Source organism: Wolffia australiana, chromosome 16 (assembly GCF_029677425.1).
Source record: "Wolffia australiana isolate 7733 chromosome 16, ASM2967742v1".
Lineage (NCBI taxonomy): Eukaryota > Viridiplantae > Streptophyta > Magnoliopsida > Alismatales > Araceae > Wolffia > Wolffia australiana.
The window spans coordinates 6,178,050-6,248,639 of NC_135850.1; the positions used below are offsets into that span (position 1 = coordinate 6,178,050).

Genomic DNA, 70,590 nt, shown 5'->3' on the forward strand with positions numbered 1-70,590 from the left:
ATTCCCAGAAGATGAATAAAGTGGTAATCATATAAAAATAAGGAATATAAAAATAAATTAGCTCATAAAACTCCAACTTCATGATTCAGATCTCTTAAAACATAATAAATTCATGTATTTATTAGCACATTTGTTATGTCATCATTATCTCTCCTTAGTGTATCTACACAAATGGTCATGTCATCAAGCAACATCATCATATGAGCATGAGTGATTACTGATGTTCTATTACAAATTTGACATCATTTAAGATATTATATGAATAAGGAAGTTTTAGAATATATATTTATAGATGCATAATCACCATAGTATGATCTCACCATAAATCTCTCATCAGTACACATATCCTTGGACTTAACAAAGACACCACATTTATAATGATGAATGTAATATATAATATAGTGAATGAGATACATGTATTGTGATTAAATTTTAGGCCACTTGTTGCAGAAAACACCATTACCTCCACTACAATGCACATATTTTATTTTCTCCTTCATCATCTATCACCATTCCAGTGTGTCATCTGCACACCTCTAGCATGTAATTTGCATAATTTTGTGCCTTTTGTGCTTGCTCTCACCCAACACAACCCTGCTATATTTGCCCCTCACCCGACACACCAACTACGTTGGATTTATGTCATTCTTAAACTCAGACCACATCCTTCCTCTGATCATTTAGTCTATTTTACTAACCTTCAATATATAATGAAAATCATTTCCATTTATCCTTGAGGATCAACCCCTTATTTTCCTAAAACTTATATAAAGTTGATAATCACAAATAACATGCTAATTGTCATAGTGATTTCATGCAATTTATTTGTATATTCTCCTTGAAATCATCATAAATCCGTGTTACTAGAGTTTTGAATAATTTATTTCAGTTTAATCATGAATTTCCAATTTTTATTTTATCTTATGATATTTTAACATCATTTTGTGTCATTAATTTTTTGAATAAAATAATTTCACAACTCAAAAAATATTTATTTAGATTTATTTTAATATGTTAAGGGGTTTATTATATTTTTAATATGCTATTCTGATTTTTCTAGATTTTCTAGTATTTTATAAATTTATTTAAATATTTTTAATATAATTTCTAATTCAGAAAATATAATTTCTAAGTTATTAAAATATTTTAATTAATTAATTGACTTTTCCACTCCTAGAAGTTCTTGCTAGGGTGGCAATCTGCCAAACAATTTGGAGGAGAGAGAAAATTGGATGACTCAAATTGTTCCAAATTGAAACGATGATATCTAAAGATGTAGATGGAGTTTCCAACTGAAATTATAAGGGTAGTTCCACATTTCCCTCCTCTATCCATCGACCATCTTGAATCTTTAAACAGATCCCCATCATTGTAAAAAAGACACTCCAGTATTATTTCCTAATTACAATTAGCAGATGATTTTCTCATTAAAAATCTTGTTTGGGTCCATTCTTGTACTCCAAGAGCGAAGGATTGAATGAGTGACTTTCTAATCAAGATGCGTGAATAAAAACACCATTCAGCCATTGGGCATGTGTTGACAAGGTTAGTGTGATTTTTGTCTTTTCCCAACTCACATCTTCATCCTTTTTCCTCGGTCATCATCGCAATAGCCTAGGTTTCCACTCTCACGCACACCACCTTCAGCTCCGCTGCTTGTCGACGCATATCTGCCTCCATCTCCATCACACCAGTGATGGTAAAGTCATCATTACTAGCCCCTCCTCTACTGCTTGTTGGTGTGTATCCACCATCATCTCCATCTCAAACAGTACAATGCCTCTTTCATCCACTCCATTCCATTCCCACCTATCTCCATCTATCGTCACCTGGCACTCCCAAAGTACCTGTTAAGGTAATTTAAAATTAGAAGAAATTAGTATTTGTCCACTATAAAGTCATATTAAAAATATCAATATTATTCTATAAAATCTGACTAAATTATGTTAAATAGGATTAATATTTTCTGACCTTCCTATGATTATTTTTAAATTTCTTTTCTCTAGTTTTCTTTTTTTAAACTAGTTTTTCTTCCTTAAATCAATATAAAATTCTTAAAAATGGGACTCAAATATAATAATTCACCTATTTGATACTAGCTCTCTATGAATTCGACCCTTACTCTATGGTTGTAAGGAAATTATAAATATTTTTGTATAAATTAGAAGCCTTACACGACATATTTAATCCTAATTTTTGGTTCATCAAAAGTAAGTAAAGAAAAAATCATATAAATACTTATGGTTATATTTAAGTTAAAATAATGAATGATGGAAGGAGACTCCTTCCAGATTGATAGGAGAAGTGGGCCAGTAGATGAAGGAGATTCCAACAAGATTGATGGAAGCTTCACTAAATAAGGATCATAAGAGGATTCTTTGACAACAATGATTGAGTTCTATCGTTATCCTATTTTGTTCTTCTAATTGAGTGGGCTGAGAATTAGGGCGTAGATGGATTATAGGTCATTATAACTAGAATTACACTAAGGATAATGTAATACCTATTAAAGAAATAAATTATGATCCCAACTTTTTATGAAAATACTGAGACATTCATTATCTTATATCTCATCCACCAGATATATATAATTCATTATTATCAGTTTTCTTAGTATTTAATAAGTTTTTTGAAGAATCAGTTCATCTCACTTCTAGGTTTCTCCATTTTGACATAATACAACACAAAACAAAAAATGGGATTTGAGTATGTGTACTATACTGAGGATCAATGAATAAATCTTTGAGTTCTTGGGGAGCTCGCATTTATTTTTAAAAACACAGTTAGATAAATATTTCGCTGAGAGTGTGGTTTCTGTTAAACTGTGAATTATATATCATCCTCCCTATTCCGTTTCATTAGAATATGTTTAGAAGTAAAAAATGTCTTACAGTAGGTATATAGTTCTAAGCGTATAATTTTCTCTACCAGAGTAAAAATGTAAAATAACAAGAGCACCATTCAAACGTTGAATACCAAAAGCCAAATACAAAAGTATCTGAGAGATATTCAGGCACCTGTCAATCAGAGGTTTGTAGTATAACACCAACCAAAAAGAACCAAAATAACACGATCTTCTCAAAAAAAAAATCATGATCATGAACTTAATTACATCCTCGAGTTATAGATATCCACACTTATACAAACCTGACATTTTTCCAGATTTGAACTGTTACAAGAAAAAACTGGAATTTTCCTTTGAGAATTGAGATTACTACAAACATATAAATCTCTTACTCAGAGCATAACAAGCTGCTATAGAAACACAAGCTCAGCCAAAACCATACAAAGAACAAAACTATTTAGAGAATACATAAAATTCACACCAATCTCCACATTTTTCTTCCACTGTAATGTTTAAAACCCGAAGTTTCTAAAATACATCAGACTTTACTCTCACAGGTTGAGAACTCGTGTAGAAAGTTCACTGGGAAACTTACAATTCCAGATATTTTCCTCACTATCTACCCAGATTGAGGAACGGGCATCGGATTCAGATGAGAGCAGACGATAGGGGTGAGGGGCTGGGAAGAACCAGCGCGATCGTCTTCTCCGGAGCTCATGGCTATGGCGATGCCTACTTCCTCTTTCATGGCGATTACGCAACGATTGGACCGACCTCTACCTCTTTCGAGGACAGGATTGCATTTCCAACGAACCCATCCCGAAAAGGAAGCGTCTTGGGGCGGCCAAGTTCTACGCCTTCCCGCGGCGGACAGGTGGAGATTGGGCGTCTCCTTCTTCCCTTCTATCATGAGGAAGAAGGAGAAGCCTGAGGAGATCAAGAAGGAGCTACTTGAGGCTATCGCTCCCCTCGATCGTGGAGCAGAGGCCAGCGATGAGGATAAAGACCGGATCGATCAGGCGCGGTTCGCCATCCCTCATTTCTTTTGTTTTTTTCATGTTTGATTTGAGATGCGGAGTCGATTTTGCTGCCGAATTTGCGGAATCTGATCGGGTTTTGCTATCCCTTGAAACGATTCACAGGCGATTCTAAGAAAATATAGTTTCTGTATAATTGATGCTACAATTTTTTACTGATGAAGTTTCGGCTTTGATCACAAGATTGCTCATTATTCCATCACTTCTGTTGCTTTTTTTCTTTGACTTAAGAACTGTGGAGTCGATCTTGTTGCCGAATTTGCGGAATCTGATTGGTTCTTGCTATACCCATGAAACGATAAACAGGCGATTTTAAGAAAATATAGTTTCTGTAAGATTGATGCTACAATTTTTTGCTAATGAAGTTTCTGCTTTGATCACAAGATTGTACATTCCCGCACTTCTGTTGCTTTTTTTATTTGATTTGAGAACTATGGAGTCGATTTTGCTGCCTAATTTGCGGAATCTGATCGGTTCTTGCTATACCCTTGAAAGGATTCACTGGCGATTCTTAGAAAATATAGTTTCTATAAGATAGATGCTACAATTTTTTACTGATGAAGTTTCTGAATTGAGAACTGTGGAGTCGATCTTGTTGCCAATTTGCGGAATCTGACTGGTTCTTGCTATACCTTTGAAACGATGAAGAGGCGATTCGAAGGAAATATAGTTCCTACTGGATTTTTGCTATAATTTTTCCCCAATTACGTTTCTGATTTGATCATAAGATTGCGGGATTCCTCACTTCTGTTGCTTTTTTTATTTGATTTGAGAACTGTGGAGTCGATTTTGCTGCCTAATTTGCAGAATCTGATCGGTTCTTATGCCCTTGAAACAATTAATTGGCGTTCTAAGAAAATGTAGTTTCTAGTTCGGGTTTTTTCTTCTTTGTTATGATCTCAGTCGTACTACTTTTTTTTTATGTTTCGGTCCGCTTTATTTTATCATCTTCGGTGGAAATTATTTGATTAGAAAGTAGATCCGATGCTTCCTGTTAGATTGTTGCTATAATTTTTTCTAATGACCTGTCGGATTTGATCACCAGATTGCACGAAGATTAGAAGCTGTAAATTCAGTCAAAGAACCGTTCAAGACTAAATTGCTGGACGGAAAGTGGGAACTGATATACACTACATCACAATCTATTTTAGCAACTAAGGCAGGTTACTTGATTATCATTTTATTTTCCAATTTTCATGTAACCCGGATTGAGATTATTCAAGATTTTTTACATCCATTACTCTCGTTATCAGGATATATCTCTTGAGAATTCTCTGCCTTGATGTATTAAGTAGACCCTTATTTTTCATTATCAGAGGCCAAAAATTTTACGTCCAAATGGAAAGATTTACCAGTCCATCAATGTTGATACGCTGAGAGCTCAGAACATGGAAACATGGCCGTATTTTAACCAGGTAACTAGTCAAATCATCGTATTTATCGTATGTTAGGTTTATGAGAATCTGGAAATCTCAAATTTTTTGCAATAACGGAGTACTCAATCCCACATAGACCCATTGATTTGGGAAGAATTATAGCATGTATGTTGTTTTTATTTAGCACTAAAATTATTTGGATAATTATCGGGTGAAGTCTCAAAATTGTTTGGAAAATTTTGACTGGGAATTCCTTTTTCTTTCTTCCCAAGAAATTTATAAACAAGTTCATATTACACTTACATTGAACATAAAAAAATGTATTTTCAACTGAGCTTTTGACCTTGGTGTAACATTAGATGCACCTTGCACGTTAATAATTGGCAAAAAATGGCGCAAATCGTTCTTTGAAAGTTGGCCAGTACATCAATGAGTATAAAGACTTGTCTTTGTCTCAGAAAAAAATACTACTAAGATGGGTTATAAGTTTACCATCATTAGTGTTCTGAAATAGGCCCTCAAATTTATGGCTGGGGATTGTATTAAATGATGACTACAGCAATGATGGTGATGATGATGAAGATGTGATGATGATGACATAGTCATCACTATCATCATCCCATCTCAATGTCCCTAAACTTTTTGGAAGGAGGAAGATACTAAACTATGGACAGAAGAGATAGAAAGGGAAATGACAAAAATCCCCAGCCTCATGGTTGGGGATTGTATTAGATGATGACTACAACAATGATGGTGATGATGATGAAGATGGTGATGATGACGACATAGTCATCGCTATCATCATCCCATCTCAATGTCCCTAAACTTTTTGGAAGGAGGAAGATACTAAACTATGGACAGAAGAGATAGAAAGGGAAATGACAAAAATCTCCAGCCTCATGGTTGGGGATTGTATTGGATGATGACTATGACAATGATGATGATGAAGAAGATGGTGATGATGACGACATAGTCATCGCTATCATCATCCCATCTCAATGTCCCTAAACTTTTTGGAAGGAGGAAGATACTGAATTACGGACAGAAGAGAGTGAAAGGGAAATGACAAAAATCCCCAGCCTCATGGTTGGGATTGTATTAGATGATGACTATGATAATGATGATGATGGTGACGACGACGATAAATGACAACTTTGGATGACACTCGCAATGAATGACGGTGATGATGATGATGATGATGATGATGATGATGATGATGATGATGATGATGATGACTATGACAGTCACAATGAATGACAACTTTGGATGAAGAGGACAGGTCCATTCTGGGACTACAAACCCTACTCAAAGTCAGAATCTTGTATGCTCATTCAAGTAAACACAGTTGGAATGCTCTAGTTTCTCTGGGACAAAGATTCTTCCAAATAACATTTTAGAAATTTTTTTTGAAGAACTGTTAAAATTTTAGATATATATTCATTATCGAATATTAAACTAACTCTATAAGAAGACATATAATCGTCTTTTTCTTTGTCTTTTACCCAAATATGTGTTTGAACTAATCCCTCTGTAATTATGCTTAGGTAACCGCCGACTTGGTGCCCCTTAATGTGAGAAGAGTAGCCGTCAAGTTTGATACATTCAAAATCCTCGGTTTGGTAAGCATCAACTTATGAAGCAATCGATTTATGTGGAATCTAATGAAACAATATAAATCTATTCATTTCGTTCGCTATTGGTAAGATACCATTTTCAAATCAGATTAATGATTTATTTCTTTTATTATTGCTCCTTTCCAAAGGGAATTGACGGAGAGTTGGAAAATAATATATCAACATGAACTGTAAAACTATAAACTTTTGCCTGGATAATACCCCTACCTCCAGGAACAAATGGGTGTGTTTTATTTATCAATATCTATGATCTTGGAAGGTCAATTCTGAATTCTAATTAGAGTTTGGCTTCTTTAAGCTAATTTTAATCACTACTGTTCAACTCTATACCTCATACTTCTGAAAATTATTTGGGGGTGTTTTGTTGATCTAAGTTTGTATCAAAATTTTACTAGATACCCATAAAAGCACCAGGGCGAGCTAGAGGAGAGCTCGAAATCACCTACGTCGATGAAGAACTAAGGTTATCCATCTCTCTCTCCTCCCCTCCCTGGCAATCTCTCTCTCTAACCATCTCTCCCCACATCATGCACAGGGTCTCGAGAGGAGATAAAGGCAATCTGTTCGTCTTGAAAATGGCGGACAAGTCCTACAGAGTTCCAACATGACACTCACACACAAACACACACCCTTTCTCTCTCTTCCATCTCTCTCTCTAAAACACCAGAGAATCCCATCTCTCTCTCTTCCCCCCAAGGGTATCTGGCGTCAGAGTCAAATCAACTACAATCATCTTCCCAATGACAGAAGTTCATCAGACAAAACCCTAACCCTAACCCTAGGAGGATTCGTTGGGATTCTGTCTGAGCAGGAAAGGAATGAAAGGACGAGTCAGGGGTTTCTCTGACCTGCTGTGAAAGCGGCGGGGGCAGAGCGCGGCCAGCGCCGGCCGACGACGGTGGGCGGCGGCGGCGGCGCCGCCCCGCCGCGCGGCGGCGAGAACACCGCCGGCAGGCACTCGTCGGAATCGCACCTGAAGCTCGATCCGCTGAAGTTCGCCACCATCGCCTCCTTGCCCTAATTTCCGCCGGCGGAGCAGGTCAGTTCATGCATATGAATCTCGATTGAATCTCGACTGAATCTCGATCGATGAATTTCTTGAAATTTGTAGAATGGCGCATCGATCGATGTATGTGAGCGTTGATAGATAATTCGGTTGTTTTCGATGGATGGATCGGCGGATGAACAGCGAGATAGATAGGATAAGAATATGGATAAATAAATAGAGATAGAAATATCAAACATATATGAGATCGGTTTAGAGATAGAGAGACACATAGAAAGATAGATGGAGAGAGGTGGAGAGATATCGAGATACATCGAAAGAGGGATGGAGATAGGTATAGTCGTATAGAGATAGAGAGATACATAGAAAGATAGATGGAGATAGGTGGAGAGATATCGAGATACATAAAAAGAGGGATGGAGATAGGTATAGTCGTATAGAGATAGAGAGATACATAGAAAGATAGATGGAGATAGGTGGCGAGATATCGAGATACATAAAAAGAGGGATGGAGATCTGTATAAAGATAGAGAGATACATAGAAAGATAGATGGAGAGATAGCGAGATATATAGAAAAAAGGGATGGAGATAGGTATAGAGATAGAGAGATGCATAGAAAGATGGATGGAGATAGGTAGAGAGATAGAGAGATACATTCAAAGATAGATGGAGATAGGTAGAGAAATAGAGAGATACATAGATAGATGGAGATAGATAGGGTAGGAAGATGGATGAATAGAGGTATCATTAGAAAGATCGATAAGAGAGAAAAAATAGGAAGATGGGTTGAGAGATAAATAGAAAGAGAGATATTGGAGCATAAATACTGTCCAATCGTCCGCTTACTTAAAAAAAGAAAATAAAAATAAAAAATAGATCAGGAGAAGATTGAAAGATAGAAGATTTAGATAGAAGGATAAGAGAGATAGATTTAAGATCGATATAGAGAGAAATAGGACAGATAGAGATCTAGATAGAAGGATATAATTGAAAAATGGAGAAAATTAGAGAAAGATACATATATATGTATTATGATAATTGTTCGATAGATAGATAAAGATTTAGATAGAAGAAATAATAGAAAGAAAGATTTATGGAGATATAAACTAGAAAAATTGAAAGATAGAAAGGAATATAGGTAGAGATAAAGATAGAAAGACATGGGGAGATATAATAGAAAGAAGAGAGCCAGATAAAAATATAAAATAGAAAGATCGGCACATATACATAGAGATATAATGATATACAAGGAGATAGATGGAAATATGATATACTGTAATGATATCGATAGATAAAAAATAGGTAGAAAAACCAATTTATGCATAAAGAAATTCCGAAAATAAAGCGAGAGATAATATATAAAGAGAAAGATTGACAGAGAAAGATAAAGATATATGTATATAGAGAGAGATATAGCGGGACAGAAGAAGAGAGAGATATATAGAAATAGAGATAGAGAGAAACAGATAGAGAATGAGATAATGATGGAGATAAAGATAGAGATATAGAAAGATAGAGAATGATATAACGACGGAGACAGAAATGGATAGAGAATGTGATAACGATGGAGACAGAAATATACAGAAAATGTGATACCGATGGAGACAGAAATATACAGAGAATGTGATACCGATGGAGACAGAAATAGATAGAGAATGTGATAACGATGGAAATAGGGATAGATAGATAGTGAGAGAGATAATGATAGAGGCGGAGATAGAGATAGATAGAGAGATTAAGATAGAGGTGGAGAAAAAGATAGAGATTGAGGAGATAGATTGAGAATGAGATAACGATGGAGACATAGATAGAGATAGAGAGAAATAAAAATCGATAGATAGAATGAGATTAAGATGGAGGCAGAGATAGAGATACAGAGAAATAGAGACAAATAGATAGAATGAAATAACGACAGAAACAGACAGAGATAGATAGATAGATGGAGCGCAATAACGATGGAGAAAGGATAGAGAGAAATAGAGATAGATAGATATAGTGAGATACCGATGGAGATAGAGATAGAGAGAAATAGAGATAGATAGATAGAATGAGGTAACGATGGAGATAGAGATAGAAAGAAATAGAGAGATAGAATGAGATAACGACGGAGATAGAGATAGATAGATAAATAGATAGATGGATAGATAGATAGATAGAGAAATAGGGAGATTGAGGGATAAAGATAGAGGTGGAGATAGAGATAGATAGAGAGATTGAGAGATAAAGATAGAGGTGGATATAGAGATAGATAGAGAGATAAAGATAGAGGTGGAGATAGAGATACAGATAAAGATATATATATATATATAGACAGACAGATAGGGAGACAGACAGACAGACAGAGATAGAGAGAGAGACAGACAGAGATTGAGAGAGAGAGAGAGAGAGTGAGGGAGAAAGTGAGAGACAGAGAGAGAGACAGCCGGAGATTGAGAGAGAGAGAGATTCAGAGAGAGAGGGATAGAGAAAGAGAGAGAGAGAGATAGGCAGACTCAGAAAGAGAGAGATAGAGAGACCGACAGAGATTGAGAGAGAGAGAGATATAGAAAAAGAGAGAGATAGACAGACTCAGAGAGAGAGAGATAGAGAGACCGACAGAGATTGCGAGAGAGAGATAGAGAAAGAGAGAGAGAGATAGACAGACTCAGAGAGAGAGAGATAGAGAGAGACAGACAGAGATTGCGAGAGAGAGAAGAGACAGAGATTGCGAGAGAGAGAGAGACAGACAGACAGAGATAGAGAGAGACAGACAGACAGAGATTGAGAGAGGGAGAGAGAGAGAGAGACAGACAGAGATAGAGAGAGACAGAAAGAGATTGAGAGAGAGAGAGAGAGATTGAGAGAGAGAGAGAGACAGACAGAGATAGAGAGAGACAGAAAGAGATTGAGAGAGAGAGAGAGAGAGAGACAGACAGACAGAGAGAGATGGACCTTAGACAGAGACAAAGAAACAGAGAGAGACAGACATACACAGAGAGAGAGAAAGAAATAGAGAGAGGGAGAAAGAGAGAGACATACACAGAGAGAGATAGACAGAGATACAGAGAGAGAGAGAAAGACAGACACCGAGAGAGATAGACACTCAGATAGAGAGAGAGGCAGCCAGACACAGCGGGAGAGAGTTAAAGAGAGAGAGAGAGAGAGAGAGAGAGAGAGAGAGGGGGAGAGAGAGAGAGAGAGAGAGAGAGAGAGAGAGAGAGAGAGAGAGAGAGAGAGAGAGAGGCAGCCAGACACAGCGGGAGAGAGTTAAAGAGAGAGAGAGAGAGAGACCTGGATGCGAGCGTAGCAGATCTGCGTGACCTTGTTTGACCGGAAGAGTCCCCAGCGGCGGTTCTCCATGGCCCTTCGGAACCTCCCCGCCGCCTCCCCCGACGTGAAATTCACAAACCCATATCCCAGACAGCAGTTCGTACTTCTCCCCCCCCCCCACAATCAATCAAAAGCAAACACGCAATCAACCAAATCCCTGATCAAAACATGATCAACCCAAAATCCCCACCTGAAATCCATCGGCAGATAAACGAAATCGTACTGCGACGGCGGCTCCTCCTCCGTTGCTCTCCTCCCGTTCTCCTCCGCACAGTGCTCGTCCAGCAGCTTCACCAGCATCTCTCTGCTGTACTTGTTGGGCACGTTCTTGATCATCACCGTCGTTCTCGTCCCGTCCTCCCCATGCAACTCCATCCACCCCGACGACGACGACGACGACGGCGACGAGCTCGGCGACGATAACGCCCCCTGCTTCGTCCACGCCCACGTCCCCCAGGGAAGCGGCCTGTACAGGAAGCAGTGAAACCCCGTCCGTGAGAGGAAGAACCAGTCTCTCTGCGGACGGAACGGCGGCGCTTCCGCCATCTTCGCCGTTATCGCCGCCGTCGACGGCGGCTGCCCTTGCACCGCCATTATCTCTAGAGAGAGAGATGGATAGGTAGAGAGAGAGATATAGATTGAGTTAGAGAGAGAGATGGGTGGTGTGTGTGGGTATTTATAGAGGGGGAGGGAGCTGTCTGGCTTCCTAACGTACGAATTCTGAAAAAGAATGTCTGCCGGGAGAGTTTTTCTTTTTTTAATTGATTTTATCGGTTGCGTGTTGTTCTGTTGGTCGTTGGGAAGTGTGAATTTTTTTATTTTTTTTGCTGGTTTTTTTTGCTGAAATGAGAAGCTGCTGGTTTTTGGAAGACTCGCCTGTTTTTCTTTATATTTGACGGAAGAATTTTTGTGGTGACCGAACGTCACAGTCTCTCTCTCTCTCTCTCTCTCTCTCTCTCTCTTTCCCTATCTATTTCTCCTCTCCCTCTCTCTTTCTCGCCCTTCCTGTCTCGTCTCTATCTGTGTTCTTTTTTTCCTCTCTTTCTCTCTCTCGCCCCCTCTCTCTCCGCTCTTTCTTTGTTCCTCTCTCTCTCCCCCCCTCTCGTCTTTCCTTCTCTCTCTCTTTTTTCCTCTTTCTCTCTCCTCCCCCCTCTCTCTCCTCCCCTCTCTCTCTCGCCCTCTCTCTCTCCTCGCCTTCTCTCCTCTCTCGTTTTATTTTTTCCTCTCTCTCTCTCTCCCTCTCTCTTTTTTCCTCTCGCCCTCTCTTTCCTCTCCTCTCTCCCTCGCTCTTCCTCTCGCCTTGCCCTCTCTCACCTCTCCTTTTCTCTCTCTCGCTCTTCCTCTCTCCTTGCCCTCTCTCTCTCCTCTCCTTTTCTCTCTCTCTCACTCTTCCTCTCTCATCTCATTCTCTCTCTCTCGCTCTTCCTCTCTCATCTCATTCTCTCTCTCTCGCTCTTCCTCTCTCATCTCATTCTCTCTCTCTCACTCTTCGTCTCTCATCTCCCTCTCTCCTTGCCCTCTCTCTACCTCGCTTTAGCGCGCGCTCTCTTTCTGCCCTCTATCTGTCTCCTTCTCGCTCTCTCAATCTCTCTCTCTCTCTCCTTGCCCTCTCTCTGTCTCCTTTTCGCTCTCTCACTCTCAATCTCACTCTCTCTCCTTGCCCGCTCTCTGTCTCTTTTCGCTCTCTAGCTCTCTCTCTCTATCTGTGCCGATATCTCTCTATATCTCTATCTCTTTTGCGCTCTCTAGCTCTCTGTCTCCTTGCCTTCTCTCCTTGCTCTCTCTCTATCTGTGTCTATATCTCTCTGTCTCTTTTGCGCTCTCTGGCTCTCTCTCTCTCCTCTCCCTCTCTCTATCTGTGTCTATATCTCTCTATCTCTCGATCTCTATCTTTCTCTCTATTGGAAGTAATAAGACAGAGAAGAGAGCAATGCTGCGGTTCACTTCCATAACGTCTGGAGACCAACGAAGGCTCGTCGTCTCCTGAGCCATGGAGGGCGGCTCCGCCGTTTCATTAATGTCTTATCATTATTCCCTGTAAGAACCACTTCATTGTGGACTTCTAGACTAACATAACGGTTTAAAATACTTTTAAAATGGTCATGTGTGTATTATAACCAACTCAGAATTCAATTGGAGATTTCAGAGAGAGATACAGTTTAAGTGCACGGTTATCATCTCAGACTAAAAAAATGTTTTGATACCGTATCATATTGTAGAAAGCCAACTGACGAAATATGGGCCACGTGGAAAATAATAAGTCCATGTTAATCTCACAGTAATAAATATTTAGCATCATAAATGTGCAGCTCTTCATAACCTTTGTCGTGTTTCTGGCTAAATATGCTAAAAGATTACTGCAATGAAATTTTAACATCCTCAACTTGTACTTGGGATAAAAAATAGTCTGTCTCTTAAGAGAGCTAGAATGTCTATAACAAAATGATAAGACCCCGCCGATGAATTTGATAACAACGATCAAGATTTCTCAAGAAACGGATCCAACTCAGGAAAACACAATGGTAGCTCTCAAGAATCCCCTTGAATCAATCCACAAGAATATAAGTAGAAGAAGTGAAATAATGCTTGGAATTGACAGTAGAGAGGGGGAGAAACAGGAACAAGAAAAAGAAGATATGGATCGAGGCCAGATCGGCCCTTCTCCTCTGACCAGGAGGATCTCCTGCCAGTCCCTCGCCCTAGCGATGACTTGAATTCTTCAATGCCCTCTTCTCTTGGCATTCTTTCTTATTTATAGCTTTCCTTTTGACGTTTTTATTCAAATCTTCACATGTGCCTCTAGTAACCCGTACGTGAGACACCCTTTCTCTTGCTTTTGTTTGCTAAGTCTTCATGAGGTTCTTATCATAATCCCCTCCCCTAAGGAAAAATTGTCCTCAATTTGTAAAGAAGGAAATTGTCTTTGTAGCGCTTTTGCATCTTGCCACTTGACTAGGACCTGTAATCCATTCGTGGAGAATCGGCAAGATATGATTGCTTCTGGGTAGACTTGCCATTCCCAATTTTCAGAAATATTAGCATGGCATGGCAAAACATCAATATTAGGTCCAATAGCTTTGCGAAGGTTGGATATGTGAAAAACTGGATGAATCGAAGTATAAGACGACAAATCCAGCTTATAAGCAACATGAATAAGTTTCTATATGATTTTATAAGGGCCAACATATTTAGGAGTAAGTTTCTCGGTTTTTCTCTTTGCCAATGTTTCATCCTGTAGGGTCGAATCTTCAAATACACATAATCGTCTTTTTGAAACTCGACATCGATAAGGTTTTCGTTAGCTGTCTTGGTCATGTAGGCTTGTGCTTTTTCAAGATGATTTTTAAGTTGGGTAAGCATAGCGTCTCTAGTCTGCAACAATTGATCCAGAGAGTCAATAAGAGTAGCAGGAGATCCATAGTGCATTATGGTTGAAGGTTCTCTTCCATATACTGCCTGGAATGGTGTCATTTTGATTGACGTGTGGTAAGAAATGTTGTAGCTGAACTCAGCCCATGGTAGCCAAGTGACCCACTTTTTAGGACATTGAGAGGAAAAGCATCGAAGATAGCACTCAAGGCTGCGATTAGTGACTTATGTTTGACCCTTGGTTTCTGGATGGTATGATGAGCTAAACTTAAGGGCAGTTCCCTGAAGCTTATGTAGTGCTTGCCAAAAGTGAATAGTGAATGTTGATCTTCTATCAGAAACTATTGATTTGTGTATGATGTGCAATTGTACGATGTCCTTAACAAATATTTCAGAAATGACCTGAGCTGTAAAAGGGTGCTTAATTGCACAAAAATGTGCGTACTTACTCAATCGGTCAACTACCACCATTATTGAGTCATAAGTAGACGATTTTATGTAGTCCTTCGATAAAATCCATAGAGAGATCTTCCCAAATTTGATCAGGAATTGGTAATGGTTGGAGCAGACTTGAAGGGTGGAGCATTTTAGTTGTTGACAGATCTGACACTGGTTTACAAAATTCTTGATATCTTTCTTCATACCTTGCCAATAAATCTGTGAAGTGATACGTTTGTACGTTTTCCAAAACCCACCATGTCCCCCGACTTGGGAGTTATGAAATTCATGTAGTATAGTATTGATAAAAGGTGAGCCCATGAGAATCACTAATTGATTCTTGTAGAAGAGTAAATTATGTTGATATGAGTAATGATGATGGCCTTCTCCTTTCTTGATGTCCTCAATGAGAGCAGAGGTAGCCTCATTCTTTAATAATTCACGTTCGAGAGCTTGACGATCCAGCCAGTGTGTGGAAGATAAAGTATTTCAAGAAATGTCATCAGTAACCATGGATCTGGACAATGAATCTGCAACGATATTGTTTTTCCCACCCTTATATCTGATCTGTGGTATCGCGGTGCAATGTCTCTTCGTTCTTTCAAGTATTTGAGACTAAATTTATCAGTGTGAATGAAAATTTCTGAAAAATCAAATAATGCTTCCATTTCATGACTGCTAAAACCAAGACCATCAGTTCCCTTTCGTATGCTGACTTATGCATAGATGATGAAGGAATTGATTTGCTATAAAAAGCTCTTGTATTAGTTCTGTGTGAATGAGACTCTTGTATTAGTTCTGCACCAATTCCATAATTAGAAGCATCACTTTCAATAATGAATGGCTGAGAAATTTTGGAAGCCTTAAGACTAGCGTAGATATCATGGATTTTTTTACATTTTCAAAGGCGTTGGCTGCTTCAGAATTCCAGATAAAAGAATTTTTATTTAATAAAGAAGTCAATGGTCGAGTGTCATTGCATATCCAGCTACAAAACATCTATAATAATTGGTCAATCCCAGAAATCCCCTTAGTTGTTTCGGAGTAGTAGGAGTTGGTCAATTGGGTATCGTCTCAATTTTATCTTAATCAGTTGACACTCCTTCATGGGAGATCATATGTCCCAAATAATAAATTTGATCTACTTCAAACTTGCACTTATGAGGATTGATGTGAAATTGATGTACATGAAGTAGTTTGAATACAATCTCAGGATGGCAAAAATGTTCTTTTTGGAAACTGCTATATACTAATATATCATAAAAAAATACCATTATAAATTTTCGAAGGTAGGGACCAAAAATGGAGTTCATAATGGCTTGAAAGGTAGCATGTGCATTGGTCAACCCGAAAGACACTAATGGAAATTTAAAGTGCCCGTGATGTGTTTTGAAAGTTGTCTTATGAATGTCCCCATCATGCATCCTGATTTGGTAGTATCCTGACTTCAGATCTAGCTTTGTAAAGACAGTCGATCCATGCAATTCCTCAAAAATTTCATCAACTATGGGAATTGGGAATCTATTTGGGATGGTTGAAAGGTTTAGAGCTCCGAAGTCTATGCACATCCTCCAGTTTACATCCTTCTTTTTTACCAATAATGCTGGACTAGAAAAAGAACTAGTGGAGGAACGAATAATCTGGTTGGTGAACAGATCCTGAACAGCATTTTCCAACTCATTTTTTATGGGAGAATGAATATCTATATGGTCTGATATTAATGGGTTTGGCATCGGGGAGCAAATGTATTCGATGGTCTTGGGATCTTTTGGGTGGAAATTTGAGGGACGTTTGAAAAACATCAGAATATTTTCGTTATAAATTTTCAATGAAAGGTAATAGTGTAAGATTGAATGTCGTGGCTTTGGTGGAATCACATCCTTTGCAGATGTCGCAGAATTGGCTCTTTCTGTTGTCAAACTCTTGGGCACAAGTTTTGTGTTGGAGTGGTTTTGTAAGAAGTCAGGATCAGACTTAATTTCATGGAGCTTCCCCTTACAAAGTAATTTTAGAGTAAGCATGTTGTTATTGCTGAGAAACCATTCCAGCATTTTTAACCAACAAATTCCCAACACCATGTCCATATCACCCATTCATAGAGGTAAGAAATCCTGAGTTAACTCCATTCCTTATAAATAAACTGGGATATTTAAACATATCCTGGAAGACGATTGCAGTGTGCCATTTACAAACAGGATATCAAATTGTACCACTTTTGTGATGGGTAAGTTTAAAGCTGATATCACCTCAGGGTGTATAAAATTATGGGTAGCGCCCCCATCGATCAGAAGCTTCACCTTGAAACCCAATATGTTTTCCATAGCTTCAACCTACCAATTTTTGGGGTCGTTTTCATCAAATTTAGAGAGACTTGTGTGGTAAAAACTGACCCGTGCGTAATAGGCGTTTCATCAGTTTGCATCATGTCAATATCTTCTTCCTGCAGAATTTCTTCTTCATCTTTTTCCAATAACATTACCAGATTTAGATCCCTTCGCCACAGGTGTTCAAGGGAAAAATTTTCATTGAAGTAGTACCACAAACCTTTATCCTTTCTTTGTTGAAATTTGGTGTCTGTGAGCCTAAGATTGTGTCTCTTAAGTGGCCGCTCATAAGGAGATATCTGATTGGAAGAAGTGTGTTGTGGTCCAGAGCTACTTGACCCAATATAAAGTTTCTTGGTTGATTCAAGGTTGTCCCTTGTTGTCGTAATTGAAGATGGTGATTCTGTCGTCTCTGAGTAGTAAGCTGACCTGGTTGAGGAAGATGAACTAGAGAACCTTGTCCCGTTTGTGATAGGGTCTCCAGATCTATTTCAGCTTTAATTGAAAGGTCCATGATTTCCTTAAGACCATATGTGCGATAACATTGTTCTTTGATGCAAATTTCTGGCTTAAGACCTCATAAATAATCATTCTCCTTATCAGCAGCTGACAAATCAGGAATTTGTGTAGTCAACCATTCGAACTGAGAACGATATTTGGTAACTGATCCAGTTTGTTGTATTTTGAATAGAGATTTATACTTAGCATTTGTAGATAACCTATGTCGATTGTAAAAAAAAATCAATCCAGTCTTGAAAACTGAATTCATCTTCAGCATAGAAAAACCAATCTAAAGAAGTCTCATCCAAATGCAAAGAGATTAAATCCATTTTATCTTTATCCAGAATTGGATTTAGGCAAAAAATTGGTCCATACTCTTGATCCAACCTTCTAGATTTTTACCTTAGAATATGGGTAGATTGCCTTTCTTGAATTGGTGATATGAATCTCAATGGTATTGAGCTGGTACTGCATCATTTCGACGATGTGGGAGGTGAGGATCTTCTTCTAGCATCAGGGTCACTGGAGGTGTATTTTGCAAAGTCTCCAAACATAAATTGATTGCTACTACTTGCTCCATGTGATTCTCCAGCACGTTCTAAGTGGATCAAGAATCTGATCTGTCCTCTGACTTTTATCTCCCATCATTTGTATCCAAAATTTTGGTAGCTCCAATCTGTATCTGAGGATTTGGCTGCTCTGATACCAGTGATAAGACCCCGCCGATGAATTTGATAACAACGATCAAGATTTCTCAAGAAGTGGATCCAACTCAGGAAAAACAATCGAAGTGCCCAAGAATCCCCTTGCACAAGAATAGAAGTAGAAGAAGTGAAAGAATGTTTGGAATGAACAGTAGAGAATGGGAGAAACAAGAACAAGAAAAAGAAGATATGGATCGAGGCCAGATCGGCCCTTCTCCTCTAACCAGGAGGATCTCCTGCCAGCCCCTCACCCTAGCGATGACCTGAATTCTTCAATGCCCTCTTCTTTTGGATTTCTTTATTATTTATAGATTTCCTTTCTGCATTTTTATTCAGATCTTCACACGTGCCTCTAGAAACCCGTACGTGCAATGCCCCTTCTCTTGCTTTTTCTTTTGTAAGTTTTTGTGAGGTTCTTATCACAAAACAAAGTGAGATTTGTGTACTTAGGCATGGAATGCGATGTCATCTGGATGTGTTGATCTTCAAATGAATTTTATTTTCATGTGCGAATCATATTAATCGTAGCTATGCCTCAACAAACTTTTGGGGCCATTCTCATTATATAACAAAGAGAGTAAAGTAGGAGGTCAACAAGATCAGTGGATACACGACATTGTTCATTTAGTGGCATTTACCTTCAAGCGTTTAGAATAATTTGAAGGGGAAAGTTCAACAAAAACCAGTTCCCCATAGCTAAAAAAGATGAGCAATTATTAATTTATATTAATTTATATTAATTCTACAGTAAAAAAACTAATAATTATTAATTTTTATTTGAACTACAAGACTCATTCTTTGGGTTTACTTTCTATCACTATGCACTCTGAGTGTATTAATCTGTAGTAGAATCTAATACAACCCTAAGTACAATCTGGTAATTTAGAGTGAGTGATACATATTAAAAAAAGGTAAGTGTATTTATTACTAAGGATATTATACCTTTTGGTTCAAAGATGATTCGAGTTATTTAGATGAAGAACTCCTAGTTAAACCCTAATAAGCTAACTTATCATTTTACTTTTCAATTTGTACACAAAGTATTGTTTAGATCACCTAAAAATGATCGTATCTTTTTAATCTCTGAACCACATAGTTTTGAAAACACGTATCATACATGATACTTTTTTTAATGAAATAGAAAACACAATGCCACATAAACAATACTTAACTCTTGCTTTTCTTATTTTACCCAAGGTGTCGTATTGGATCAAACATACACATATTAAGTATACTTATTAATACCAAGATATTAAAGAGAGGGACGGAAAATACTAGGATAAACAAGGGGAAAGAGAGCGCTAAATGTTGAAAGTCATTTGTGTTGATTATAGATATACTTATTTCTATTCTTATTTTTTGGTTAATTTTTTCCTTTTTAGTAATATAAATGGGCCCCACCTTAGAAGTGGTCCATGCATATATTTAGTGGCCCACATGAGTTTAAGTGGGTCCCACCAAACTCAAGTGGCTGGTATTAAATCCAGCGTGGAAGAAAAAGAAGAATGTCCCTTTTGTTTATTAAAACCCTAGTTGCCAAGAGTTCTGTGTTGCTGAGAGAGAGATGAGCATCAACAAATGAGGAACAATGAGTCTCACTAGATGTAACATGGTATTAGAGGAATTTCTTTTGTACGACGGAAGTCTGAAATCTGCAACCCCTGAACTCTCTGAGGTTTCTCTTAAGTTTCCTCATTCCTTTTGCTCCAGCTTGGTTTTCTTGGAGGAACATATACAGCCATGGCGAAGATGATGGAAGAAGCTCATCTAGCACAACCATAGCCAAGGGATCTAGTGTTTCTAGGTATTTAACCTAAGTTTGATCCGTTCAATATTTATGAATGGAGTAAACTTATAAACTAGATATCGAGGGAAGATTTAAGAGGATCATCTCTGCACATAGCCAATCATAAAAGGGCATCCATTGTCCAAGACATGATGAGAAGAGGAGGGACTTATTAAGCAATTGACCCTTGATACTATGGTCCCCAGAGATGAGGAATATATATTTTTATATCTCAATACAGTTTTGAAATTGTTGGAGGAAATTCAGACAAACAATCCCAAACAAACCCAACACCAGAAAAGTAGGGTGAAGATTCAGGCATATTATATGTCGACTAAAGGCAATTAGGAGGGAGATAGATCATTTTTTGATGGATGTCTACTCTCTTTTCTCATGGGACTCAATCTGAAATGTGAGAATGTGAGGATTCATATCCTCAATCAGGACAAGATACTACACTTATGATGGATATTATGTGGCGGCCATGCCAAATCACACCACCATGTTTTATTTAAGTTCATTGAATAAAATATTGCATTCATTATTATTCTAGTGTGATGTTTATAATGAAGTCCATGAATACATGCAATGACAAACTGAATTATGATTAGATCATAATACAATGATCACTAGTCTTTAAACATGTATTCTAAATATTGTTATTCCATGAATAGTCGAGATGGACATGGAATTATCCGGGTAAAATAACACTAACTGATCCTACATATAGGATAAGTATAGCTGATCATGTGGCTATTAGCTTGGCGACACTAACGACAGATTATGAGTGCTCTCTGGAGAAAGAGTCACTCAATTGATCCAACGAATTCCTAAATGGTATTATAACTACACGTCAATCATGTTGATTCATGTCACGACTATATGAGTGATTTATTAACCTAAGACACCAAGGACATCTCATGGACATCTCATGGATTTATTCACTACCACTTACGAGCCTCTATTCATAGCTCGGATGTAGTAAGAAGCTCACGGAGGTGATTGAGTGGTCAAGACGGGATCATCCAACCTTGGTATAAAAAGAGATTCACTCAAGGAAGATGACCTACGATAGTGAGGATATTGGAGGTGTTCTCCAATGATTCCCTTTACACATCAGTACTAATAAAATGATGGATTAAGGTTTGACAATCAATCATACCCTAAGTTGTTGAAAAGTATCGCGCAGATGAAGTATTATACATATGCAGTAAGCGATGACGACAAAGGTTCCGTGAGAGTTGAACACTACTTTGGGCCTTCTACAACAGAAAGTGTAGCTTGGCACCCCACTGGCTGGAAACTTAACTTATGAGTTAGGTTTAATCGATCCTTAGTAAACTAATCTATATGTTGATATATTTAATTATTAAGTTTGGCTAATAATTTTTATTGGGCAGCTAAAGTTATTAACTAGAATGATACACACATAAGATCATAGGGACATTGGTGAATATATTTTACTTTATGGGATTTTTTGAGAAAAAATTAAGTAAAATATAAATAGGGAAGGAGCACTCATTTCAAGCACCCAAGGCCAGTTAGAATAGAGAGCCCCTTTTCTCCATTCTCATCTCTTCTCTACTCAACCAAGGAGAGTGTCTTCATAGAGAGTTGGAGAAGAAGAAGTGGAGATTGAAGAGCAACGTGATCACGTGGATACTTGTACAGGTCGGGCACATGAATGGTTTCAGAAAGATCTCAGAATGAGAAAGTCAAGGACGGAACAAGTTCCTCAAAAGGTACATATGAGGTGCTGATTTCATAGATCGATGAATCATTTCAGCTTTATAGAAAACCTGTCTTCTATGCTTGAATGAAGGCCCAAAACCCAATAATAGATTCAAATGGCTTCATATGCTCAAGCCAAAGGCTGATTTTCCCTAGATTATTCTACACTTATGTGTAATGATTAAGGCTCAGTTCTAAGTTAGTGCCAAATGGCTCAAGATGGACAATGACAATCCATTTTTTTGTTTTATTTTAGGCTCACCTAATGTTGTAAGTGGCGGGTATTAAATCCTGCGTGGAATAAAAGAAGATGTCCATTTCGTTTATTCACAAACTAGTCGCCAAATGTCCTTGTTGTTGTTAGAGATATGAGCATCAATAGATGGGAAGAGGACATCTCAATAGATCTAATAGTTTGTGAAGGGTCATAGAAATTTGATATTAACATAAGGAGATTTATAACACCTACCATGTTAGGTGTTTGAGAAGGCTGTAGACTTGAAATAAGCCAACTGTAATGCTGCTCTTAGATAGGAGTCATATCTAATATGTTTATGAGCTATGATGAATGATATGTTTAAGATAATCTAATATTAATGCACCCTAATTATTCTAAAATTTTATGAGAAAGGATTACATTCAATCCATCAGTAACCAAGACAGCGACCTCATCTCCCACAGTCCAAAGATGTAAATCGTTAGAATATTCTGACACTTTAATAAACATTACATCAAATATGATTCACACATTTTTAGCCATCACATATATAAGGAACTGTGTAGCAGCTTAGGAGTTCAATAAAACATAGAATAAATATTAAGAAATAAGAACTAGTCCCAAAGAAAAGGCAGAATAAATTGTATGGGTAAGCAGTCCGCTTGTAAAATCGTGCCTTGTGTGACTCTTGAATCTTTTCCTTCTTGGGTGATGGCGAACAATGCTGCTTGTGTTGTGGGAGATTATCAAATATGTGGGGGATACAAACATCAAACCATTTCATAGAATCTACACATCAGAAGTTGATATAGAACCTAAACCTAAAGTTAGGGTATTCAAAGTTGGATTATGCCATAAAATTTCTTCCCTTCTATGGAGAAGAACCAGAAATGAGCAGGAAAAAGTGGAGAACATAACTTTCAAGTGTCATGGCTTCACTTTTCGATCATGGAAGCTGGTAGAAGTGGGTATTGAATACTAATACTTGGTGCATTATGGTGAAAATGCCCAAGGTTTTAATGAATTTAAAAGTTGATTATGATGCGTCTACTCTGAAGTAGTGGATCAGAAGTCATATAATATTTTCTAATACAAGCCATAAATTTTGTGATACCTCAAATGTATTGAATTAAGAAACTGAAAAATGAATGTGATGAAATTTAGAGTAACCATTTTCATGTAGACAAAGAAAACAGATAATGATTCAAACCATTAGGTTATATCTCAATCTTTATGTACATTTGTAGACCTCTAAATCAGTGACCTATCATGTTACTAAAATTAATTAATCAATAACCCTACATCTACAATCTAATTAATATCTGCATAATATGAACATTTTTAACTAACCCTGCTTGACAACAAACTTTTTCATGTAATACACAACACGATAATAAGTATACACACACACACACTCTTATATATTACTGAAATGTGTTGTGTATTACATGAATTAGATTGAATAATTATCTACTAACCAGAGAACTATATGAGAGCTGAAATCTAATATCTTGGGTAATGGGCTGAAAAAGAGGGATGTGAATGTTGGGATTCAAGGGAGAAGTTAGAGGGGTGTAGGGTAGGTTCCTGTGCTTTTAGTTCTTCTTAGTCTCACATAATTATTGGAGAAGTTTATTTGGTTTGGGTAAATTTATTTTATGTATTCAAATATGTTTGCAAAATGTTCATATAGGTTTTTCCCTCCGTTAAAACCAAATTGTCACTAACTTTGAGGTGTATATCACATGTTGCTTCATAATTGGGTAGATCCTTCCACTTACCATAATTTCATTTAATCATGGTTTAACCTTTAGGATAGGATTGTTTCATGATAAACCTAGAATTTCCCAATCATTTGAAAGATTATTAGTCATGGGACACAACTCTATTCCCCCCTATCTCTGCAAACAACGTGGTTTGTAGAGATAAAAAATTAGGTCCAATTTGCAAGAGACTGGACCAAATTTTCAATGATGGTGTAGGGGAAAATATTCTGGAAAATGTTTTTTCACATAAGGTTATTTGGACAAGATTTTGACCCTATAAGGTTATATTTTCACATAAATATACTATTTTACTTGAAGCTGGATGCCATGTGATGCTTGTTATCATGATTCTTCATATAAACTTGGGATTCGGACAAATTAAACCTTTCTAGCATCTAAGATAATGAATCATTATGGGAAGGTGATGTTTCATATCTTATCAATGTCTATGAGTTTGTTCCATATGCTACTTGAAAGGAGCCATTTTATCAAAAAATGGCTTCTTTCAGGTAGTGACTAGACTATCATCTCAGTTGAGTGTTGATTCTTTTGGCCTAGTTTGAAGGGTGATGTGGCAAATATTGTATCTCGCTGGCAAGTGTGTGCATTGGGTAAGCATGTCAAGGGGAATACTAGACTCTATATTGCCCTTTCAGTCTCCCATAAACCATTGGATGGCGTGGGCATCGACTTTGTCTTAGGGCTTCCCCCTACTCTTACGAATCAAGATTCAATTATGGTCTTTGTTGATCAATTTTGCAAAATTGTCCATTTTATCCCATGCTCTAAAACCTGTGATGCCTCTCGTGTTACCAAACTCTATTCTAATGAAGTTTTTTGTCTCCATGGTCTACTAGAGAGAACTGTGTAGGATAGAAATGTTCAATTTACTGACTATTTTTGAAAAACCCATCTGAATCTTTTAGGTATAAAGCTTAAGTTCTCGACGTCTATTCATGTGTAAACTAACTGTCAAATCAAGGTTGTGAATAAGAGTCGGGTAATCTCCGCATGTTTTTGGTTGGGAATAACCTCAAGTCTTGGGACTACATTCCAAGTGCCAAGTTGACTTATAATGCATTTGTCAATCATACCATTGGCATGAGTCCTTTTGAAATTTTCCATTGTCATCCACCTAGCAAACCTAAAGATATGATGCCCATGTTGCCTCATGCAAGTGTCTTAGATGATGATGAATCCTTTCCCAAACATATTAGAAATAAACATGAGAAAATTCATCATCTCATCATGTGTACTAATGCATCATATAAATAGTGCACAGATTTATGCTGTTGTTTTTGGGAATTTAAGGAAATATGCTGATGGTGAGAGTAAGGCTGGAGATTTTCTCTTAAGCACGTTAGTAAGTTTCGTGCTCCTGATGTTGGGCCATTCCAGATCCTAGAATGAATAGGGGAAGATGCCAATGTCTTCAATACACCCTCTACATGGGGGATCATCTCTTCCTTCAATGTCTCATATTTGGTCTTCGAGAAGGCCCCATCTCCTTCGTCTAATGACTCGTCCCTACGTATGACCTCTCTAAAGAGAGATTTTTTCGTGTCCACTCCCCCTGCATTTTTGGATTCTAGAGGTCTTGATCTGTATGAGCATAAGGATTCCATGAAACATATAATCTCAACATTGATCGAGTATGTGATTTCTTGGATCCACAAGAGAGAAGAATCAAGATGCTCATGTGGGCAACTTCTAGATATATCAACACAATCCTCAGCACAACGAGTATCCTCCTTCACCTTGGCAAGCTCCGTTCAATCTCCATCGCAATCATAATCTCGTCTTAATCACCTTGGGAATGGAGATGAGCCATGGGGAGCAGGGAGAAGGAGGGGAAGGCCCTTGAAAAATTCTGGTCTGCCTAAATTTCATTCAGGAGTTCCCCTATTTATACTGTGGGTATTTTTCATCAAACCCCCCAAACATAAGTATATCTTTTGACGTCCAAAAAATCATTTGCATGTGACCCTCTAGACCCATGTATTAGTCTAGTTAACGATTTGAGCAGCCCAAAATCCTTTCTCGGCCTCTAAATAATCTAACTATATCATCATATAAATCATTTAACGTCAGATTGATTTAACCCAATTGATAGGTTGAGTTATGCTCTAGAAGGAGAATTGATAGTCTCCAACCCGTGGAGTGCCAAGCTACACGTTATGCTCTAGAAGGAGAATATATCGACCCATTCATGGAACCTGTACATATAGTCCCTCATCCGCTAGATGATTTTAGGATGACCTAGGGTATGGTCAACTATCAAACTCTAATTGATAATCTGAGTTAGTAGTGATGCATTTGGAAATCATTAGAGAACTGTTCTCTGATATTCACTAACTTGGCCAAGGACTTCATCACATCGTCTTCCTAGAGCTGTCACTTCTTATACCAAGGGTAGAAAATCCCATCTTAGTCACTCAATCATCTTCATGAACTTCTTTATGCATACGAACTAAGACTATTTAAAATCCCATGAGTAGAGCCTCGTAGGTTATGATTAAGTACAATTGTCTATCCACAAGATGTCTTTGGTTTCTTAGGTCTAAGGACTACTTACACAACCGTGACACGAATCAACCTTATGGTGTACTACCATTCAAGGATACGTACAAATGAATTCAGTGCACTCCTTCCACTAAAGAGCACCCATTATCTATCTTTAGTGTCTCCACACTAATGGCTATGGGAACTGGCATACTCATCATATGAGTGAAGCTAGATCGTGCTATTCTGTCCTTGTAGAGTATCCTTAAAATAGGAATATTTAGAACAGATTATTACATACTAGGGATCTCCATATTACGGTCTCATTTTAATTCACTAATTCCGATCATGTATTCATGGACTTCATTATAAGCATCACATGTGCACTACAATGAATATATTCTATTAGTAAATATGGAATAAGATTAGTGAATTAAAATGAGATTGTGATATGGAGATCACACTAAACATGGAAGAAGACATGAAATGTGTGATTGGCTTTCCATCCACCTATATTTTTATGACGCACCACCCTCCGACTGACATGAAGACATCGAGGAGATATTGTATGAAGTAATCACCTCCAACGAGAGTGGAACAAAACATAGTTTCTTGTTCATTGGCAAGGTAAACCATCTACGGTTGACTCATGGATCACGAAAGTGGACTAAGGCCACTCATGTCCAAACCTTTTTGACCCGGTCGAAGATTGATGACTAGGTCTTTGATGTATGGAGCAAGGGTTTGTTGGTTTTGAATGAGAAAATTGATGGGAACGGATGGGAAGCCCTTAATAGCCTTATTGGTTGGTGTCAAGACATCGAACAAGATGTAGCGGACTCTTTAAATTTGTTTTTTGAATATTTTGGGTTTTTCCTTTGAATTCCAAAAGTGACAAATGAAAATGATATAAAAGCTCCTCTCTTAATGAAGATGTCAGTGAATTTTGAATAGTGAGAGACTCTTCCTTTTCACCCTAGGTACTGACTATGGTTTGCCATTACTACCTTTAGCCATCGCTGCCACACCTAACCAGCCACCTGCACATTTCCATCCTGTAGCCAGGTGATGTCTATCTGGCACGTGTTTGCTTGTAGTGAGTATGTTGGCTCACCTTCGTCCACACGTTGCTCGCTTGTGGCTAGTGTATTACCCCACATTTTCCTGTCATCATGAGCATGTAGTGAGCATGACTTCCACCCTCCACTGTCTGCTGTCACCTCTCCTTTGGCCACTCTATCGGCGGTCAGCCCAATCCATGACCGCCTCCATGTTCTATCCGACCATCACCCATTCTTGCCGCCACCACCTCCGCAAGCTCCAAAAAGAGGCTCTGCTCCAAGAAGTTAGTTTACTTGACAAAATGAAACACGGTAGGACCGTTAAGGCTGTAGTGCAGAATCGAAAGCACTAGTGGGAAAAATTCTCTCTCGAGTTGGCATGTGGAAAGTATCGATGATTGGAGTTGACGACCACTCAGTTGGCAAATAATTAGACACTTAGATCTTGGTGCAGTGTGCACTTCAGTCTTCTCCTAATAGTCCGGAGAAAGGCTCGAAGATTCCTGCAAGCTGTCCGCAACTCTGTTACGATGTTTGGTTCTCCCAAAGACCTAGAAGAGAACAAAACAAATAGAGACCAGGGTGGGTATAATTTCAACGTGTCAAAAAGGAGGATGATTTTATGTGTAAATCATCGTTAGTCTCTATCAAATATTATTCATAGATCATGTTCATATATAGAATATTTGTGAGAGAAAAGGCAGGAGAATCGAGACAATTATCCTTTTATGGGCACCACGAAACTACTTTTTGGGTATCAATGACACCCCATCACTTACTTATAGATTCTTTTTCGGAGGAAAAAGTATAAATGTATTTCCATCCTTGCATGTTCATTTTTCTATCTAGATGCAACACTATGTAATAATGCTATCTCTTTGATTGTACTGGGGCAGGTGTAAATGGAGTAAACGGGCAGCCAACTTTCTCTCTATCTCTCGCTTCTATCGATTTCCATCAATCACCATTTCTCTCTCCAACTCTACGGCTACATCGCATGACATCTTTATCTTTCTCATAGTAAATCTGTAAATCTATCTAGCTCACAATCAATCTCTTCTCTAGTATTGGATAGAGATCAATGGACGGGAACAAAGAGTGCATGCTGAGCATCGCTCTGGGCAGCAATCCCTAGACTAGATGCTAAGTGCGTCCTCTTTGAGTGTCCTTGATGCCTGATAGGACTGCGGATATGGATGCGACAAAGATCTGTAATTTTTGCATTTGGTTTGGTAAAATTATAATTAAAGAAAACCAAAATTAGATCAGAAATTAATTTGATTTACGATCATTGTAACTTGATGTTATAATAGTAAATGTGGCGTTAGAATAATATTTAAAATGGAGTAGTCCGTCAGAAACCTCGAGTTCATTCTTGAAAATCAACAAAATTCTTTATTTAGGGTCTATTTTCGTTTGGAAGTATGCTTAAGATTTCAACACTAAACGAATAGACTAGAAGACTAAAATGAATAAACTCATTCTCGTCGATACGCATGGGGGTTCCGTCCTCTCTTTCTCTCTCTCCTATACGCCAGTCTCGGTGATTCTTTTGTCAGATGTGCCGACGAGCAGATGAGTATATCGTTTATAAACATGTGGGATACTATCGATTGTTGCTTGGGACGTTGTCTTTTTCTCTACGTCTTCTTCCGCTGTATATCTAGATGTATATTCTACTTTTATCTCAGATTGCACTGGGCAGGCAACGAGTGGACCGATTTCTGTCCTTACATACCGACCAATCACGAGCTCTTTCACTTTACCTTTGTCTCGGTAGATCTCCTTGAGTAAAACTCTGGATTGTATCGATTCTCGCATCGAGGGCTGGGGACAGAACACAAGTCTACATCAAGCTGTTAGCTAGCCCCCCGAAAAGACAATCGATATTATCCAACGTGTTCATAAACCACTCACCGATCTGCTCGTCGGCACATCGGACAGAAAATATCATTATATTTCCTCAGCATATATTCGGACGCTACCCAAGGTTGTACTTAAGAAAACTTCCAAGAAGTGGGGAGAGGAGGGAAAGATGGGGAGGACGGAGCTTGCGGTGATCTACTTCTTAGTGGGGGCGGTTCAGTTAGCGGGCGGAGAAGGTGGGGAGGGGGCGGCGATAACGGCGGCGATAAGGGCGGAGGCGGCGGCGCCGGAGATGGGGCGGTGGCTGAGGTGGGTTCGTCGGAAGATTCACGAGACGCCGGAGCTGGCTTTCGAGGAGGAGGAGACGAGCGCGCTCGTGCGAGAGCAGCTGGACGCGATGGGGGTGAAGTACCAGTATCCGCTCGCCAAGACTGGCATCGCCGCCTTCATCGGCAGCGGCCGGCCTCCCTTGGTAGCGCTCCGGGCCGACATGGACGCCCTCCCCATCCAGGTTGAGAGAGAGAGAGAGAGAGAGAGAGAGAGAGAGAGAGAGAGAGAGAGAGAGAGAGAGAGAGAGAGAGAGAAGGTGATTGAGGAAGAGGTTGTTTTTGTCGTGCAGGAGATGGTGGAGTGGGAGAACAAGAGCAAAGTTCCGGGGAAGATGCATGCGTGCGGTCATGACGCGCATGTCGCGATGCTCCTTGGCGCCGCGAAGATCCTCAAGTCTCGCGAGCGTCATCTCCAGGTTCTCATCATCTGCATAATCATCGTCATCATCATCATCATCTACTTCTTCTTGATGATCACAGTCTTCTTCTTTGTTATCTTCATCATCATCGTCGTGATCATCATCATCTTCGTCCTCTCCATCCGCGTCTGCTTCTTCTTCTACTAATTCATCATTGGGCTCTTCAGCATCACCGTAAATATTTTCTTCCAATTCTTGGTCGTCTTCTTCATCATCTTAGCTACGGTTGGTGATGGCAGGGGACCGTGAAGCTGCTGTTCCAGCCAGCAGAAGAGGCGGGAGTCGGAGCGCAGAAGATGATCGAGGAGGGAGCACTGGACGGCGTGGAGGCCATCTTCGGCGCCCACGTTTTCCACGATCTCCCAACCTCCGTCGTCGGCACCAGGCCCGGCGCTCTCCTCGCCGGCTGCGGCTTCTTCAAGGCCGTGGTCAGGGGAAGGCAGGGCCAAGCCGGGTATCCCCAGCTCTCTGTAGACCCCGTCCTCGCCGCCTCTGCCACCGTGATCAGCCTTCAGAACATCGTCTCTCGTGAAGCGAACCCCCTCGACTCACAGGTAAACCGAAGAGACCTCATTACCAGCCCCAAAAGAGCTTCTTTTCGTCATCAAACAGTTCAAGTTAGAGAGAGACTCAGAGAAAAATGATAAATAATCTGAGAGGTATGCTGAGAAAGTTAGGTAAGGACACGGTCTGACCGAAGTTCGGTCAGACCGGACCGAACCGGACCGTCGGTCAGACTTTTTAGGGCTGACAGAACCTTCCGGTCCGGGTCCCCTTCGCACGTCGAACCCGACAGAAGACCGTTACTCTCTCACTTGCTCCCTCTCCCTCTCCCCTTCTCTCCTCTCCCCTCTCTCGCTCTTTCTTCCTCTCTCTTTCGTCCTCTCGCCCTCCTCCCGCTCGTTCTCTCTCTCTCTGTCGTCCTCTTTCCCTCTTGCCTGCGCGTTCTCTCTCCTCTATCTCTCTCTCTCGTTCTCTCGTTGCCTCTCCTGCTCGTTCTCTCTCACTCTCTCCCGTTCGTTCTCTCTCCTCTCTTTCTCTCCCTCTGTTCCGGTCTTGCTCTCCCTCTCGTTCGCTCTCCCTCCCTCCCTCCCTTTCGCCCTCTTTCCCGTTCTCACTCTCTCCCTCTCCTTTTCTTTCCCTCTATCTGTCTCCCTATATCATTCTCTCCCTCTCTTTCTCTCGCCCTCTTTCCCGCTCTCCTTCCTCACTTCCTCACTCTTTCAGCAGCTCTTCCTCTCTCTCTCTCTGTCCCTCCCTCTCCCCCTCTCTCTCTCTCCCTCTCTCTTCCGGTCTTCCTCCCTCTCTCTTTCGCTCTCCATCCCTCGATCCCTCTTTCCATTGCTCCCGTTCTCATTCTCTTCCACTCATTTTGTTTACCTCTATCCCTCTCTCTATCTCGTTCTCCCCCCTCTCTCTCACCTTCTCTCCCGACCTCCCTCTCCTCTCTCTATCTCGTTCTCCCTCTCTCTCTCTCTCACCCTGTCACCCGATCTCCCCCTCCACCTCTCTCTAACTCGTTCTCTCCCTCTCTCTCTCACCCTCTCTCCCGCTCTCCCCCTCCTCTCTATCTCACCCGCTCACCCCGCTCTCCCTCTCTCTCAAGTCCCTCTCTCCCACTCTCCCTCTCTCTCAAGGCCATCTCTCTTTCGCCCTCTCTTCCTCTCTCCCTCTCTCTCTCTCTCTCACCTTCTCCCCTGCTCTCCCTCTCCTCCTCTCTCTCAAGGCCCTCTCTCCCTCTCTCCCTCTCTCCCCTTCTCTCTCAAACTCTCTCCTGCTCTCCCTCTCCTCCTCTCTCCCTCTCTCTCAAGCCCTTTCATTCTCTCTCCCGCTCTCTATCACCCCTCTCTCTCCCTCTCTCTGTCACCCTCTCTCCTGCTCTCTCCCTCTCTCATTCTCTCTCACACACTCTCTCCCTCTGGCAATCTCTCTCTATTGAACTCCCTCCCTCTCGCCTGCTCCCTCTCCCTCTCTTCTCCTCATTTCCTCTTTCTCTCTTGTACTCGCCTTCTTACCTGCTCCCTCTCTCCCTATCGCACTCACTCTCTCTCTCTATCTCTCTCTCTCTCTCGTATTCTCTCTGCCGTTACACTATCTCAGTGTCACTCTCTCCCTCTCTCATTCTCACTCTCTTTCACTATCCCCCTCTCACTCTCTCATTATTCTACACTGCTTCAACACCAGAGGTGACTTTAGAGAAGACCAAGTCAACCTGATATTGACTAGTCAACATGACTGACCTAAGACCGGACCGAGCCCGGACCGAGCCCGAGAGCGGACCGAAGGATAGAGATGGACCGATTTTCTATCTCTCTAACACAAAGAGAGGAGGGTTGACAGGAAAATCATACTACTTTCTCTCTCTTCTTTCTCGTGGAAGGATGGAATCCAAGTAATCTCATTATCTTCCACTCTGCGTCTATCTGATTCAGGTGATATCGGTGGCATCATTCAATGGAGGGAGCAACCTGGATCAGATCCCGGACTTGGTCACTCTCACTGGAACCTTCAGAACCTTCAGCCCCAACTACCAGCAGCTCCGGCGAAGGATAGAGCAGGTAAACTCTCTCTCTCTCTCTCTCTCTCTCTCCCTTTCTCTCTCTCTCTCTCTCCCTTTCTCTCTCTCTCTCTCCCTTTCTTTCTTTCTTTCTTTCTTTCTTTCTCTTTCTTCCTTTCTCTCTCTCTGTCTCCCTCCTCTCTCTCTCCTTCCCTTTCTCTCTCTCTCTCTCTCTCTTCTTTTTTCTTTCTCGCTCTCCTTTCTTTCTCTCTCCCTCCCTTCCTCCCTTCTTTCCGTTTCTCCCTCTCTCTCTCCACCTTTTCTTCTCTCTCTCTCTCTCATTTTTTCCCTCTCTCTTATAGGGATGGGAAAATAAGTTTAGTTTGTTTGCAAACATGACATTGGCATGTGCCAACGAACGCCAACAAACCAAATAGAAAAAATCCTATCCGAACAAGTTCAAACAGCCGAACGGTTGAGGAATTATTTTTTACAAAATAATAAAAATAATCATGTCTTCCTCCCCTCTCCCATGACTAGGGAAGGACACAAGCCGTTGGTCAGCCCTTTTAGGGCTGCCAAACCTTCCGGTCCGGGTCCGGTTTGCCGTTGAAGGGGACCAAAGACTGGCCCTCTCCCTCTCTCTCAACCTGTCTTCCACTCTCGCTCTCTTCCTCTCGCTTTCTTTCCCACACTCGCCATCTTCCTCTCGCCCTCTCTCTCTCTTCCTCTTTCCCACACTCGCCATCTTCCTCTCGCCCTCTCTCTCTCTTCCTCTTTCCCTATTGTTATCTCTCCCTCTCTCTCTCTCATCCACTCTCCCTCTCTCCCGCTCATTCTCCCTCTCCCTCTCTCTCTCTCCTGGTCGTTCTCCCTCCCTCTCTCCCGCTCAATCTCTCTCTCTTTACCCCTCTCTCTCCCTCTGTTCTGGTCTCACTGTATCTCTCGTTCGCTCTTCCTCCCTGCCGCCCCCTCCCCCGCTCTCACTCTCTCCCTCTCGTTTCCTTTTCCTCTATCTTTCTCTCCCTCTCTGCCCTCACTCCCCTCCCGGTAGTTCTCTCGCCCTCTCTCCCGCTCATTCTCCCCCTCTCTCTTTCTTGTTCCCTCTCTCCCCCCCCCTCTCCCTCTGTTCCGGTCTCACTCTCCCTCTTGTTTGCTCTCTCTCCCTCCCTGTCGCCCTCTCTCCCGCTCTCACTCTCTCCCTCTCGTTTTCTTTCCCTCTCTCTTGCCCTCTCTCCTCTCCTCTCCTCCTCCTTTCCTCTCTCTCTCCCTCTCTCCCGCTCTCCCTCTCCTCCTCCTTTCCTCTCTCTCTCGCCCTCTCTCCCGCTCCCCCTCTCCTCCTCTCTCCCTGTCCCTGTTACCCTCACTTTCTCTCTCCCTCTCTCTGTCGCCCTCTGTCCCGTTTTCACTCTCCCCATATCTCTCTCCCTCACACACTCTCCCTCTCTCCTCCCACTCTCTCCCTATTGAACTCTCTCTCACTTGCCTTCTCCCTCTCCCTCTATCCCTCTTTCACTCTCTTCCTCTGTCCCTCTTGTACTCTCCTTATCACCCGCTCCCTCTGTCCCTCTGTCACTCTCATACTCTCTCTCTCAGTCTCGCCCGCTCACTCTCTCCCTCTGGTATCCTCCCTATCTCAGTCTCACTCTCTCCCTCTCTCGTTCTCAAGCTTTTACTCGGAATGAGCGGGAGACTGAACTTCACGTCTAGGTTTAGGTTTTCCGTAAAGTGAAAATACTACAAAAGAGCATGAACTTTCGTTTTTGTCAAAAAATAGTATGGCCAATAAGAAGACGCCACTTGGCGTCTTCTTATTTTTTTTTGTCAGCCATGGTCAACTGCTGACGTGGTAGCCACCGTGGCAGCCAGGTGGACTCCACGGTGGCGTCCACGTCAGCAGGCGCCGCCGACGCCGCCCGTCTCTGGCCGCCGCCGACGTCCCCCGTCTCCGCTGCCGACGCAGGCGGGGCAGCGGCGGGGAATGGGGGAGGGGGCGGCGGAGTGGCGGGAAGGGGTAGCAGGCGGCGGTGGGGAAGGGAGAGGCGGCGAGCGGCGGGAAGGGTAGCCCGCTCCGCCGCCTGCTACCCCTCCCCCCTTCCCCGCCGCGCCGCCGCCTGCTACCCCTTCCCGCCACCGCTGCCCCTCCCCTTCCCGCCGCTCTGCCACCCTCCCCATTCCCGCCGCTGCCGCCTGCGCCGGCGGCGGACACGGGCGGCGCCGGCGGCCGCCAGAGCCGGGCGGCGTCGGCGAGGGGCTGCTGCGTGGATGCCACCATGGAGTCCACCTGGCTGCCACGGTGGCTACCACGTCAGCAGTTGACCATAGCCAAGTGGTGTCTTCTTATTGGCCCATGCTTTTTTTAGACAAGCATGGGAGTTCATGCTATTTTTTAGACAAAGAAAAGTTCATGCTCTTTCGTAGTATTTTCCCTTCCAGAAACCCCCACTACCGTGCTCCCTCTCTCTCTCTGCCCACCCCCCCCTTCTACCGTGCCCCTTCTCTCTCTCTCTCCCCGACCCCCTCTACAGTACCCTCTCTCTCTTCGCCCCCCTCTCCCGTGCCCCCTCTCTCCCTCCCCGCCCCCTCTCCCGGCCACCTCTCTCTCCGCCCCCCTCTCCCGTCAACCCTTTCTCTCTCCGCCCCCCTCTTCCGTCTCTCTCTCCGCCCCTCTCTTGTTCCCCCCTCTTTCTCTCCCTCTCCTATGCCCCCTCCCCTCTTGCTCCCCTCCCGTGCCCCCTCCACTCCCAATCCCCTCTCTCTCCTCCCGCTTCCCGTGCCCCTCTCCCCTTCCCCTAGCTAACTTTCTCTCTCTTCTCTCTCTCTAGCTCTCTGATAATACAGTTTTTTGACCATTTTTCTAAGCGGGTAGAGTTTGCCAACTGTTCGGGAATGAACCCGAACAAGCCAACAGTCTCCCCCCCTTTCTTTTTCTCTCTCTCTCTCTGCTCCTGTCTTAAACACACACACTCTCTCTCTCCCTGTGTCTCTAGAACTCTCTCTCTGTCTTTAGTACATACTCTCTCCCCCTCTTTCTCTCTCTCTCCCTCCACTCTTTAGCACACACACTCTCTCTATCTCATAGTCTTTAAATCTCCCTCTGTCTTTAGTACACGCACACACACTCTCCCTCTCTGTCTTTAGTACGCATGCTCTCTCTCTCTTAGTCCTGAAATCTCCCTCTGTCTTTAGCACACACACTCTCTCTATCTCTTAGTTTTTAAATACCCCTCTCTGTCCTTAGATCTTTCGCTATCTCTAGGACACATAACCCGTAAGACCCGCGAACCAAAGGAGCTGAGAGTCGTGGCAATCTTCCAGGTCATAGTCGAGCAAGCGAAGGTTTACAGATGCACGGCGGTCGTAGACTTTTACGAGAAGGACTACCCGTTCTACCCGCCGACGGTGAACGATGAGGCTCTGGTGGGGCACGTGAGGAGGGTCTCCGGTGACCTTCTGGGGAGGGACAACTTCAGAACCGTGGCGCCCGTGATGGGCGCGGAGGACTTCTCCTTCTACGCCCAGGTCGTTCCCGCAGCCTTGTTCTTCGTGGGGATACGCAACGAGAGCGTGGGCTCCATCCACATTGGCCATTCTCCTCGGTTCATGATAGACGAGAGAGTACTTCCTGTCGGAGCCGCCACTCACGCCGCCATCGCAGAGAGATATCTCAGGGAACGCCACCACATCCTCCGACCTCAATCCTCAAGAGAGAGAGGGAGAGAGGGAGAGAGTGTCCTTTCCGAGATGTATGCCGGTTGACGTTGGAGGTGTTACCCATTTGCTCTAGAGCTTTACTTAGAAAGAAATCCCATGATTCTATGGTAAAAATGTGTAATATATCAACCTGGACACCATACAACATATAGAGACAGATAATAAGAACCTCCGTATGTCTCCGGCAATTGTTCTTGGTGCAAGGCAATTGTAGAAATCCCATGATTCAAAGTCACTTGTTCTTGGTGCAGGGCACAAGTTTGTCATATGCTGGAGTAGAAGTTAATGCTAGAGTTCCACCTTGAACTCCCAAGACAAGGGAGTAACCACCAAGGAGTAATCAAGACAATTACTCAAAACAATAAACCAAGGGAGAGAGAGAGAGAGAGAGAGAGAGAGAAAGACAAGATAAATGGACAATAAAAACACCTTGACGTCTGTGGATTCAGATTAGGGTTTTCAAGTGGTGAAACCTCTTTTAATAAGGGAAATGGGGCCCAAATGGGTGGTTTCCTCACAGTAAGACAAGAGAGAGGGGGCACGCCTTGGTTTTTGTGGGCACCCTCTCTTTGGGTGGGGGGTTGAGAAATCAGGTTCCCCTTCTCCCGCATTCCCGTGATGGGAGGGCTAACACATCCCCAACAGTTCATGCATGAAAACCCACCACCATGAATAACCCATCTCTTGCCCCATCCTCCCTTTCTCTTCCCACTTTCTTTCTCCCTCTCTATGGATCCATAAGATCCCAAACTCTCCTTGTGACTTTGCTTTGAAGAAAGGTTTCCTTCTAGAAACTGTGCCTATAGGTGTCTCCTTAGCCGCCACCGAATCCACTGCCGAAGCCGCTGCCGCTGAGGGGACACCCTCTCTATCTCTGTCTCTTGCTATCTCTTTCTCTAGCATTATATCTCTCTCTATCACTCGCTCTTTCTCTCTTGCCCTCTCGCTCTCTCTTGCTCGCACTCTCTTTCCTCTACATCTCTCAATTGCCCTCTCTCCATTGTGCTCTCCCTCTATATCATGCTCTCTCTATTGTGCATCCTCTCTCTTAATCCTTTTGTATCTCTCTCTCCCGCTTTCTCTCAATCATGCTGTCTTTCTATCACACTCCCTCTTTGTCCATCAAGTTCTCTCTTTTTCCTTACTATGATCTGTCTCTCTATTACACACTCTCTCTCTTGATGGCAATATATGTGGCCGGCAAGCCAATCACACATTCCACATCTCGTTCCATGTTCATTAATACAACATATTCATTATAGTGCACGTGTGATGCGTATAATGAAGTCCATGAATACATGATCAGACTTAGTGAATTATGATGAGATCGTAATACGGAGATCACTAGTCTTTAAGCATGTGTTCTAAACATTCCAATTCGAAGGATACGCGAGAAGGACATCAAAGTATCCGGATAGAATAGCACTATCTAGCCTCACTCATATGATGAGTATGGCCAGTCCCGTAGCCATTAGTGTGGCGACACTAAGGATATATAGTGGGTGCTCTTTAGTGGAAAGAGTTCAATGAATTGATCCATACGTATCCCTGAATAGTATTATACTGAACTGTCAATCAGGTTGATTCACTTCATGGTTGTGTAAGTGGTCCTTACACTTGAGACACCAAAGACGTCTTGTGGACAGACGGCTGTACTTTGGCTATGGCCAACGAGTCTCTAATCATGGGATTCTAAACGGTCTTAGTTCGGGTGCATCAAGAAGTACACGAAGGCGATTGAGTGGTCAAGATGGGATCGTCCACCCTCCGTATAAGAGGTGACATCTTAAGGAAGATGATGCGATGAAGTCCTTGTCCATGGCAGTGAAATATCAGAGAAGAGTTATACGATGATTCCAAATGCATCAGTACTAACTTGGATGACCGATCAGGGTTTGATAGTTGACCATACCCTAAGTCGACAAAGGAGTGTCAAGTGGATGAGGGACTATACATACACGAACAAGTTCCATGAGGTGAGTCAATACACACTCCTTTGTATCTTCTAGAACACGAGGTGCAGCTTGGCACCCCACGTGTTGGAGACTCGATCTATCGATTGAGTTAAATCAATTCAACATCAATAAATTTATGTGATGATATAGTTAATTAATTTGGAAGGCCAATAAAGGTTATTGGGCCGTTAACTAGACTGATACATGGGCCTAGAGGGTCACACGCAAATGGTCTTTTGGACGTCGGAAGATATACTTAAGTTTTGGGGGTTTTTATGAAAAATACCCACTTAGTATAAACAGGGGAAGGCCCTCAACGAAATTCACCCAGGCTAGAATTGTTCAGGGGCCTTCCCCTTCTTCTCCCCTCTCCATGCCGGATGCGATCAGAACAGCATAACGACAATGGGTGGAGGTAGAGCGGGGCTCGTCAACAAGGAGGAGGTTCGACGTGTCGAGGATCGTGTAGATTTGTGTAGAGGTTGCCCACTTGAGCAACTCAACTCGTCTCTCTTCGGGATCCAAAAAATTATGGATGAGATCCGTGTAAAGGTACTTCATTTCATAGTTTTAATGATGTTGTTTGATTTGGCAAAAGTCTTACGCTAGGGAATGTTTTGATTTTTTCATCCATGCCAAGTATTATAGAACCCAACATCTTTATCTTTCTCTCTCTTCTCCCTCTTTCTCTTGTCACACACATCTCTGTGCACCATGCCAATCAACGCTTTACTCAAGAATAAGTCAATAGCCAACTCAAGGAGCAGTCAACAATCTTCCAAATTTTCAACAATGTACAGTCACAACTACGCCATCACTAGATTATCTGTTCCCTTCTGTGTGGTTGTCCTGCCTAAAAAATGAAAATGGACACTGAGAGAGGAGAGAGAGAGCATACCTCAATGCCCCATATGATTGTAAGCTTTGGCTCTTGTGTAGCCAGTAGATACAAACCAAGATTGATGAATGTCACTCAAAGTATAAAGTCAATATTTCAAGCTAATTATGGTCCTCGTCTCAATCTCTCAACGGTCTCCAAGAATCCGGGTCAAACCCCAAAGTCTAATGCAGCCCTAATCTCTAGGCCAGATGACTGAAGATGCGACCACCCCTTAGGTTTCCTCCTTTATTAATATTTTGCCTTTATTTCCTCCTACACTACCAATCAAGAACTGGTAATAACTTTTCCAGATCAATGCCCTTGGGCCACTTGCTCCAGTGTCTTCCTTCTCTAGGTTGTTAATCCTTCATTTATGTCCTTGATGTTTCCTCCTCTCATAGATTTTTATATGGATCGTATGGCCAGGAAGGGAGTAAATATATCAGAACTATAGTAGTACAAAAGCACCAATTATGGGTATCAGATTAAGAACTAACAACCGGACAGAGTAGTAGGTATAAAATAAATTGCTCAAAAATAAAAAAAATTAGTCTAACTTTGTTCCTTTATGGCATAAATTTTCTATATCAGAAAGTATTCATCTATGGGGGTTTTTAGTAAAAGAATGGTTTTGTTTTCTAAAATGAATAACACTTCCCATAGAAGGATTCATCCCATAATACCAGTCACTAGAAAGTACATCATACTTCTTCCGGAGTCTCAGTTATTTGATTACTGAACATCAGAACCATAAATAGGAAAGAAGCAACAATAGCTCCTATATAAACTGAAATGGCAAATCATAGTACAGAAGTCAAGGCCCAACACAATATGTGTAGCTGAACTTTTGCAAATGACAAACAGTAAATGTAATGGGTAATACTATATTTTGGCATATACAACCATCAAACCAGAGACAAAAGCAGGGCCGGGCAAAACATAACATATGATTCTTTGAAAATTTTTCCTGATATGGAACTTGATTACTTGGGAAATAAGGTATATTCAAGTCAATCTTGTATCCCAATAAGTTTATATACATGTATATTTATAATTGGGTCAGTGAGAGGTTCATCAGGCTTCTCTCAAACCTGTTCATTTCGTGATCCAATAGTAATCTCTCCTCTTCTTCTTATTGCGCCTAAATCTTTATTTATTTTCTCCTTCTCGTAGACACTGCTAATGCCAAACCTAAGGAATAAATTATTTTGTTACATCCTTCCAAAATGCTTTTCAAACATATCTAAAGTCTTGTGTCACTCCTGATTAATTTTTTTTAGTTTATGGTTTGTACCACTTTTTGCTCCTAAAGTGCTCCTTGAAGGAACAATTTTAGAATCTTGAAATTAAATTTATCTACACTTAAAAATTTTTTGTATTCTTTAAGCAAACTCAACTTCTAAATCATACTCCCCTTTCAGTTCTTTTGAGTTTCTTTTGGAGTTCCTTTATTTGATGATCACCTATATTACTCATGCATCATTTTTTGATACTGAACATTTTTTTAGCACCTTATCTTCCCTTTTTTGCATTTTCCTCACTTGTTTTTTTCTACCTCTCCCCCTTATGTCAATAAAATTGGAAGATATCTACGATGTATTGCCTTCTATTCATGCCAACTTTCATCTTCCCTTTCACCCCTCTTTCGAGCCATCCATCCTTCTCTTATCTCATTACCTACACAGATCAGCTTTAACCACATCCTCATAAACTTGTTTCACTGGAAGCATTTTCCCCACCAATTGGGTGGAAGTATAGTGGAGACATCTACTGCTTAGTGGGGGCATATTGAGAGAGTATGTACATTGCCTTTAAAACTTGAGTCCTGCCTACACGTGGAGAAAGATGAGATCACTCTAAGACACACGTTCACTTTATCATCTTGATTAGATCTTTCGATTCAGAAGGGAGTTGACTTACACATTCTATTTGGGGTATCAGTATTTATAAAACTTTTATATTATGTACATCAGACTCATATTCTTCAAGGATAATTGGATGGCACAAGACAAATTAATGGGATTGCTAAAAGAGAAGGAATGATTTAGTTGGGGGCTGTTTGATTATATCAAAATAAGTCAAAAAATATGATTTGATACTTCATTTTTTCACTCATTTTATTTTTGCACACGCGTTATTCATGATTTAGGGTTAAAATGGGAAAATCCTGAACTATTTATTACATTCTATTTTATATGTTTTATTAATATATAACAAAGAAATACTTGATTCGATAGAGTCAAATAATATTTTCAGGACTCACTTAAGTTAGATGGTTATTTTTGGATTGAAACTGGATAAAAGCGATGTCCATGCTATAACCTGGACCAAAAGAGATAATGAAGCCACAACCTGGACTAGTAGAGGGACATCAAGCCAAAATGTAGGTATATGGTAGTCTATTACAGAAAATTTTTTTCTTCAATAGACTACCATATACCTACATTTTTAGATTCTTGGAAAAATCACCACTCACATGCTAGTGTGGGCAAATTCCCTTTGACTCATTTGTATAGTTTACACACTTTTGTATTATCGTTGCTTACTGTCATATTTATGTTAAATGCACTTCTCCCTAACTTAAAGTGACTACAAGGCTTGTGTAATATTTAATCTTCTTCATTTTTTTATTTCTCACCTTTTTATTAAGGCCAACTAATTCCTGCATTGATAATTTGAACTAGAACTCATGAAGCAGTCTCAACAACTTCACTTATACTTATAACCTAGACACCGATAAAATCAAAATTATATTTTTGATTTACATCATTATTGGATTTTGAGTTTGAAAGATACAATTAATAAATACCTTTAGTAACTGAAATAAATCTGGATGGCGAGTGTAAGGATTATGGCAATAGGAACTGTGGTTAGGAATTTGTTGATGGGGTGAGATGAGATATTTATAACATACGAGATAGTGGGGCAAGTGAAACTGAGATATGAATATTGATAATATTTAAAGATTAAGACGACTGATGGAGTATAGTTCATAGTAATGTGTGAGAGAGAATAAAATAGATATGTGGATTATGAAGTGAAGAGAAGGTGAAGAGATGGGAAGGAGGATTAAATGTTGGAAGAGATGTAAATGCTTTAGTTTAGTGATAATGTGATGAGGAGGCAAAGTGACCGAGTGAATTCCTTTTGTTAGTTTAGGTTTCCAAGGAACAACCTAAGAGGGGGGGGTGTGAATTAGGTTCTCTATTTATATTTTATTCTCATTTTAATTAGCCTAGGAATTTTATACTTAAAAAATGAGGTAGAGGAAATGGAAGACATAGTTATTTTTTCTAGACAGCTTAGGCTAATCCTTAATGCTGTTCGGGGGTATCCGTCCCGAGGTGATGATGTGCCCTAACCAAGTTTGTGTGAATGCCCCCCAAGAAAATAACTTGGAAATAGGGATGAACAAGGATACCAAGAAAAAGAAAAAGTCGATGAAGCTTTGTCGTCCTCAACCCTCAAAGGCTTCCACAGGATGACGTTGCTTAATCTACTTCAACTTAGCCCCCAATGCCTTCTTCTTATGGTCCCCAAAGCCTTAACCTGAGTGATCACAAAGATCTAGCAATAACAGCATATTTCTAAATAATGTATTCTCCTCAACAGCACTTAATATTGATCGCTACTCAAAATAGTATTCAATACAATGATCAATTTTAAGTATTTCAACAAGAAAACTTTTATGTCAAAATTTTATTAATTCAGAGTTAAAGATTCATATATCTAACTATGAATTCCCTTCAATAATACATCCTTGTTTGGGGTCATTCTTTCTTCACTACTTTTCTCCTCCATGTTTTTTTGGATAAAATTCTAAATTTGCGTTTGACCTTTGATGCTTAAATTCAAACAACTTTTTCAATCCTGGACGAAATGCAATGATTCTACCTAGAAAGGTTTTGTAACACAATTTTTCACAAATATTATCTCACAAAAAGTATTCAGAAACGAATCAGAGAAATCTCTAGAGATCAATCTTTCAACGTCCTTTGTTTACCATTCTATTCCTCCCTGTCCAACTTCAAAGCCCTGTAACTCTTGCCAAACTCAACCAAATGATGCGATTCAAACTTCTTTGGTTTTTTATGGATGTTAGGAACAATTCATATGCTGAAAAAAGCTCAAAATCAGTATAAAAATATGCTAAAAATTATAAACTTATCACAGGATCAAGGATGTGGCTAGTTCGGATCCCAGCCTTCTTTTCTTTGAATCTTGAAATACCTTGCACCAAAAATCACAATTCAAAGTTTTATGGACTTGGATTATGTTAAAAACAAATTACATCTTCAAAGAATGCTCAAAAACTGCTTGAAAATTTCTCCAGGACTTCGAAAGATCTCTCTAGCTTTTGGACTATGGTTTTCAAAGGGCAAGGAGAAGGGGATTTGAAATTAGGGCTCAAAACTGCATATATGGACTTGGAAAACTGAAAGGGTCATAAATGTAATCTGTTTAAAAGCCGATAGTCATATTCATTGATTATGATTAAGCAATATAAAATAATAATCATTTTAATTTTGATTATTTTATATTTACAATTTTTCCATCAATTCAAACTACCTTTCAAGAGTTAAGAGCAAAAACTAGCTGTTATGCCAAGGACTTGAGATTTAAAATAATATTAAAATTTTAGATATGTTTAACACAACATTAAATAAAGATATCACCATTGGATAATAGTATCTTGATATAATTAATTTTCATTAAATTATCAATAAATTTAGCTTAAAATACTCGACGGTAGTAATTAAGATGTTGAAAAAATTATTCAACAAATCAAATGAAGATAAATTCACACAAATACATGAACAGTGATAAAGACTATGTTTATCTTCATTTCATAAAATTACAAGTCCTAAATACACGATTTGAGTTGTTCAGTGTATGTCCAAACTAAGTAACCTTTAATATATCTAAGGCTCTTATTTTATCTTCACATACAATCAGCCAACTACTTGACTGAGGGCCTATTGTGCTTGATCACAACCCATATTGAGGCATGCATCACTTTGAACATTCATCAAAACACACATCAAAGCATTGTGTTAAAAATACCCTTAAAGCTTATTCTTCACCTTTTAAGAGGGAACCAGATGGTGAAAGAGGAATGTGATGATTAGAGCAGAAAGATCTACCATGATAATACAGATTCTTGTGATACAATGTAAGGTAAGGCACTTACCCTAGGTCCTTACATTCTTCCCAAACCATGGAAACTTGTAAATAAACTTCTTCTGTTCTCTGTCACCTTTTCTCAAACACATAAGACAACAACAAACAACACTTGATGTATCTCTATGCTCACTCTCTTCAGTGAACCTACAAATGTAGGAACAAAGTTCAAATATAACTTTCATCGCAATCGGTCACTTAATGTATAGATTTGAGGGTATGGATGTAAAAAAATGCCATAAATTTCAGCCCGATAATTATTCTGGATTGTCAAATCTCATGATTTGAATTTAGAGAAATATTAGTTGGTGATTTAATTAAATATTATCTTCCCTTGCCACCATTACTGTCATGCCACATCTAAAGTTGAAGTATTTAATTTCTGTAATATTAACTAATTGGCTCAGATTTCACCTCTTAGTTTAAATTAACGGCTACAAAAATGAACATGCATCCTTGCGTAGAACAATACAAGAATATTTAACGATAACAGGTTATGTGGCGACGCGTCTACGCGTCATGTCAAAGTGTTCTATATTTTCTGCATCCGGAGATTGGACACATTTTCATCATGTAGACTCATATGCATGCCATGTATATGCCACGTAGATGCCCCAAACATCTGACTTGTAGATAATTACTCACCAAACTCTTGATTTTTGAATGCTCAAATTCAATGAATAATTAGTCACCAAACTATGATAGCATTCATCTTGTGCATTCATTTATGTCATTATTCACCACATTTAATACATAATTATCATGATTATGATTCATCTTGTCGTTAATTTATGATATTTTTACCATTACTCTATCATTGCACTAGGTCTTATTTTTTACTTTTGAAGGTTAATTATATTTTTATTCACGTTTGACCTTTTCTGAGGTCTAATCATGTGACTTTAACTAGGTTTATTGAGTTTAGTTTTTTCAAGGTTCAAGTGGATAAAAAATGATGCAAATATAATAAAAACTTTTAACAGCATTATATTCCGCTTTTAAAGTTCTCTTAGTTTTACTTTTGAAATTAGATTAGTGATTCCTATCAACTAATTATGAGTTTTATTTTTTATGTTGTTTTTTTCCAGATTTTAAATGCTTTTACGGGCTTAAATAAAAAATAAAGGTGCAGGCCCTTGGCGTTAGCTGTGACTGTGAGGCAATGCTCCAACCAGCGAGTGCAGCAACATGAGCCCAATGTATCACGTATAGCGTAGGGTAGGCCATGGGTGGCCAAAGGAGTTATTTCGTAGCAAGCTTCACTACCACCATTTTATACTGTTCCAAAATTTAAAATATTTTCATCTGGGATTTAATAATTTTAATTTCTATTATGGTATCTATGGGAGAATGAGAGACATTGGTTGAATATCTAATGATCAATGCTTGCTTGAAAAAGCTCCAGCTAGGGATCAACTCATTTGTCCAATTTCATTAAAAGATATGAACAGCCAAGATATCTCATGTTCATATGGATATATTTAATATTTTCTTCATTGTCATGTCAAAGATACGTATGCAATTGATAGAAAACTTAATTAATAGATTAATATGACCATATTAACTTGTTTATTCACATTAAACTGATTATCTACGGCATTTTTTAGGATGTTGTTTTGAATTTTGTATGTTTTGGACTTTGTAAGTTTTAAAACCACTGTATGGTTTTACTAAATTTCTTAACATTCAATTCATTGAAATATAATTTTTGTATGTTAGAGAATAGATTTGTTTGTTTAGTTTTTGGACTTATGTTGACCTTTAAATAAATTTATGAAGTTTGATTTTGGTTTTATTACTGTCATGTCACATATCATTGTTCAAGTCATTAAATGGCGACCAATCATATACTTCTACAATTATTTGCATTGTCCAATTATTTAACAGATACCATTATGGCATTGTTAATTGAATGCCCTCATGGCCAATCATTAGTAATGATTCATTACTAACACTGTTTAATATTTTTCATTGCTCATAGGAGGTGGCCAAAAATAAAACATTGGATTTTTATTGCAATGAATATGATTTTGAAAGCCAAAAAAAGGAATTTTGATGGAGCACGAGATCTCACTCCATCGAGGACGGCCCCAAAATCCACGCCGTCACCAACAACATCTGATGGCTTGAGCCCTGCCAGATCAGCACGCCAAGGTGAAGGCGAAGGTACCTAGTAACTCTAATTTTCAAGCCATATCCTTGCAACGGTCCTTTTTGTTTTCCCCCTACGGACCACCTCAACCCTTTTTTAGTTAACGTTTAATTGTGTTTTAAGAGAGGGCCCCTTTCCCTAATGGCCCTCCCTCTTTGGGACCTCTCTTAGGGGCCCATCACCATTCCTATTTAAGGGATGGAGGGCCACCCCAAGTTCTTAAGTCTAAACTAAAGAAAAGTCAAGTTATTTTTGGGATAATTCATGAATAGGGGAAAAAAAAGAAAAAACAAAAAAAGAGAGACTGAGAGAGGAGGAATGAAACAGGAATGGGGTCGACAACCGTCACCCACTCCCCGTTCTGTCGGGCCACCAACAGCGCGTCGATGCGCCACCCCAAAGTGCTAGCACCCTGCGCCGGACCAAAGGCCGCCGGATCCCTGCAGCCGGAGCCCTGAGGCGGCCGCCCGCACAGACCCTAATGCCGCCGACCCGTCGGAGCCCTAAGACTACCGTTGCTCCCCGAGGCCATCGGATCCTCGCCGTCCAACGCTGCCTGAAGCAGCTGTCACGCACCCAGCCGCAGCCACCGCCATATCCCGTTGCCTGATTCCGACCTGAGGCTGTCGGATCCCCGCTGATGGTGCTTTGAGGCTGCTGCTGCTCCCTAAGGCTGCCAGATCCTTGCTGCCCAATGCCGCCCAAAACCATTGTCGCGCTTCCCGAAGGCCGCTGTTATTGCTGGATCCCGCTGTCGAATCCCAATTTGATGCCGCCAGGGATCACTAGATCCCCGCTGCCGGAGCCATGAGGCCGTCGCTGCTCCCCAAGGCTGTCATTGCTTCACTATTTGCCGTCGCCACTATCACCAGCGTCGCCGATGCACCACTGACGTGCCGCATTGCCATCTGCACCGTTGCTACTCGCGCCGCTGCAGCCCGCATCGTTGCTATCATCGCGCTACCGTTGCCGCAGCTGCCCATGCTCCACGCCCCTCCCCTACCGACTCCGCTCCTATGCCACCGCTCCCGAGCCGCACCACATTGCCAGTCGAGAGAAATCGTGCTGCCTCCGGCACAGCTCCACCAATCCTGCCCACTGGTATCTCTGCATCAACACGCGCACGACTCTGGGACGACATTGCCAATAGGTACCTCACTCCTCTAGCCCGCCCATTAATTATCTTTTATCGTATGCCTTTGTGATTGCACTCTACTGTGCTCAGGATAGATTAGGTGAGAGTATAAACCGACACGAGAGATTTCCTATTGAGCGTCTACTCTAAGTACGGGTCGAGCGTGTCCATTACATGAGAGCACCAAAGGACTTAGTCCGTTCGGCGCCATAGACTCCTTTGTCTCTCCGAAGAGAGTCAGGAGGTCACCGTCACCGCCGTCAGTTGCCCGCCCGGAGCATGGAGCCCGACGAATCCTACGAGTCAAGGCCTGCACGTACCGTCATGTAGGGTTTCATCGCATCACATACGCATCTCTGTAGGTCCACACCAATGGACGACGTCTTTTGACGACGTCCGCATACCTCCCCGATATCTGAGCATTGTCTCGATACCCCTCGGGACGATGTCAGCAATGTTGTCCTGCATCAAATTTAGCACACATAACTTAATAATCTATTGTCATGTCAAAATTTGATGCATTGACCATGTATCAACATAAGCAAATTAACATATACACATGATGCATGTGTTTATATGGCGCCTATGCTTCAACATTTTATTTGAGGAAGAGATATAAATTTAAGTGGTGTGGGGAGAACGGAGAAGAAAGGGAAAGACCTCTGAACAATTTAGGCCTGAGTGAATTTCATTCAAGGCTTTCCCCTATTTATACTAAGTGGGTATTTTTCATAAAAACCCCCAAAACTTAAGTATATCTTCCGACGTCCAAAAGACCATTTGCGTGTGACCCTCTAGGCCCATGTACCAGTCTAGTTAACGACTCCAGCGGCCCAATAACCTTTATTGGCCTTCCAAATTTATTAACTATATTATCATATAGATTTATTAATGTCGGATCGATTTAACCCAATCGATAGGTTCTAGTCTCCAACATGTGGGGTGCCAAGCTACACCTCGTGTTCTGGAAGATACAAAGAGTGCGTTTCAACTCACTTCATAGAACTTGTTTGTAATCGTTTACCATGTTTGTAATCCCTCATCTACTTGACGCTCCTTGGACACCTTAGGGTATGGTCAACTATCAAACCCTAATAAGTCATCCGAGATAGTACTAATGCATTCGAAATCATCGAAGAACTCTTCTATGATATTTCACTACCTTAGCCAAGGACTTCATCGCATTGTCGTCCTTCAGCTGTCACCTCTTATACCGAGGGTAGACATCCCATCTTGACCACTCAATCACCTTCGTAAACTTCTTGATGTACCTGAACTTAGACCCTTTAGAATCCCATGATTAGAGACTCGTTGGCCATAGTCAAAGTACAGCCATCCATCCACAAAACATCTTTGGTGTCTCAGGTTTAAGTACCACTTACACAACCATGACGTGAATCGACCTGATTGAAAGTTCGGGATAATACCACTCAGGGATTCATACGGATCAATTCAGTGAACTCTTTCCACTAAAGAACACCCACTATTATCGTTAGTGTCTCCAAACTAGTGGCTACGAGACCGGCCATACTCATCATATGAGTGACGCTAGATAGTGCTATTCTATCCGGATACTTCGATTTCCTTCTCACGTATCCTTCGAATAGGAATGTTTAGAACACATGCTTAAAGACTAGTGATCTGCGTATTACGATCTCATCATAATTTACTATGTCCCATGATGTATTTATGCACTTCATTACAAGTATCACATGTGCACTATAATGAATATATTCTTTTGATGAACATGGAAAGATGTGGAATGTGTGATTGGATTGCTGGCCACATATATTTCTATCAGCGATTGGTAAAAATAACAGTTTTAATATGATATGTAGCATAATTTATCAAAACGTTCATTCTTATAGAAAATATGCTTAAAATGTTTAATGATTTTTATATTCCTGTAATATGTCAAGTTATTTTTTTTAGGAAAAAAGAATTTTAAAAAACTTGTTTTAAGTCAGCAGCTAGGCTGACCTAGGGCGTAGCAGCCAAACCATCCATCGATAGAAAGTAGTGTGCCAAACACAAGCTCGATCAGTCAGACAAGGAAACACATAGAAGCCCACCAGCCAATAAGGCCCGCATAGAGGCCCATGTGTGTGCATGAGGGGGAGTGTTAATTTAATTCATCCAATATCATCAAGAATAATATATAGTGTTCAATGTTTTAGAATACCTTGATATGGGATTAAATTCACATTTTAATTTTCAGATGCTCATGGGCCAAGCCTAGAGTTTTTCAAACGACTACAGCCCAACGGTCAAAATCTTGAAAAGATGAAAAGAAATATTGACCGAGCCTTGAACCGACTTGGCTTGAAGCTTGAGTCATAATGGGCTTTCTTAAAAGACTCTGATCTAATATCAACTGTCTAGTATTCTTGAAGAAAATCAGACGGTGAGATTTAATAAACTTGATTTTAAATCTTTTGTGTCGTTTTGATTTATTATAGGGCATTGAAGCAGACGGAAATATATGTGGCTGGCAAGCCAATCACACATTCCACATCTCGTTCCATGTTCATTAATACAACATATTCATTATAGTGCACATGTGATGCGTATAATGAAGTCCATGAATACATGATCGGACTTAGTGAATTATGATTTGATCATAATACGGAGATCACTAGTCTTTAAGCATGTGTTCTAAATATTCATATTCAAAGGATACGCGAGAAGGACATCAAAGTATCCGGATAGAATAGCACTATCTAGCCTCACTCATAAGATGAGTATGGCCGGTCCCGTAGCCATTAGTGTGGCGACACTAAGGATATATAGTGGGTGCTCTTTAGTGGAAAGAGTTCAATGAATTGATCCGTACGTATCCCTGAATGGTATTATACCGAACTGTCAATCAGGTTGATTCACATCACGGTTGTGTAAGTGGTCCTTAGACTTGAGACACCAAAGACGTCTTGTGGACGGACGGCTGTACTTTGGCTATGGCCAACGAGTCTCTAATCATGGGATTCTAAACGGTCTTAGTTCGGGTGCATCAAGAAGTACACGAAGGCGATTGAGTGGTCAAGATGGGATCGTCCACCCTCCATATAAGAGGTGACATCTTAAGGAAGACGATGCAACGAAGTCCTTGGCCAAGGTAGTAAAATATTGGAGAAGAGTTCTCCGATGATTTCCGAATGCATCAGTACTAACTCGGATGATCGATTAGGGTTTGACAGTTGACCATACCCTAAGTTGTCCAAGGAGCGTCAAGTGGATGAGGGATTATACATACACGGTGACCGATGACGAATAGGTTCCATGAGTGAGTCGATATACACTCCTTTGAATCTTCTAGGACACGAGGTGTAGCTTGGCACCCCACGTGTCGGAGTCTCAACCTATCGATTGGGTTAAATCGATTCGACGTTAATTAATCTATATGATGATATAGTTAAATAATTTCGAAGGCCAATAAAGGTTATTGGGCCACTGGAGTCGTTAACTAGACTGATACATGGGCCTAGAGGGTCACACACAAATGGTCTTTTGGACGTTGGGAGATATACTTAAGTTTTGGGGGTTTTTATGAAAAATACCCACTTAGTATAAATAGGGGAAGACCCTGAAAAAAATTCACCCAGGCCAGAATTGGTTAGGGCCTTTTCCCCTTCTTCTCCACTCTCCCCACACCCGCTCTCCATCCCTGATGTGATCAGGACGACATAACGACGCCGACGGAGAAAAAATGGGGCTCGTCAACGAGGAGGAGATCCGACACGCCGAGGACCGCGTGGATACGTCTAGAGGCTGCACACTTGAGCAGCTTGACTCGTCTCGCTCCGGGATCGAAGAAATCACGAATGAGATTCGTGCAAAGGTACTTTGTTTAATGTTTTTGGTCGATGCCGTTCGATTCACAAAAGTCTTCCGCTGCACATCATTTTGTTCTGTTCCTCCAGATCTAGGCCTCTATAGAACCCAACAGAAGCAGATGAGGGGCCACAAGAATTAGTGATCAAAGCACAAGCGGCTGATGGTGCAAGCTGACTAAGAAACGGACGTGTCCAAAAAGGGATACACCAATTAAAAATTTGTTTATGTCTGCGATTCAATTTCACATGTTAAAAAATTTTACGGGGAGATCCAACGACTTGGGGGCAATACCGTCTGTTTTCCCCCCAAGCTGACGTCTTTGTCGGCCTGCCAGCCAGAGGCCACCAATGAGGGCAACACAATTGATCCAACAGCCCTAGGTGAGCTGTTGGATCATGCCTGGCCCTTTAAGGGGTCAAGAGAACCTCTCTTGATTTTGAAGGCCTAATGCGAGCATCTTTCAACCAGATTTTAGAAGACGCGGAGGTGAGAGCAAGAGGAGGGGTGTGACATCCCTCAAATTTCTCTTAGAGCTCTGGAAGGCGCTAGGGAAGACTGATGAACATACAAGAAGCATGCCATCATGGAGGAGAAGAGCAGGGCAGATTGCGTCCTGAGGTTAGGTGGCGGCGACCAGCGCCACCACCCTTGCTCGTTGAATCAAGTCAGATTTCTGCTCAAATCTGGTAGAAAATCATTTGATATATTCTAATGTATTGAATATGTTTTATTTGAATATAAGAGAAAATCAATTTCATTCAATTTCATGAACCACTTGTGTTTAGGCATTTCATTGAGCACCTTGTGTGCATTTGAAGATATCCATCGATTTATATATGTTCCTTCCTGATTTCCTTATAAAAGTAAATATATACCTAAGTATAAAAGAAATACACCTCTGATTTTGGTCTCTTTCGGGCATTCAATCAAACACCTCTCGGGTGTTGAAAAAATTACCCTCAATTCTCTCAAATTTCATCCTATAAAAATATATAATATATATATTTACCATATAATAAATAATATGTCTATATAAATCATCTTCTACTACAATAGCTGACCTTATAATCATATATATACTTCTTAATTACCATTACTAGCCCCTTTATTCTTTCTTAACCTCTCTTCCTATCAAGCTACTTAATTATGTTATAATTAGACAATTCCTTCTCTCCCTAGTTCTCTTAATCTTAATCTAAATTCTTAGTATATATAAATACTTCTCTTGCTAACTTATCTACACCTAATGAAATAATCTTTCGCTGTCTATAAAAATTCTACTCCCCTTGTTTTTCCTCTTCTTTCCTATAAAATACTACATGATTCCTCTACATCCATCTTTACGCCCATGTAACGCTTTCAAAACTCAACCAAAAGATGTGATATTAAGTTATTTGGATTTCCTATAGATGTTATAAGCTATTCACAAGCTGAACATAATATTAAAATAAATATAAAATGTATGATAAAGATGTAATAATTATCACAAGGTAGAGGATGTGCATATTTTGGAGGCCAACCGTCTTTCCTCTGAATCTTGAATCACTCTGCACCAAAAACCATGAATCCAAGTTCTATGGACTTAGATTAATGTTAATGACAAATGTTATCTTTATAGAATGCTAAAAAATTGCAAGAAAATTTCTGCCCAGGTTTTGGACTGCAATTTTCAAAGGTCAAGTAGAAGGGAGTTTGAAATTAGGGCTCAAATTGTATATATGGACCGAGAAATCTGAAGGGGCATAATGGTAATTTTTTATAAGAAGAAAAGTCATCTGTTTTTATAATGATTAAGCAACATAAAAATAGTCATTTAATTTTGAAAATTTTTATTAACTATTTTGCCATACATTACAAATACCTTTCAAGGGTTAACAGCAAAACTAACCGTTATGTTGAGGATTTCAGCTTTAGAATAACCTGAAACTTATCATTATTGGATGGTAATATCTTCATGTAATTAATTTTCAGTAAATCCATCCTTAAAACTTGAAGGTAGTAATTAGGATTTTGAGGAAGTTATTAAACCAACCAAATGAACTCAAATACAGACAAATATTTGTGAACAGTATTGGAAAATATTTTGTCTTCATGTCACAGAAAATATTTTTGGGTATTTTTTGACTTTGATAAGAATTAGCTTAATTTACATTTTGAATGTAAAATAATAGGGTTTTGGATCAATAACCATCACCGGTTTTTCTCAAACGTTGTTATGGTTGTTTTGTGATAACTTTAGAGAAATTTTGTTATTACTTCTCTGGGTGAATTTTTGGGTCATCCATCCATTGATATATAGTAATTTCGTTCTGTTGATCTTTATTCCCTTAAATATTTTTGTCGCCACGACATCCTCATGCAAGTCCCAATTTTGGGGTGTTAATTTATGAGAGCCTTATCTAAGTACTCAAACCTCAAAGTTAAATATTTTTGTGCCTCTACGATCATTTATTCTCAGATTTTCCATCTATACCTAATTCATCCAATTCTGACATCAATTTCTTGGTCAATACATTAACTTTGAACACAATTACAGCTTTATATGATGATTATCCTGTATCTGTCTGATTTCTGATAATATAATTCTCATAAACTTATTCATCTATTTTCATTGTCAATTTTACTAAATTCAATGGGTAGGTCAAAGTCAATGCTTTCCATTTTTTAATGATTTCCTTCTTATTTATAAACTATAATAATTATTAAAATAATTGGTATAATCCTTATATTATCTTCTTTTTGAAAATTTATCAATAAAAATTGTCTCATAAAAATTAATGAGTTGAGTTTTTTTATCATTTTTTCAACTGATTTCCCATTTGGCTTGTATCTATTTTGATGCATTAAAATTACAATAATTATAATATTTAATTATATAATTATTCTTATAATTGTTAGATTTCTCTCCATTGAATTCAACCTATTTTTACTGAGTCAAAAATTTAGGTATTGCCCATTATCATATCACAATTGAGAATGACCTTGCCATTGCTTTTTTTAATGATGACAATCACTAATCATTTACAAAGGAATGATTTCTCATAAAAAATAAAATGGAAATAGATAGCAGGTTCGAAATATGACCAAAACCAGTAAGATAATTCCTACAAAATAAAATAAATCCAAAAATGTATAAACAAAATGTAATGTGCCTTTGAAAATTAGTATCTCAATGAATTTAATTCCAATAATTCAAAAATTAAATAATATGAACTCAAAAATAAATTCTGTAAGGGTTTGATGTCACAGATTTCTATATAAATATCCAAAAATTAAAAACTAATAAAAACACGATTCTATGTTGATGGTTTTAGGCTTTATAACATGCATATATGATCATTTAATGCATATAAATATGAAAATTTCATGATAATAAAATACTATATTATCAGCCATCATCCACATCCGACATTCCTTCTATATGAAAAAGGATTTTTTTTCATGCCACCCAACTCCACCCCCACCATCATACTGCTTCGTGCAATTTACCAGTTGGTTAGTGTTCCTTTTTTAGGTAATATGCTTTGTATAAAATCACAATAATTCCCAAACAATATAAATTACTATAATTTCAAAAACATTGTAACATTTTTATCTCCTTACATGCTCCAATCGTGCAACATAAAATCAATAAATTGTTTTTTGGAAAATAGTTTCCAAAAAGGAAATTTGGGCAAGATTTTTTGAGATTGTGACTTCTATATCCACAAATCAAAACTGATAATTAAACTGGGATTCAAATGGAATTCTGTTAAAAAATAATTCAAATCAAGAATATCATTGTCTGAGAATCTTTACTTCAAGCTTACTGACCTAATGTCAATATTCACATAAAAATATTAGGCAGTTGCTACCCTGAGTATAATTTTTTTACGCATGAGACTGATGATCTTAAATTTATTTGACTTCATAAATTTTAATTCCCACAAAAGAACATAAAATCCTATAAAATATTTTAACAAAATCCTCTTCCAGATGTGGTAGTAAATCGAAAGGAGGAAAAAATAAATTTTAAATAGAAAGGAAATCGTGAGAAAAGAGAACAAAATCTGATTAGTATCTTAAAGAAAGTATTGACATGAAACCCAACTTAATAGAATTTCCTTTGGCTGGTATAAATTAATCCTTCAAAGTTAGTATGGATGGAAGATATATGAAGAATGATGATTCAAGGCAAACATGGAGGGAATGTATGGGTATCTATTTAGTCATCTGTTGAGAGGATTCATTGTCATATTAATCATCATCCATAAACATTTTTTTACCTCCACCATTACATCATGAGTCCCATTTTGTCATTTGTCCAAGAGAAAGAACAAAAATATGAAAGAAATACCAGAAGTTATTCCCATCTCTTAAACCCTCCTACTGTATTTCCCAGTCTCTTACCTCAATCCAAGAACTTATTGGTTTTAGCTACTGTCACTACCACCTTTACATTTGATGAAGGAAAATTATTATCTAATTTTAATGTTTTTGTAATTTAAAAATTTTCCAAATAAATTTTATAAAAAATAGGAAACTCACACAATTGTCTAGTAGGAGTGAGGTTGTCTCCAAAGGGACTGGTCATTAGATGTGAATTTAGCAATTGAGTTGTAATCTAAGGAGAAGTAATAATAGTAATAAAGAAATAGAATATGTAGAAGACAAGTAATTAGTAGGCAGGGTAGTATCTAATAGATTAGAGAATTGAGATAATATTTGATAGTAATGAATAGTAAATGATGTGAGAGAGAAGTAAGGATGAGAGAGAATGTAAGGTATTCTTCATATATTTTTTAATAGGCACTAGAGATGATAAGAAATAAGTCATTTGTAATGGATTGATTGTATTATAGTTATAGGTGATGTTAATGCACGTAGTGGAAGAATTAAAGAATATTAGTACATTATATAGAGTTGTGAAATACTATTAATAGGAAATAGAAGGTTACATATTTAATCAATAGTAAGTCATATGTAAGATAGGATATAAAAATAATGATAATGGATATTAAGATTTTACTTAGACAGTGAATAAGGTTTTATGGCAATAAGATGCAAATAGTTAGTTGGTATAAGTATTTAGCTTAGTATGAAGCAAGAAGAGGAATGAAGAAAGGAAGAAGTATTATAAGTGGAGTTATGGATTGGATCAGAGGAGAAGGTATATATATATATATGCTTAGATTTTAAGCATAATAAAGATAGATCGAGTTATAGGGATTACCAAACTGATAAGAGGATTAATTAGATATATAGGAAAAATATTTAAGTTAGTCGAGTTAACTTGATAGATAGAGAGATTAATTTTTTTTTTTGATTTTAGAAGAACTTAGGTAGAAAGGGAAATAATAAGAGGGAAGAGAAATGGATGCTTAGAATGTAAGAATAAGAGTGATATAACACAATGGCTGTGATCGTTCGGTTCGTGTTACACCACAGAAGATCAAACACAGAACACGTTATGATGATGTGATATGTTGTGTATGATTGAAGAAATTAACGAGAAATACTTCAGACATCGGTTGACATGAGACGTAATGTCAATCAACATCACTGAGGAGAATCGAGGCACGATCACACTCCCAATGACCAGCGTAGTCAGCTCGAAGGCTGATGGAGTGGAGGAACGTTTCCATTCTGAGCTTGTCCACACCATCGATGAGAACAAATTGATCCAATACCAGCAAAGAAAATACTGATGCAAATTAGGTGGCTAGTCCTACAACACGTATCAAATCTCTCGAGGCAATAGAGTAAGCGATAATGGCACTGGCGACAATAATTAATACTGTAGATAGGGATGTGGAGGGAGAATTTGGCCTGATGAGTTGAGGATGGATGCACGAACCGTTCAGTTATGAGATCCTTCAGAGCAGTGGCCGACTATAAGGAATTCGTGGGAGATTTAGTTGGGTGATGAATAAGCCAAAGCAAAGTAGTGGTTGAAAATGCTAGCTCAGCATATTGGCAAGGCCACAAGGCAAATCAATGCAGCAGAGTTGGACGTTGGAACCTAGATGTACGGTAGCTGGTGCTACGGATTAATCACCAATTGGAATCAGCTTTAACCGTGTCGATTTTGTCATTTGGATTGATCATGTGACTACAATAATTGTCCGTAATAGATAGAATGTTAGATCACAATATTCTCGACAGCCTCGTCGTTGGCAGAAGACTAGCGTGAACGCTGGATTCTAGTGTGAACATCAGTGCAGCTTGGAAATAGAACTTGGAAAAGGCTACGAAGATGAACCGTTACCGGAGGGGTGCCACTCCGGTCAATGTCTAGGGGTTCAATTCCACAAAATTGCAAATTGGCGATGAGAAGCATTGTACCAAACTCAATCTGTGTTGAGTCATGGGAGTCTTGATAGTAAACTTTTATTGAGACCATCGGCGTCATTTGATGAAGTCATGGTTGATGGGATTCGATTCCTCCCAATAAAATAACAAACGGACCAGGTTCTGGAGGAAGGACTTCCCGTCGTGGGAGTCTTGATAGTAAACTTTGAATTCGAATGGAAACGAGAGAGAAGTCTGGATCAGGTAAAAGAAATTTCTAAGAACAATGACAACAAATGATTTCTCTTCCTCAACAATTGTTATTTCTGCAATTTCTGCGATGCCTCCTCTTCTTCTTGACAAAATCTTCTTTTTCTTCAACCAAAACAAAAATATAACTACCAACAGCAAATGAGATCTGATTCTTCAACTCAACAAGCCTTTTTTCCCACGTCCACCCCTCTCCCTTCTTTATAGAGGAAGAGTGGCAGTTGTGGGATGCCCAATTGGGCCCTCTTTTTTAGGGAGAAGCCTATTGGGCTTCCCCTTAAAAGGGCTCTTTAGGGGGAGAAGAAGCCCAACATGGATTTCCTACCCCTAAAGATGGCAACTAACATAATTAAAATAAAAACACATGCAGGAGGCTAGTACTCACGCATAGGGGGCCTCCCGACAATCCAAAGATGACAAAAAAGAAAATTACATAAAGACACAAGACACGAAGCAAGACAACGATGCCGCTTCTCAAACTCGATAGTGGAAGTGTGGGTTCTTCATGTCGACTCAGACTCCGCGAGGTGGCTGGTGATGGGTCGGAGCTCAATCGACTGGATGGTCCTCCATCAAATAGGGGTTATCTACTTCAGTAGATAATTAGGGGTTAATTAAATTGTTCGACAGAATGGGAGAAGAGGTTGAAAAATCAAGAATATTCAGAAGAGGATTAAGAAAGTGTACTTAGGATTTTTAAATTTATGATTATACTATGTAGATAATAATATTTTTTATACAGGAAATATATCTAAGAAGAATTATTTCATATTAAATAAAGTAAAATTGGGAGAAAATAGGGTGTTTCTATCAACACCCTCCAGGTGTTCCACATAACATATCAATGAGGCCGCAAGACGAAAATAAGATGCAAACAGAACTTTCTTCGAATCAAACAGAAATGGAACCAATATAATATGTTTACTAATGGATCATCATTCAGATCAAGCTAAGGAAGTTATCAGACACACCCTGAATCGAGGAATGGGGGTGGGGTGCTGATTGTTGCCCCAAACTTTGTTGTGCCATTTCCCCCTTTCATTTCTTCCATGATGGTGCAGACTTCTCACATCCTAGATTTTGTTTGAAGCCTCCCTGAGGTATCTGCACAATGACAAAGCTGTCACAACCCTAACAAATGCGTCAAACTCTAAAAGGGATCCCTGCTGGTGTTTTCTTTCCCACGACGAAAGATGCCCTATTAAAAGTAGAAATTATGACTTAGTAGGGTGGAGATTGAACCTCTGTTGACCCTCCCTCAATGGTTCTAGATCCAAAGACATCTCCAAGCCATTGGATTGCTGACCACCGCAAGTCGTCAATGCAATCATTCCCTCACTAGTTCCCCGCGTTGTCGGCCACCACAAGTCGGTCGACGCGGACGATGGTCAAGGTGGTGAAGTATAGAATGTGATGGCACGGCACCAGCCGCAGCCCCAGAAACATCTTCGGAGACGTCACCGTCGCCCCCGACACCGCCAGTCGTATGTGTTCAACCCGCTCGACAAACCAAGGCGACGGTACGCACACCCGGATTCAAATACCCCGGGTAATTGGCACTTTATCATCATCTTTACGTCTTCTTTTCGTTCGTCGTTTTGGTTTTGGTCTTCATTGTTCGTTGCTTTAAAACCCGTCATGGTCATTCGTAAGGAGGGAGGTTCGTCCTTATAAGGATCTCCCCTCCCCCCCCTTCGTCAACGTTTCCCTGTTCTTCCCTTCGTTTTGATTTCCTTAGGTCGTAGGTCATCGTTGTTGTTTTGTGTTTGCCTTTGGGTCTAAGGGCCATCTACTCCTCCCCCTATATAAGGGAAGAAGGGATGCCCTAAACTCTCACCTTCGTTGAATTTTGAAAGCAGAAGTTTTCTCGTTGAGAGTTAGGGTTACGACCCCTAAAGGAAGAAGGGAAGGAGGAGGAAGAAGAAGGGAGAGAAGGGAAGAGAGGAGGGAAGAGAGCACCTGGAGGCGTCCACCGTCGCCGCTCGCACCCACCGCACTTGAGCCGCCGCCGCTCACGAGAATACCTGCCAGCGTTCAGGCCACCGCCCCGCCTCGTTGCATCGAAGGCCGTCAGCACTGAGACGGCCGTTGCACCGAAGGAGGCACCTTCGCCGCCCACGCCTCGGCCGCATTGGAGGTCACCCTGCACTGTCCGCGTGCCATGCCAGCACGCCGCCGCCGTCACTCCAAACCTGCCGCCGGTGCACCCTGCTGTGCCCCTCTCCCGACTCGGTGCCGTGCGCCATCTCGCCGCGTGCGACACCACCCCAACGAGCCTCTCTGCTCACGGCGAGCACCCAACGGCCTGCGATAGGCCCTCTCAGTGCCTCGCCTCCGAGTTCCCCGTGTCTCGAGCCTCGGTTTCCCTTCCGCGCCGACTCACGTCGACGCGCCGTACGTCCTAACGGTGCAAATGCATTCGGCCCTCACCTCGACTACGCCCTACGTTTCTGCGCCTGTTGTCGCCGTGCTGCCCACTTTCGCCGGTACGCGCCCACGCCGCGTCCCACGCTGCGCCCACCGTGCTGCTCCCGCCGCGCTGTGATCACTCGCCGCGCCGCCGCGCAACGACCACTCGCCGCGCCGTGCCTATCCGCACCCGCCGCGCAATGCCCCTGCGTGCGTCCACCGCGCGTCACCGACCGCCAGCTGTCGAATCCGTCGCGCCGACCTACAGCATCTTATACACTCTGGCGTATACCCACGCCCGTACTGTCTGCCACCACCGTTCTCCCCGACGCCGCTGACGCTTAAGCCGAACTCCTGCACGAGACGAAGACGACCACCCCGGGGATGACAACATGGTATGCCGTTCCGTCCCCGTCTTTTGTTTCTTGAGCGTCGGGTTAGACGTAGGTGAGCGTGTAAGGTTGAGTGAAGAGCCATTAATTTTGAGCGTCTTGCCCGTTTGGTACGAGTCGGGTCCGCCCGTCCTGTGCGAGCATCATCCAGCGGGAGTCATCCCGTTCGGCGCCGCAACGTCCTCGTCCAACCAGACGAGGGTCGAAAGGTCTACCTCCGTCTCCGGGCGACTCCGTCAGTACCCCGGAGATCGGCATCCTTTGCTTGTCGGCATTCGCACGTACTAAACCCCCACGCCCGTGCATTTTTTCATCGTAGGTCGTCCTCGTAGGATACTGTGCCAGACGACTTCCTCGGCGTAGACGTCAGTCCATGTCATACTCGACACCAAGCCCAACACCTCGGTGATGGCAGGATCACGTCCCTGACGTTGTCCTGCATCAGAACGAGAAGGGGGTTGATCCACAAGGAGGCAACTTCCTTAAAATCTGAATCTATTTTATGGTTCTAGGAGCTAGAAATTGTATGAACTAATGGAATGCCTAATAAAAAAGAGATGATGTTAAATGAGAGAAGGGGATTGAGAAATTTGAACCTTCTCCTGAAGATTCAGATCACCTGAATGAATGATGAGACAGATTATCTTGAAATGATCAATATCTAAGTGAAGAAATGGATGGAAAGAAATCCTACCCCTTCTTGATATTGATTCTCCCTTGAGGGAATCAAGATCTTGAAGGGAAACTAAATATAGGTGCTAACAAGATGTAGTTACTAATAGAGTTGATATAAATGAGATCCTAGAAATGGTAGATGAGCAATCTAATATTTTTTTGATTTTAGGTTGCACTCGTGAACTAAGGTGATGCTCTCCCCTCAATAACACCTTCGAGAGCATGAATATTTTGCCCATGCTTGGCGTTTTGGCAACAAACAAGAAGAAGAACAAGAGGGGAAGAAGAAAATCACCAGATTAACTCAAGTACTGCAGAAAATTTTGACTCCAAAAACTTGATGTGTCCTTCCTGGACAACTATGGTGGGGGCAAGTTCAAAGTGGTTTCCAACCCCCCCCCCCTTCCCAACATTATTTTACAAATCCCTCCAGCAGATTGAAAGAGCAGGAAAAGACAAAACTACCCTCAAAACTTCAGGTTAATCTGACTGTTGAATCTCGAGACATCAAGGTTTCAATTTTCTTGAATCATGGCCCTCCGAATTCTTCATTTTCTAGCTCCTCAAGCCATCGCCTACTCATCGTATCTTCCACGTGAAGGATGGAATCTCTCTGAATCTGGTGTTGGAAAATGTGAGAAAATGTGGGAAAAAGTCCAAAAAAGTTAGGAAACACCATTAGTAATTATAAATAAGTAGTCTTTGCCTTCTAAAATTAATTTCTTGAAAAATCTGTAAGAATTCCAAAATATCTTGAAAATCATAAATTCACACTAAAGGCAATTTTAATCAGTTTAAAGCATGATAAATGCAAATATGGACATTTAGATGCATATATTTATGATTATGCATGATATTTCTACAATAGTTTGCATACTATCACGGACCCATCTTTACCAATGTATCCCTCCTTGCCATGTCAACAGCCTTGTTAGCATGCCCTGTTAGTATTCTCCTTATGATTTGTCCATTAAAGGGTCTCTCTCCATCCTCGTCATCTCGGCAGCCAATCAGAAAGCCTAAAAAATAAAAATTAAAAATTAAATACTACAAAGCAGATCTCACCATTCAATCTTCCTTAAAAAAAATTAGACGGCTAAAAGCTTCCTGGCTCAACATTACACATGCTTCACGCTAGGTCGGCTCAAAGCCAGTTATGTTTTCTTTCTACATTCATATTGTGCAGTTTCAGAATTTCATTCATAATGTGACCCGTTGGGCTGTTATCTATCTTTTAAATTCTTAACCCCACCTGTGCCATTCTGAAACTTAAAAGGTCGTCATTAATCCCATACTAGAGCATTCTAAAATACGTAATACAATATAAATTATGTCCTTATGACATGAAAACTTCCTTCTCATGCGCATGCAGGGGCTCTGTGTGGGCCTCTGTGTTGGCCTCTAATGCACCTCTATGTGGGACATTTTGCAGCTCCTTAGGCACAATGCCTCTCACTTGCTGAAGGCGAGTTTGAGTGTGTCTGCACCTGCCCATCTGTGGCAGACTTATGAGTGCTGTTAGTGCATGGCTCATAAAATCACAATTATATTTCTTTTTTTTCCTGATAAATAAAATCAAACATACTAGACGACATTGAGCCAACTGGTACTTTAAAAACTCATTTTGCATGAATGTAATTGAACTTGTGATTTATTCAAAAATTACCTTAAAATTTATTGATGTAACCAATTACTGTATTTAATGCATGAGATTAAAATCATATGAAAATGAAGATAAGATAGATAAGATTCTCCCCAAATTGGCATTAGAATGTGCATAAGTATACAATACATTTAGAATTTATCAGCACGTAATTATCTCATGCATCAAATTTATCACATTGTAATGTCTCTCATTTCCACCCCCTCACTCCAAATTATTTTTGTATGTATCTCTCACACAATCTCTCTATTTTCTTCTCTCTCTCCCTCCCACTAAATCCATCAATTTCCCCTCTCGCCCTCCTTCCCTCCCTCCCTTTGATAAATATATAGCTCTCTCTCCCTCTCACTCTTACTCACTCTCCTTCCGTTTTGCTCTCTTTCCCTCTCACACACACTCTCTGCTTACGCCTTGCTTTATAGAAGGATGACTAACTTCTAGTAATAAAATTAGTCATCCTTAAAATTCTTATTAATATCTTTCTTCTTATCTTTTACTACTGTAACTTCTCTTCCTCTTCTCAATTTTTTGTCCCACTATCCTTTGATTCTACTTAAATTATCATAGAGCTTACCAATAGTTAAGTAGGTAACCTTTTGCCTTTATTTATACAATGGTATTACACCTGATTGAAAATCCCTACTTACTTTATCCTTCTAACTAATATTTCTCATAACTCTTTTTCTACATCTCGTATTTCTTTACTATTTCTAGTATCTCAAAGCATATACAAATAATATCATACTCTATCACTTGTTATTCATCTTCCACTACACTCACTATCTCATGAGTAGTTATCCCTTTACTAGTAACTCAAATATTGAATATCTCTATAAAGGCCAGTCCCTGTGGATATGACCTTACTCCAACTATACAGTTGAGCAAGTTATAATTTTATCAAATTTATTTGATGGAAGGAAAATTAAACTTAAAACGAAAATTACAATTTATTATGTGATTTGCCTCCATCACTTATCATATAAGTAGAATGAGACAATTTGATGTCTATCTCGATTATCCATCGAATAGGAATATTTAGGATACATGTTTAAATACTAACAATCACTATATTATGATCTCATCTTAATTCACTTTGGCATTGCACCTACTCATGGACTTTATAATAAATATCACACAAAATAATACTGAACATAATTATTTTATTCTATGAACTTAAATAAAACACGGTCGTGTGATTTGGCTCAACGACTGTGTTTTATTTATGTACAAGGAAGAACATTAGATGTTGGATGATGATCTAACACTCAACTTGCCTAATTTGGTCATTCTAGTGGCTAAGTGTGGCATCATCTCAACCATCCAGTTTCATTTAAAGTAACATACATCTGACCAATCCAATCTAATACATACAGACATACATTTGAAGGCTATTTTGGCCATATTAAGTTCATAATTATTCTTACATTAATGCACTATTTTAGCATTAAATTCAAAATAATTATGTTTATGTTTTCATGATTATGTAAAATTTGATGCACTAATTGATCCATTGTGTCAAATTCACATCAGCTTAGAATGAAATCTTTATTACTTAAAATATAGTTTTTGCATTTTTTGAATTGAGATACAAAAGGGAAGGAAAATTAAAATTGATTCAAGGATTTTGGCAATGGCCATCAGACATCCAGCTAGCACAATAACCACTCAAGCTATCTGTGGTCATCAAACACCAGAACTCAAGCCACACAAAAGGTTGGGATGGCTAGAAAATACACAATATCTGAAGTAGGGGCAGGCCATGGACCTCAATAACACTTGGAGTAGATACTAATGGCAATGAGAAATATGAAAATGGAAACAAGGAGATGATTATATTTTTAAAATGTAGTTCTAGGATTTATTTATCTAACATTAATAGTTTTTTTCTATTTTTTGATATGGGATTGGGACTTCTTTATTTCCTTTAACTTTCACAAAAATCGAGGACGACAAGAGATGTATCATGGCCCAACAGACTGTGGCCTTAAGAAATAAAGAGATAAAATGAACAGGCTTGGATCCAGCCTAGCCCCAAGCTTTTGCCATAATGGGCCAGGTTATGAGAGGCAGTCTAATTTCAAGTTTCTGATCATTTTAAACATCATTTGGTATGATCTACATCTCACCATTTGCTCTCACTGTGATCTGACTGGTTGGGGTGGTTGACAAAGATGGTACGGCCACACATGTAGTGATCTAATTGTCTAACAAACACTTACAGAGATGAGCCTGATGATGAGGCATGAGGAGGACCGCAATGAAGACCACAAGTGTGATTTAATCATAGCTGACGGTTTATCTCCTAAGGAAATCGTACGACCATGGATAGATCCATCACTCTTTACAATTGATCACCATTCTATGCCATCTAGTCGATGTACTCCAGCAAAGGAAGGGTCCCATAGGATCTGCCTCGTACGCAAACTCTTTATCCCTTCTATTATTCCTTATTATCATATATTTCCCTCTTTATCTAATTTCTTCAAAAACATTTCCCTTATCTTTCATGCTCTTAAACTTCTATTACATATCTGTAATCTAGCTTCACTTCATTAATATATATATATCAAATTAATTTATCTCTTCATCCTATCCATTTTATTGTTATTCATTTTCCTCTCTATTATCCCTCTTATATTTTATTACTAACAAATACACCTATTCACAAACTCCCAAATCTTAATATATTTTGAATTTCTATGTCTTTCCTACCTTTAATATATTACATATTAAGAAATTTTATCTCAACTAATCTCTCTCTATCTTTTTACTTGAACACCTATCTAAAAATAAAGTTTCAAGTACCTATCATAACATGTTTCTTTATTCTAGTTATTATAAACAAATTTAATTATCCATACCTCAAATCTCTATAGAATAATAACATAATGATATGTTATCACTTCTCTTCATCATAGTAGTTATTATCTTATCCCTTATCCTATATATTACATAACTAATTCCTCTTATTAGTTATATTATTATCTTATTATCCTTTATCCTAGCTCATGCCATGGAATCATCTAGAAAGGCCAACCCTATGGTGACAAACCCACTCACCAGTAGAAATCCATCAGCGAACTTTCTGACTGAAAATTTTATTTGATCAAAGTGAATTGAACTTAAAACAATACTAATATAGCACCCTAACTTGCCTTCCTTAAATTCTGAGATCAGTCACATTCTTATGAATTTATAGAAGACGTTTTATGCCTCCACAACAAAGATGTCTTACAAATTCTCTACAAAATGAGCATGCGGTAATATTTCTTTGGTAGAAAATAAAGTGGTTTGGATTTTTACTTGGTGACAAATAAACATAAACACAGCCACAAAACATAAATATATTAAGATCATTTCTTGGATCATTATCGTGATTTTAACATCGAATTTTATTTCATGCATTAAATGTTTAATTTTTTTAAAACAACACTTTTTAATATGAATTTTACATAATTACATGTCCATTAATTATTATTGAAAAAATACTTAAAACATTATTAATTTAGTGGCTAGAATTATTATCTCTAGTTGGTTAGTTTATATTTTTCAGGGATGAAGTAAAAATTTAAGAAATAAATAAAAAGAGGGAAATGAAAAAAGAGCAAAATGGTTTATGAAGCACCATACGACTGAGCCATGCACAACAACAATGTGCTAATGGTAGGCAGGTGAGCATAGTGCGCTCAATCCTGCGTGCATCCAGAAAGCAGGCCGCGGCTCTCTAGCAGCACCCAATAGCCATACACACACAAAGATCAGCCCAAAGAAGGTCCACAAAGGGAGCCCATTAGTCATCGAGAGTTCGATCACACAGATAGCTCGCACATGTGCATGTGGAGATGGTATCTTAATTTGAATATCACATTTTATTTATATATATGGCTAGTCATTTTTATAAAATTTTCTGGTTGGGTATAATACTTGACTGCTTCTTTCAGCTTTGAACCTGCAGAGAAAAGAAGCATCAAAATGGATCGCAGCCTGTTGGGGTGGAACCTTAAGGAAACTAGAAAGAAATCATGACATGGCTTCAAGCTGACCCAAAGCCTGTGTCATAACAGGCTAATTTAATTGTATTAATATGATCTCAGACATCTAACACTCAGAAGGAGATCAAAAGAAGAGATTTAAAAGATAGATATTCTTATTAAGTTGTTTCTTTTTTAGATTTTTTATTGGATGTAGTCGGTGGTGCGGATGGTGGGGCCACATGATCCGATGAATCAGGAAGTCGACAGTTGATGTGGTATGCTGATGAGGACAGCTGATGTCACTTGGTGGGTGCCCAATAAAGAGATGAATATGGCTTTGATTTAGTCACAACCATTATTCCAACTCTCAAGGAGATCAAAAGGGCAAGGGCAGATCCATCCATCTCTACCCTCGTTGTCACCCCCGTTGATCAGGCAGTGAATTCCCATGAAGAGGAGGGACCACAGGGCATCTAGCTGCCTCAAAGGATCCCTTAGGCCTCTCCCACTGCTTGGAACACCCAAAGATTTCATGCCAGCATGAAGGCAGGAAGAGAAAATTTCAGAATAGATGATCTGCATGGGTAGGTTCATACTTGATTATGTCATTTTGATAGATGAACTGATTCAGATCAAAGTCAGAATCAGTTTTCTGTCTTGTTTTTAACTTGGCCTCTTTGATGAATTTATTGAAAGCATACCTGGTATCGAGGAATTTCCACTGATTTATCACATTTTCCTATCAAATTTACCTTCTAAAAATACTTACATTAATACTTCTGAAATATTATACCTATGAAGCCATTTTATACTATTATAATCTATGGATTAATTATATAATATTATAAACATTCACATCTTAATCACTTTTATTCAACATAACTATATTTTCCTATCTTGTCCATCTCTATCAAGTTAAATAAATCTCTTTTAAAATCAAATGACATAAATGCTCTCACATTCACTCTTATTCTTAAACTCTTATTGTGTATAAATACTTGTATCCTCCACTATTTTGTATAGAACTAGACAATTCCTTTTTATTACCATTATCATTTTTATCCTCATATCTCTTAATTATCTTTCTCATTATACTTTACAAAAAAACACAACTACTTAATAACTCCCTACATAATAAACACTCATACATCTATGCCCTATCTTAAATTTAACATACATCTTGATTAAAATAAATACACTTCCTATCATCTACTAAGATTAATATCTTATTATTCTCTACACCTAATTAATCATATATAACTCTTCCACTATCTATCTTAAGGGTTATAAATAATTTTATTATGTTACTTATTTACTGTATCAGAGATCCATAAAAACATTAATCCTGAGAAATGATGTAGTTGACATCTTCCTTTCACTAAAAGTCTCAATCACAACTTATGAAGATTTATCATTATATAAAATCCTAATTTCTCCACTTCGCTAGGTACCTCTTTCTACTTGCTTATCTTCACCCTTTTACTATCTTCATTATCATTACTATCACTTTTCTTCCTGAACTAAAAAATAACTTCTCTTACTATACTTATTATCATCTTATTTCCCTGAACCCTATCTCCACTATAGATCCACTTTTAAAGGCCAGTTCCGGTGGAGACGATCTCACTCCTATTATACATTTCTTTGACTGAATTTATTTGATTTGAGTGAATTTATACACATCTTAATGTCTACAAAATGAAGAACAAGGTAGTTACCAAACTTTGAAATTAATTAAAAATATGTATTTTTATTGCTTTTGATTTAGACAGAGTTAAAATTTGGATTTGATTAATTGTTTTAGCAATTGAATAGATTTATCACCATTTCCCATAATTTTTCTTTGATATTTTGTGGTGAGTGCATCCACGAGTTTGTCATTTATTTATAAATCAATTCTTCTGATTTGGTTCACAACTGATGCATTCTTGAGTCATATTTACATGGACTAAACAAGCATGCAACTCTTTTGATGTTCAGCCCTCCCAAATCATTGTTTGACTCTTGATTCCTATGCGAATTTAAATTTTTGGAGTTAACTTTTGAGAGATATTTCTTAATATTCAAGCGCAAATTTCCATGATTTTAGTTTCTTCAGAATACCTTATTTTTAAGCTTTCCGTCATGTCTAACTCGATCAATTGTGATGTCAATTTCTTCATCAATTCGTTTATATGACCTAGCTGCATAAATGGGTCATTTCTTAGGAATAACTTTTGAAAATACATACCTAATTCATCCAATTTTTGTATCAGTTGCCTAGGCAATTCCTTTATTATGAAGATATATCATAAAATGATTCATTTCTATGCACTAATTTTAAAAATAATTAGTAATTTCAAAAATTCTATAAAAAAATTTATTTTTATATAAATAATTATGATTATGTTCGAATTTTCTGAATTTATAAATTTTAAAGACTATATAACCCTTTTCACTTTCAATTTTTGAAAAATTGATGGGTGAGTCAAGGTAAACAACTTCAATTGTCTGTTCATTTATTATTATATAAACTATAAAAAGCATGAAATAATATTTATATTATTCTTCTTATGAAAATACATCAATCATTAAAGCTATCGCTAAAAAATAAATAAGTTGATTTGGTCAACTCATTCGCATGAGTTGAGTTGATGATTGGTTTTCATCTGATTTTAATATAATTTATATGTTCTGATTTGATGTACTTAGAATAATTTATATATTTAATCATATAAATATTATTTATTACCTCTATTTTTTTCATTTTGACCTAGTTTGTTTGAGTTTAACCATTTTATATAAGTGACCTATTGGTCTCTCTAGAGTCGGCCTATATTCATGTTTGTACTCAAGTTTATTTATTTGAGTTTGAAACTCATGCTTTCCTAACATCAGATAGTTGTCCTATGCTAGATTCCATATACTTTAATCATGGACCTAAAATTATGTAATTATCCCCATAAGGTGAAGTTACTCATACACAGTCAAAATTGCAAATGTGATGTTGGATGATATTAAGAACTACCTTCTTAGCATTTGACGTTGCGGAAATAGCTTCCAAAAAACTGGAAAGGTAATCCAACTCCATAATGCTGTCTTCATGTCCATCTAAGTAGAGAAATGATCACATGAATTCCAGTCTCCACAAATCAAATAATATATCTAGCTCAATAATAGGTCAAAAATGGTTTCTTATCTTCTTTTTTCATGTCCCTAAAAGAACTTTAATGTATCAAAAAATAATCTCGAACAAAAGAATACATTTTCAGGCTTTCAAGCTAGTTATTTTAGGGGCATAGTGTCATACACTTGAGGAAGAGAGGGGATGCCTCTAAGATGTTCCATTTTCCTCAAGCACTCATGTCCAGAGCACATGGTTCATACCTAGT

The 70,590-nt window shown here is 39.4% G+C and overlaps 3 protein-coding genes across 4 annotated transcripts; 2 read left to right on the forward strand and 1 right to left on the reverse strand.

Moving 5' to 3' along the window:
• Window positions 1-3,452: 3,452 nt before the first annotated feature.
• Window positions 3,453-7,656, forward strand: LOC144713589 (putative plastid-lipid-associated protein 4, chloroplastic). Its single transcript, XM_078588204.1, has 6 exons — window positions 3,453-3,864; window positions 4,928-5,041; window positions 5,199-5,297; window positions 6,803-6,877; window positions 7,288-7,355; window positions 7,428-7,656. The coding sequence occupies exons 1-6, from the start codon at window positions 3,562-3,564 to the stop codon at window positions 7,498-7,500; spliced, it is 732 nt and encodes a 243-aa protein (XP_078444330.1). The 5' UTR covers window positions 3,453-3,561; the 3' UTR covers window positions 7,501-7,656.
• LOC144713590 (protein terminal ear1-like) lies at window positions 7,601-11,839 on the reverse strand. The gene is made up of 3 exons (XM_078588205.1): window positions 11,399-11,839; window positions 11,170-11,311; window positions 7,601-7,909 (listed from the first exon to the last, which is right to left on the reverse strand). Exons 1-3 carry the CDS (start codon window positions 11,800-11,802, stop codon window positions 7,724-7,726), a joined length of 732 nt encoding a protein of 243 aa, XP_078444331.1. The 5' UTR covers window positions 11,803-11,839; the 3' UTR covers window positions 7,601-7,723.
• A 17,774-nt stretch (window positions 11,840-29,613) lies between these two features.
• LOC144713772 (IAA-amino acid hydrolase ILR1-like 6) lies at window positions 29,614-36,546 on the forward strand. 2 transcript variants are annotated; one of them, XM_078588453.1, is made up of 5 exons: window positions 29,614-29,984; window positions 30,093-30,218; window positions 30,461-30,775; window positions 32,654-32,779; window positions 35,978-36,116. In XM_078588453.1, exons 1-5 carry the CDS (start codon window positions 29,643-29,645, stop codon window positions 35,984-35,986), a joined length of 918 nt encoding a protein of 305 aa, XP_078444579.1. In that variant the 5' UTR covers window positions 29,614-29,642; the 3' UTR covers window positions 35,987-36,116. The 2 variants fall into 2 exon arrangements, with proteins under 2 accessions (XP_078444579.1, XP_078444578.1); XM_078588452.1 differs by having other exon boundaries at window positions 29,615-29,984; window positions 36,037-36,546.
• Window positions 36,547-70,590: the final 34,044 nt, after the last annotated feature.

What these genes read in the sequence shown, in the direction of transcription:
- LOC144713590 (XM_078588205.1), bottom strand. Translation starts at nt 11,802, where the DNA reads ATGGCGGTGCAAGGGCAGCCGCCGTCGACGGCGGCGATAACGGCGAAG. An exon ending in TATCTGCCGATGGATTTCAG is followed by an intron (nt 11,312 to 11,398) that starts GTGGGGATTTTG and finishes GGGGGGGAGAAG; the next exon opens with TACGAACTGCTGTCTGGGAT. An exon ending in TCTGCTACGCTCGCATCCAG is followed by an intron (nt 7,910 to 11,169) that starts GTCTCTCTCTCT and finishes GGCGGAAATTAG; the next exon opens with GGCAAGGAGGCGATGGTGGC.
- LOC144713589 (XM_078588204.1), top strand. Translation starts at nt 3,562, where the DNA reads ATGGCTATGGCGATGCCTACTTCCTCTTTCATGGCGATTACGCAACGA. An exon ending in ATAAAGACCGGATCGATCAG is followed by an intron (nt 3,865 to 4,927) that starts GCGCGGTTCGCC and finishes TTTGATCACCAG; the next exon opens with ATTGCACGAAGATTAGAAGC. An exon ending in TACGTCGATGAAGAACTAAG is followed by an intron (nt 7,356 to 7,427) that starts GTTATCCATCTC and finishes CATCATGCACAG; the next exon opens with GGTCTCGAGAGGAGATAAAG.
- LOC144713772 (XM_078588452.1), top strand. Translation starts at nt 29,643, where the DNA reads ATGGGGAGGACGGAGCTTGCGGTGATCTACTTCTTAGTGGGGGCGGTT. An exon ending in CTCGCGAGCGTCATCTCCAG is followed by an intron (nt 30,219 to 30,460) that starts GTTCTCATCATC and finishes TGGTGATGGCAG; the next exon opens with GGGACCGTGAAGCTGCTGTT. An exon ending in CGAACCCCCTCGACTCACAG is followed by an intron (nt 30,776 to 32,653) that starts GTAAACCGAAGA and finishes TATCTGATTCAG; the next exon opens with GTGATATCGGTGGCATCATT.